This window comes from Elaeis guineensis, chromosome 5 (genome assembly GCF_000442705.2).
Source record: "Elaeis guineensis isolate ETL-2024a chromosome 5, EG11, whole genome shotgun sequence".
Classification (NCBI taxonomy): Eukaryota; Viridiplantae; Streptophyta; class Magnoliopsida; order Arecales; family Arecaceae; genus Elaeis; species Elaeis guineensis.
Window position 1 is genome coordinate 109,374,755 of NC_025997.2, and position 72,089 is coordinate 109,446,843.

Sequence of the window (72,089 nt, forward strand, 5' to 3'; positions counted from 1 at the left end):
CCATCGATTGCATTCAATCCACTATAAGTAGGTTTAGATTTGGGCTAAACGGGTTCAAAGAGTTATAAATAGTTTGATCTATTCAACATGTTTAACATTTAGGTCAATTTTGGATGACCCGTTTAATACTCAGATTGGTTTGAATTAGATAACCAGTTTAATCCATTTAAAACATATTTAATCTGTTTAAAACTTGCTTAACATGTTTATATCTTGTTTAATCCGACATGTATAATATGCTTAATCCATTAAAAATCTACTTAACTTGTTTAATCCGTTTAGCTTGACTTGACCTATTAATAAATAGATTATATAGGTTGGATTGGATTATCTGTTTAATAAATATGTCGGATTGCAATATCTCTCTTTCATGCATCTCATCCCTATAATGCGTTGGGACACTTTGAGAGGTGCAATTCTCTAATATCTTCTTCTCAATATAATAGTTAAACCAAGTATGATATATTGATTTAGATGGAAGGAATTTTGATAGTTTGGATGTGGATGACAATGCAAAATTAAGCCTCACATAAGGCACTCTACAGTTTGATTTTAATATTAGAATAGAGGTTGAAATTATATCTATAAGCTGTAATAGTTAGAACAATACTAGCAAGATTGAAATTAATGAAGTAGTACTACTTAATGAATTAATGTAGTATCAGGTTAATTTTATCAATCTAGGTAAGTATATTGAATCAGGTTAATAGGCTGTTCATATAATTCTATACATAACCCAACAGGACCCAACATGTTTACTTAATGCAATAGCAAGAAAAATGATTGCGATTCTCAGAATTCATATTAATTACTTACTAATAAATCAAGGCTTCACCACCCAAATATTCTCACAATCAAGGCTCCACCTCTTGTCTATTGTGTCATGAAAAATGTGGAGGATTATGAATCTCACCATGCCAGCGTCCGCTCTTCTGTTCTAGACTATATATTTCAAAATCACTAGTGAATTGTTTACCAAAAAAAAAAAAAAAAAAAAATCAGTAGGGAATTATCTTTAGGTGGCATCTGGAAGCATGTTAGAGATACTATCCAAAGTGTTGGTATTTACCTAACTCCAGATGAAGGTATATTTCCACTAGAACTGTTCTTTTGGCATCTGCCTATTCTCAGCTGGAGGAATGGAAAAATGTCCTCCTTGGTTGAAACAGAAAGGGGTAAATGTAGTGCCTCTTTGATGAATAGCATCAGAATGCCCCTGTCTAATTGAATGAAAATGGGGTCAAAACCGCTCGGCCTTCATTGAAATTTATGACAATATGAGACATTTATGGCATCCACTTTCCCAAATTGCACATTATAAATATTAATTATTGAAGCCAGCAAAGCAATTCATGAAATAATACCCTCTGTTTGCTTAGATTATTTACAGATACGAAATAAAACAACTCTTATACGAGTCTTCCGAAAATGACTTCCTAAATATTGACCTTGTCTTGGACCACATTGGAACCGGCCGGTTGCATTTCAGAGGCACAAGAATTATGTTATAAAAAAAAAAGTCTAGCTACAAAAGAGCATTCAGCAACAAAAAAAAAAAAAAAAAAAAATTCAGACAAAAATTAGTTTATGAACGTGGCCGATCCTCGTGCCTTCGTTGTCCCCCTCGCGAACGCAAATTTGCGATCAAATCTATTGCCTTTTCCAAACCCGAATGCGTTGCTGCTATTTATTTAATTAGACTCGTAATTTGTGTTTAAGGTCTAAACAAAAATAAAATTTAAATAGACGGTAAGGATCAAGGTTAATCTGGCGTGGCAGATATCCGAACATTTCCGCTTCCTTTTCCCTATTCTACCTCACACGCTCTTCCTCCACTTTCTCCTGATGGCACGTGCCATCCATTGGAACGGTACGAAAATCCCATTACTGCATCAAAAAACTGCCCCATTCGCTGAGACGTGAAGTCCGCCCCGCTCCGAAGCCAGGACAGGGAGAGAGACCGCCAAGAAAAAACCAAATCCTCCCTCTTCTCCCTCTCCCTCTCCCTCTCCCTCTCTTTAAATCGCCTCTCGCCGCTCCTTTAATCCCTTCGAATTCGCCCGACAAGCTGAGAGATAGAGAGGAGGGAGGGAGCAAGCGCGAGGAATGGGGCAGCCCTCGGGCCCGCCGGCGTCCCCACCCCTCCCGCCGCCGGCGGCGCCGCCTCCGGGAAGCTGCCAGGTCCGGTGCGCGGGGTGCCATGGGATCCTCGCGGTGGCGCCGGGGATGACCGAGTTCATTTGCCCCAAGTGCCAGCTGCCGCAGATGCTGCCGCCGGAGCTCATGGCCCCGCCGCCGCCTCGCCGGCCCCCGCCCCAGGCCCGGGGCATCGATCCGACCAAGATCCAGCTCCCCTGCGCCCGCTGCAAGGCCATCCTGAACGTCCCCCACGGCCTCGCCCGCTTCGCCTGCCCCCAGTGTGGCGTCGATCTCTCCGTCGACTTCTCCAAGCTCCAGCACTACTTAGCCGCCGCCGCCTCCTCCTCCTCCTCCTCCGTCTCCGCTGCAGCCACCCTCCCCGGACTCCCCCACGAGCCACCCGAAGAGATCAATGAGGCAATTCGATCACTACCTTTCCTCTATCTATAACGCGTTAGCTTCTGCGTTAGGTTAACGGAATTGAATCAACCCTAGCTGGCTTTGTTTGCCTTATGTCTCTTAATTATATGAAGTAACTGAATTTGAATTTAAGCTTAAAAGCTTAAAGAAATGCACAAAATAGCAGATGAAATGTGTTATAGCAACAAGGATAGTCTTGCATTCATGTAATAGCCGGATGGTATCACGCCTTCTCCCAAAGAGATGAGTGCTCAAGTCACCCATGTTTTCTCCTGGTTCCTTTTCTTCTTCTTCTTCATCTTTGGGGCGCCGGGGGGAGGGGGGGTGTGGTGGGTGGGTGGGGGAGGAGATCTAAGTTATCTCTATTCTATCAACAAACAGGGCATGGGTTTGTATTCGCTAGAGGATTTAATCTTAGTATATGGAAATAATAAAAACTGAAAAAAACATCTTTAGGTATTTCCTTTTGAAATTTACATATTACACGGCTTACACATAAAGAGTTGTATCTAATGGTTAACATGTTGTGCACAAAATTTAGGAAAATATGAGGCTGACAATTTAAATTTTAGTTTTAGAACTGTTTATCTTATAATATGTTACTTGTAACTGTTATGGTATTGTTCGCTATTGACAGAATGTGTTTGTATCTTCCTAGAATCATGCTAGATAAAACCTTACTTTATTAAATATAAAATAAATTTATGGTTTATTAAAAGATCAGTTAATGGATAATGACATCCATCATGCATATTTAGGCCTATTTGTGACAAGTGTATGCAATCTCCCTCCTTTACCTTATCAGCTATTCCTCCCATACATATGGATTGGCTCTGTGCACCAAAGTAGGATTATTGAGTTCTTACAATTGTCTATAGAGTCCTCTTGACATTAACTCTCGCTATGTAGATTTACTAGCAAAGGTAGCTTTTAGTAAGAGAAGAGCCTGCTGCAGTATTTCCAAAAGGAAGCTAACTCATTTGCCAAGCTGTGTAAACTCATGTAGCCAAGGAGTGATTTATTTATTCTAGACTTGAACAATTCCTAGGTGATGAGAGAAGAAGGTTGTTTCCTAGGATATGTTTGTATTTGTATATAAAAAGCTAAAGACATACAGGAGATTCTTGACAAGTAATGAGGTTTCTAGGTGATAAAGATCATGTATGAAGCAATTGTGATGCTAATTGGTTATAGAGATTTTTGATGCTAGCTGTCCTGAAACTTTTATGTGGATAAATTATGGATCCTAAGCAGTCAAGCTGAAGGTAAAAAAAAAGAGTTTGGGATGTCTCTAAAATTCCGCTGCTGTTAAGGGTTGGTAGGATGCATGGGCTAGGGTTCTTTATTTTTTGACATGGGAGGGGCTGTATAACATGTTTTGAGAAGACAAAGCAAATTTTCTTTTTCCTCTGAGATAAATAGGGAGTTCTTTGAGGATGTATTTGGTTGGATGGCATTAGGGCTTGTGGATTCTCTCTATCAAGAGACCACAGCTTGGTCTTGAAGTTTTGGAGGCTAGAGCTTAATGGACATGTCTTCTTATATCGATTAACAATAGCATATCTATGAATTACTTGGCACTTGAAAAAATTGTTTGGAACCAAAGGAGGCAACCACCTGCATCTATTGCAATTTTATTTTGCTTTGAGTAGTGTTTTTGGCAATAGCCATAGTCTTACATTATGTTTGGTTCGTAGGAGTGAAAAAGAATCACAATGGGAACAAAAATGGAATGGGCATAGAAGATAGGAATCAGAACCATGACTACCATTCCACTGTTTGGTCATGCATAAAGCAGTCCATGAAAGGGAAATAGCAATGTCATTCTAATATTTAATTTAGCTTGGTATACTGCAGAATGAAATTAATTATATATTAAATTTTTGATTACATCCTTGACTAAGAGTTAAAATCAAATTTTAGAATAGTCACCACTATGATTTTTTTGATGCCTCCTAGTATATTGTATTTATTGAAAACTGGCTTTTATATAAAAATCATTATAATGTCATAATGGGCATTATTTTACATTTTCTTTGTTCATCCTAGTAAGATTATTCTTTAATTCAAATGTTAGTGAAACTATTTATTCTTATTTTATATATAAATGCTGCTAAATCAATTAATACAAAATATACCACTATTCTTATTTTATTCCATAAGTACTAATTACTCTGTCCCAAACATAACATTCCCATTCCAATTGGAATGACCGTTTCTCCCATTTTAAGAGCAGAATTATGCTCTTCTGTTTACGTAAATGGTGATTCCAAGTAAGTTTTGATTCTATTACTTGTGCAAACCAAATCAAAGCTAGGGTTCCTATTCCATTCCAGGCATAGTTCTGAAAACCTAATGTAGAACTGGTCTTTCTTGTGCATTTAAACAGAAACACCCAACTTGTGGTAAAAAAGGGAAATACTAGGAAACAATGCCTCAAATTCTTTAAGTTCAGTTGGAAAAGAGAGGAAGAATAAGAAATTTAATAGACAGTTCAGACTTGGACAAGATATGGAATCTTATAATGCATACAATGTCTTTTCTCATCGAGGGCATTGGACCAAGAACCATTCACATCTCTATATCTGTGGCAGCCCTGTGTGCTTTCACAATAAGTCCCTTACCATTTTGCTAACAAGGAGCTGTTAGGTCTTTGTATATGGGATGCTACCTCTCTTTCATGGTAATGTATATGATGATAGCACTCAACAACCCTAAATGCTAGCTTTTGTAGATGCTCCCTCGGGGGTTAATTGTGGTACTTGGTGACTTAAGGGTAGTGAACATGTAAATTAATTATTTAATAGATTCAAGTGTTTGCAAGCATTGTGATAATCATAAAACAGCACTAACATTAGCTTAAGGTGTACACTACCGAGGGACACTTTTGCTAGTTTAGATAGACTTTGGTTCTATATCATACAATGACATGATTTTGTAAGGTAATCACTTTTACTAGTAAAGTAGGCTGCTTAGTAACGTGCATTGCAGCAGATATATCTGCACTAACAAAAAAACAAATTTATTTCACTGCATGCCATACACCAAGACGTGCAGTCTTCGCTAAATTCTAGACCAAATTCATTCTCTTGAGTCTTGTCAAATCAGCCTTCTCGCATTGCTAAATGGTATCCTAATTTATATTAGTCTATTACACACCTCTAAGTGTTGGTCTGTTTGCTTTTTTGTGGTATGGTACGTACCAGGCTGCATGATGTATAATGGTAGTGGCCAATATGTGCAACGTCCCATATATGCCGGCCATCCAACACATTTCAGGCCTCGTGGGACTTATATATTTATAGTCAGACCTATTAAATTTGACCAGTTCATTTATTGGGATTTAGTATTGGTCACCCCTCTATTACATCTTGTTAGTATCTGGAGTTTTGTAATTTTTATTGTATCCAATGCATTGCTAATATGTTAATCTGTATCGGAGGCTTTGTTATGTAGTGTATTCTGCATGTGCATGCCCTATTTATAAGTATTGAACACATGTTCTTAGCATGGTTTAATGTATTAAATTAATTAGATGGTTTAAGAATCATGCCTGGTTAGTCAGATCCTGTGTATTTCCTTCTAGGAAGCAATTAAAAGTGGCCTGTGCACAAAGAAAAAAAAATATTTTCAGTAGTATTTTTGGCATTCTGGTGGTGTAGCTTGTAACAATGTTGTGTACCTTTCTATATTGGTGTGTGCTGAGCATGCATTGTGTTATGATAAACGCACCAAACCTCCCTAACCATTGTTTTGTAGTGTTAGTTTTGTTGATCTTACTTTAAAGATCAATGTACCAAATTTTTCTTAACATTCTATGTTTTCAATTTCTCACAATTTATACAATTGCAGCATATTATAATATTTGAATTGCTTCATGCTATTGCAAAAAATATTACAATCATGGTTCACTGAACTGCACCGTACCGACGGCTAACTAGTATAGTTTGAGCATTCGATTCAGAACACCAACGAAAACGGAGTGAGGAAGAAGGAAAGACAGGAAGAGAGAGAGAGGTGGGAGAAAAGGAGGGGGAAAGGTCGGAGGTGTCCGACAGTGGCCCACTAAGGCCTTCGGGGCTCCATGGTCCTTTGCGAGATACGAAAAAAGAGAGATATAGAGAAAGAGGAAGGGATAGAAGAGTACTGTGGCGGATCCAGAATTTTTGTTTTGTGGAGTCAATATAAAATAAAGGACAAATAATACGAATACTGAAAACTAAATAGAGTGTAGTATTGTTTCTACATCAACAAAAACACATTAAAATTCTTTATTTTTACAATTATCCTCTATGACTTTTCATATTTTGAAAATGATACATGATAGTGGTATATTGAGTTATTAAAGAGAGAGACTGTGGGTCATAATTATTTTTATTATGTGATCTTTTTTATCCTTTACTTTCAAAATTTTACATAGGTTATGGGATCAATTCATAAATTTAATGTGGTCAATTTTAATTTTTCTTAGTAGTATGTATATATGTTTAATATTTTTAAATTTTTGACCCCACATTTCTTAACATGGATCTGCCACTGGAAGAGTAGTGAGGGGAAGGAAGCGGTGAGGTTGCCGTGGCCGCCGGACGGTCCAAATCTGTCCCACGGTCGTCGTGGGTTTGAAACAAGGGCGTCGCCCTTGTTTCATCGCCTTCTTTTAAATAGGGGCGGCCCTCTGGCGGCCTCCCCACCTCCTTCCTCATACTCCTTTTCCTTGCCTTTCCCCCCTCTTTATCTCTCTTTGTTCTCATTTCCTCTAATGGAGGACCGCGGAACCGAGGTCTCCCCGGTTCATCCCTTATTTCTGTGTTGGTTCGGGCCTCGTATGGACAGGGGTATATCGATTTGTACCATCAGTCGGCCGGTGTGGGGTCCGATTCAAAGTCGGCAATCTTTGATTACAACGCTTGCTAATTGAGGGACACTTTTATTTATGTTGGATGGCTAAGAGGACTGGTTATGTCATGCTTGTTCTAGTGGCTTTTTTAATGTGTTCTGATGTCTGTCATTGTTGTGATGCATGGATGCGCCCTCATTACCAAGAAAGTGAAGAATTTTAGATTTCACAAGTTCCTTGGTGAAGTTTTACACCTTTTTCTTTTTTAATTATTTGGTTGCTTGTAATGATTTAAATCAGCTTCACTGGTTGTGAAAGGTTTTTCACTTGTCAAGTTCCTGAAATGTTTAGCTTTTCATTGACATATAAGCTTATTTTTTCCCACCATGATGTGGTCATTTAGGTTGCAATTGATGTGGAACGTGAAGAAGATGAGGGTGGTACTGTTGGTGAAACCTTTACAGATTATGTAAGTACAATTGGTTTGGGCATTTCCTTCCAGATCTTTGGAAAGTAAATATTTTCCAATTTTATATACTTGTGCCATTAATATCGTTTTTCTTCTGTTGATTATTTGTTGAACTGTATAAAGCCTTCAAATTACATGTCCCCTATTTGTGGATTTGTTTACAGCGGCCTCCCAAGCTATCTCTTGGTGATCCCCATCCAGATCCTGTTGTGGAAACATCTTCCTTGTCAGCTGTGCAGCCCCCGGAACCAACATATGATCTGAAAATTATGGATGAGCTGGAGAAGTCTAACGCGCTGTCATGCTTGCAAATAGAAACAATAGTGTATGCTTGTCAGGTTATTTTTCTTTTCCCTTTCAATTAGCAAATTTTAAGTAGCAAATTTTAAGCTGCTTTGATATGTGCTGCTGGACGTTACCACAATAGCATCTATTCATATATGGCAGAAGCACCTTCACCATCTCCAAAATGGTTCAAGAGCAGGATTCTTCATCGGTGATGGAGCTGGTGTTGGTAAAGGTCGAACCATTGCTGGGCTGATCTGGGAAAATTGGCAACATGGGAGACATAAAGCATTGTAAGCATTTTATGAAAGGAAGTTTCCTGTGTTAACTTTGTTCTGTTAAAGATTCCCAGTATAATGGTTATTTATATCTTTTTCATTGTCCTTTTGTTTTAGAATGCTCTCTTTTAAGATTATCACTTTACTGTTAATTTCTTTCTTTCTATTTTTTAGTTCTCCTTGTAATGGCCTTTTGCAGGTGGGTTTCTGTTGGTTCTGACTTAAAGTTTGATGCACGTAGAGATTTAGATGATGTTGGTGCTACATGTATTGAAGGTATAAATAAAGTATAACACATTTAGTTCAAATTGTTGGTTGTAGATCCTTCTTAGTTGCTTAATATTGTCAGTTACTTATAAAAGTTTGTTTAAATTGGACTTGATACTTTTAACCATCCTACCTGCTAGGTGGCCTTCTGTGTTTTAGGCTCTGCTCTTGCATTGATTGCTTGTTTGCCTCTTACCAGAAAATTTCATGGGTTGGAATTATGTTGGCAGCTGGATTTAACACTTTCTCGAATTTAAATGCATGAAACGTAGCCTTGGAAAGTTGATGTTATATGTGTTGTTGATTATATGTCAATTCCATGGTACATTTTTTGCTCTATTAGACAGAGACCTTCAAGTTTTATTTTATCGTAGCATAAGGTTTTAAGTAATTTTTGCCAAAACATATATTTTTAAATTCATAAGAGGATTTGATCTAGTCAAATCATCAGATAAGATTGTGGAGCATAAAATTTGTGGAAATTGCTGACGTATGCTTATCCTGAAAATTGTATAAAATAAAATGTCGTTAAAGTGGTTTTTGAGTAAATTTATTGCATTATTATTATTATTATTTTCTGAATGTGCTATGTGGCAATCAAAGAGAATAGATCATGGTAGTTCTATTCATGGTTTTTGAAAGTTAAAATATTTAATGCATGTGCTCAGAAGTGAACAATGTAAGGCTTATGTGAGTTTAAGTTTCCCTCATCTCTCTCTATGTTTGTGCATCTGAGTGTGCTTGTTTTGCTGTCTGGAACTACTTTCAATTCCAATTATCCTTATCTCTTAGCTCAATTATATCCTTTATATTTTTTATGGTGATCTCTCTATGCCATTTCATCCCTTCTTTGGTTTTTTGAAATTCTGCTGCTGCTTTTCAAAGGAAAAATAATTCTATTTTAGCAAGTACATATTTTGCTCTTTCTCCTGGTCATCTGGATGAAAGTCTCCGATAGTTTTAAATTTCTGATTCTTATTTTGGTTAGATTTTCATGAGTTTGGTTCAGTATTATCACTGGTTTGTGATGCCTGGACTGTACAACTACTGGATGATAATGGTGAGTCTTTTATGAGAATACTTTATTTGATTTAGCATGGACTTGGAGAACTTGAGATGTCTGCGTGATATTTTTTTTTTTATTTTGCATTAGAAACAAAAGCCAAGCTTTTTTCTTTTTAGCTAGGAGAAGATTCTGTATGCTTCCTGTATCAAAGATCTGAAATTATCTAACAAATTTCCTAGTTCATCTCTGACACTGGGTTTGTATGCCTACTATCAAACCTTTTAAGAGAATATCATCAAGCTTAGTTATTGCGGCTTTTCCCATGGGAATTTGATCTCTCAAATTACATGTAGTGGTTTGGGCATCAAATTTGCTGACAAACCTTAAGGATGCTACTCTGCTTGCTCTTTCGGCTTTGATTCATTTAAGGTAGCTATGGAGTTGAAATTAGTGAATTATAGTTTCCCATTCTCATCAAATTAACATATTTGTCTTTAGAAGTGGGGAACTTAAAGAACCAATGGTTTTTGGATGGTATAGGTGAAGAGGAACCCATAGGTTTCATGCACCACAAACAACTTCAGTAATCTTTTTTTCTTCCATGAGAGAAAAATGGCTTAACCATTCATAGGCCAAGAACAATCAAGTTGTATCATATCAGATCTCATCTTATTCTATGTACAAGCATGCACATGCGGGCACGCATGTGTGCTTGCCTGTATGCATGCTTGAAATTATGTTTCTACAAACATGTTCACATTTCATATGAAATACCATAAACTTGCAATTATTTAAGTATATGGCATCCTTTTACACGGCCCTACTTGCTTGGGTACCTGACAAGCGTGCATGGTTTGTGTGCGTGTTTATATGCATGACTGCATGCTATCATGTCTCTGTGAAGACATGCATGAAGTATGGAATAGTCCTATAATTGTGTAGCACTCTAGCATCCTTATGATTATCCAGTACCCTTTATCACTGCTCTGCAAACTGAGCTTCTGGTTTTGAGAGCAGCAAAAGCTTTGAGCATGTGATAGTTGAGACAGCATTTGGTGAAAGATGCCATTTGGTTGCTCGCTGAAGGAACATACACGAGCTCATTACTGTTGCTTTCTCATAGATAAGGTAGTAATTTGTCTTGATGTACTGTCTATTAGAATGGTTCAGCAATCTTTGCAGCTCTTTGATTATGCAAAGCGAATTTGCTGTTCAGTGTGGCTAATGCAGTATAGTGTGTCCTAGAACTATAAGCTTTATGGAGGTGGCAGAAGGGAATGGTACTCTGCAACTTGTAGTTTGGTGCATGAACAAAAATTTAGATACATGAATCTTTCCATTTTGGAACTGCAAATACAAATACATGGTGTGACAAAGAATTGTTGGATTTAATGATAAAAAAAAAAATTATTTTCATCTGATGGGAATGTACATCAACTGCATGAGGATTGTGCAATTCGAGAAACATCATATTGCCATTAGATTCAAATTAAAAATCTGCAACAAATGTTGTCGATTAAGCTGTCTTTGGATGTATTAATTTTAAGTGCCTTTTTCCTTTTTGCTGAAATTGCTGTAAGTTTTATAAATGCTACCTTTATCCGGATTCCCCGTTTGCTTCCAATATAGAGGTGGCCATATCCTTTCTAATTGGTGATATCTACTTCGGTTAGATTTTGTAAGCATTTCTCTTGTTCAGATTTAAGCCTATTTGAATATTTGCTGCAAGCTGCAACCGACAGTCGGGAATCAGGATAGTTGAGAAAAATTTTAGTTCTTTTCTGGCAAATTCAATATTGCTCCTTAACCTAAGGTGAACATTTCAAGTGTATCTCTTTTTTCTCTTGCTTTACTTATTTCTTCTTCCTCTTCATAATTCAAACCAAAATTAGACTTTAGATGTAATATTTGTGTAAGTTCAGAATCAAAACTTAATATATGTCATTTCTCTTTCATTAACTTATTATAAACCTAGTCCTATTTACCCTAGATTGCATTTAGTTTCTATTTCTGTAACATGTTTCTGCATATTTTTGTCTTTTCTTCTGTGAAAACCACTGTAACTGTCGTTTTTCACTTGGGTTAAACTTATAAATTCAGGTAAATCCTGTGATTGGAAGGCCTTGTCTGGGCTTACATCACATGTTTAGTTTTGCTTGTTGCTGTCATTTCTTCTCTTCAGATATTATAATATGCAAAAGAAGTGATTTTATATGATTGGAAGGAATATGCTTTATGTAAAGCAATAAAAGACGAACATTACGCCAATATATATATTAAACCAAAAACAATCTTGTGAGTGTGGGCCTTGCACAACAGTAATGTTACTTCATCGTAACCTGGGTGTTATGGGTTTGAAATACGGCAACAGCCTCTCTGCATGCAGAGATAAGGCTATGCATATCTGACCTTCCCAAGATCATATAGTGGCAAGAGCCTTGTTCACTAGGATGCCCTTTTTTTACCAAGTTTATTCTTTTGTGTTTGGATATTAGCTACTTATTTTTTTCCTTCAGTGCCAAACATGCTTGTTTTTTATCTCATAATGGGTGTAGAGATTGTACGAAAGATTAACATGTCTGAGATTCTTAGAATTATGAAGCAAATCTAAATTCTTTTTTGCAGTACATGCTCTGAACAAGCTTCCTTACTCTAAGCTTGACTCTAAGGCTGTTGGCATCAAGGATGGAGTGGTATTTTTAACATACAGTAGCTTGATAGCATCATCTGAAAAAGGCCGTTCTCGTTTACAGCAGTTGGTGCAGTGGTGTGGATCAGAGTTTGATGGTCTTTTGGTCTTTGATGAGGTATCACAACTTATATGCAAGCATATGATACTTAAGCATGCAACCCATACATACAAGTATGTATATAAATACAAATCTGCATATTATAAGTGCATATGTGTGTGTGTGTGTGTGTGTGTGTGTGTGCATTCATGCGTGCGTGCGTGCGTGTGTGTGTGTAAATATAAATACATATACATATATATATATATCTTTGTGTATTAACATACAATAGTTTGCATATATGTCTGCATATGCACATACACATATACATGCATTAAATTCATTAAATTTGTATGTATGTATGTTTGCTTGATGCATCTATGCATATCAAATGATTTCAGGCCTGTTCAATTTGCCCTTTTTTAATATTGTTAAAATTTGCATTTAAATTTTAGTCATTTGGGGAATTTCAATGTGTTGAACTCTGGGTGCCCTTTCCTGTGGCAGATCCAGGATTGGACCCTTTTTTTTGGAAATGGAGGGCGCCTTTTTTTTTTTTTTCCGGGGGCCGGGGGGGCGGGGGGGGGGGCGGTCAGAAGAATCTTAATAATATCAAGTTGCTACTTTAAAATAAAGATTTAACTCAAAAGTTACTTGATCTAGATTGCATCAATCAAATTTTATGTTGAACATAGTGTCTTAATCCATAATCCATCTTAGAAACTCAACCAATGGTTTGGCTGCTTCCTTGTTCAAATGCACTAATGCAGTTGAAGTCTCATAGCTGCATTGTTTTATATAGAAAAAAAAAGTAAGAAACCCTACAATCCCTGAATGCTGCTCTCAGGAACATTAACATAGATGCAATATCTACCAAAATTAAATAAGAACCTAATCAAATAGATAATAGTTCCATCATTGTAGTAGAACCGCTTAAAATCTACTTTTGTAGCACCCAATCCATATTTTGTAAATAATGAAGGTATATATTAATGCAAGAGAAGGTAAAGGTTTTCCATCGTAATTTTTTGGATAATAGGGACAAAGATGATGAAATAATAAACAACATATAAGATATAAGGAAGAAAAGGACGATCTTCTAGTATGGGAGGACACTTACCTTTGACGTAATGATCCACCATCAAAACTACGAGAGAGAGAGAGAGAGAGAGAGAGAGAGAGAGCATTGATGTCCTTATTTATTTGAAATAATATTAATGCAACTTTCTAAAATTGGTTGATGTATAATTAAGAACTGATTAGAATTTAAATTAGTAAATTTAGATTTTTCATATTTGATTAGGACTGTTAAAATTCAAAAATTGAATGAAAAGATGGAGGGTTGGAGACTACTAAAAGAGTAGGAACCTATGAGATTAGCTTGGGGATGGAAACCATAAATGGGTTTTATGGAATCTAGTGGGGACATTGCCCTCCCCCATCCCAACCCCCTCCTGGATCAGCCACTGGCCCTTTCTATCTCAGATGTTGATATCTTTGGAATAATATGTATTGATTTATTTTATGCAGTGTCACAAGGCCAAAAATTTGATCCCAGAGGCAGGAGGACAGGCTACCCGTACAGGCGAAGCAGTTCTTGAAATTCAGGTCAATGTTGTAGACAGAAATATCAGAATCTAAATATTGCATTATAACCTGCTAGCTTATTTTATTCTACTGAACTTGAAGTTGAAGTCTACAAAGCAGTATTTATATTGTAGCATGATTTTATTGCTCCAATTAGTCTTCCAAAGCAGATTCAATACTGTAATACAAGTTAATATAAAAAGTGTTCCTTTCTTGCAGACTTAAGTTTTTTAGTGATTTTGAATTGGCTTGCAGCTTATAACTTGTGGACTAGAAAAGTTGTGCTATTCCCTAAGCCAACATTGTTTTATTTCCTTTTATTCCGAAGCTCATATATTAGTTGAACTTGAACTGCAAAAATTAGGGGGTAGTTCTCCTGCCCCATCAACTGGCCTTCTGGTAGCCTCTCTCCTTAAAATGTGCCTTTCTGGGAACTTCACACTTAATCAGTGGGTTAATGTCTGTTTTACAGCTGGTTGTCATAGGCATTTTTAAACTTCTAGATGTAGCTTATTGTGTCCAGTTGATATTTTAATCGTATTTGCAGGTTAAGTCAGAGGTTATACTGTCCATAATTTTGAAGTATGCTTAATATGTAGTTATGTACACTTTATATTGATATGCTATTATTCATAGACCTAGCACATCAATATGCTTTATTTAGATGGCAAATGTAGATGCTACTTTTGAGTTTAGATTTACTATCTATTCTTGTCTTGTAGTGTTTGATTTTCAGCAAACATAGTGTGTGATAAACTTATTTATAAGAGAGTGAGGGCAGCATTTCTATGTGTAATACACTAGGAATACTCGATTGATGGATGATGTTTGTTCCCCACCCCTCCCCCTCCTCCTCCTCCTCTTCCTCTCTTCTTTTTTTCCTGATGATGTTTCCTAGACTTTATTTTGTTCTTGTGCAGATGCCATATCAGCATTTTATGTTGGACTGCTTGTTTCATACTTTATAACATGTTCTCCTTGTGCATTTATTTGCATTAGTTCAAGAGCAATCAGTTTGGTTATAAAGAAGTGATCGACTTAAGTGGAGAGAACAACTATGACCCACTGGCAGTTGGGTGTTGGAAATCCAACTCATTAGCTGACCGACTAACTCCTTGAGTGTTATGTTTCAGCATCCGCTTGTGATCAGTTGAAAATGCCCCTTATTGTATCTTAGGTTGTCATTGTTATTTTTGATATCTACATCTCTGAAATATTGTTTTTGACTTGTCTGTGCTTTTAATTCGATGTAGAATTAGATGCCCTGTTTCTAAAATGCATTCCTTTTAGTGATTGCATTTAGGATCTCCACATAGAATTAGATGCTCCCTGATGACGATGTTTGACAAAATCTCACTATTAACTCCGAGGGTATTGTGTGCAGATGTTAATATATGAATAAAAAAATGCCTACTCCATAACTAGGGGTAGAGTCGTTAATAACTGTGTCATGGTAGTAACAAGTAAATGTGAACTCATTTTACTGATCCATTTGGTTTATATAAATAATTTAGGAGATTTGATGAGTTCTGGGAGCTCTTAAACTTAGAAGGTATCCGATCTTGCTTCAAATGACCCTATTGACTACGTCCCACTTATGTAGGATGTCAACATTACAGCTTTGACTCATTTTTGATGCCTCTCATTGGTTCTTTGTGATACAGATTAGAAGCATCTGTAGAATTTATTTATGGCATTACTTCATGTAGATCAGTTTGATACATTAACCATGAAATTGTTATATATTCCTTTGATATGTAACTACATACTTAATCATAACAGGCACGACTACCGGAGGCTCGAGTTGTTTACTGCTCTGCGACTGGTGCATCTGAGCCTCGGAACATGGGTTACATGATTCGGCTTGGACTGTGGGGAGCAGGAACATGTTTCCTTAAATTTAATGATTTTTTAGGTTTGCCTTTTCTTGCTTTCTGTGTGAACTGTAATCTTTTGAGTTTTGGTTATTGGAACTTATTTGTGCTGTCATTCACAGCTGCACTCTGATCATTTATGTTCTGCTGAATGTTAATTTAATCATGAAAAGTTTAAAATTGTGAAGCTTGATAACCATTTGGTACAAACTGAGTTTTAGTTTCTTTTATGCTTTAATTCTTCTGGAAACCATTTCTGGGTCATGATTTGCAGAATCCAGTCATTTGAGTACACAGCAATAGTGTTTAAAGTAGTATAAGCTGATCTTTTTGAATTGAACTTCTCAGCAAAGATTTAATAAATACACCAATACATGATTTTGCTTTTCTTTTTTCCTTTTTTACAAGTTAATTAGTTTAAAAGTGTACCTTTTTTTATAGTAGTTAGTACTCTTCCATCAAACTTCTCTACATTCGAAAAATTACTCCTCCTAAATGTGAACTTACTATGACAATAGTTATGGACATGGTATTGCACTATTATGGAACTGCAGTATGTGTCACTCATAGAGTTAATGAATAATATAAATAGACTCTTGAAATTTTAAGTTTGATAGTGCCTATGTAGGTATGGAAGCCATTGAGTTATATCCTTCTAAATGGGGGCTGTGATTAGCAGTTTTCTTTTTGAGCTATAAATATTTTACCTGCCAAAACTCAACAACTAATTGCAATTATAAGATCTGGCATTACCAGATTTTGTAATTATAAGATCTGCCAAAACTCAACAACTATGAATTAGCAAGTATCTTTTCCCATCTAATGGTCACTAAATACACAAGTCCCTTTTTTTTTGTTTTGTTTTGTTTTTTTTTTTTGGGTTGTGGGGTGGAATGAGTCTCCCAAAAGTGAGAAAAGGATGCTGCACCTTATATCTGGACTGACTTTATGTCAAAGTTGGTTATAGTAACCTTAATTACTGACATGCCAACTATAACTGATATATTGTTTGATTTGGGCTCTAGTTGCCTGATTACAAGAAAACCATGGCTTATGTAGGTTGATTTATTATTAACTAGTCAAATTAAATCTATATATGCTATAGATCATGTCCAAGTCTCCTCCTCCTAGTTTTTCTTCTTCTCTACATATGACATTGTCTCATGTATGCCAGATGAATCTATTCGATAAAATCTTCATCGATCCGTATATGCTGCTGTTAGCCCCAGCTAGGAGAACTTTACATCTTTATCCACTGTTTGGAAGCATGTCTTGAACTTGGAAGCAAAAAAATGGTGCTAGTTGTAGTCCACATTTTGCTATTTTATCATCATCATTTCGTTAAGATTACTATGGGGATGATCTCCAACTACAAGTCCTTTTCATAGCAACAAAGTGACAATTAAGCCTCTAGTTTGTTACTCCAATCTGAATAAACACTATCTAATATACGTAGTGACAGGACTGATTTTCATAATAATCTTTAGCAGCAATTAGAACTCATAATCTTGGCAACTATTTTGATCAGCCATAGTTTTTGAAATGCTGGGAAAATTCATGTACTCATAATCGGTATATTGCTTGAGAAACGGACATGCATTGTGCTTGGAAGATCAGACTAAGATAATAGTGCAAGTACTAGAATATAGCTTGCATAGTAATATTTAACAGTTCCGATTGCAGAAGCCAAAATTTGGTACTCTCTTCTTTTGTCAAACTTTGGTTTAACAAATCACTTATATGTGGATTGTATCTCCACAGATAAATAAAATTTGTGGGTGTTGACAATTTCAGATCTCTAGTTACAGCTCTTTGTAATGTTCATAATTATTATACTACTGTTTTCAAAGAACGCTTTTGCATTTCAAGGAGGCAAAAATTGAATGTTCCTTACAACCAGAAACCTTATGTAGGTGCTCTTGATAAAGGTGGTGTTGGAGCATTGGAACTTGTTGCAATGGACATGAAGGCAAGGTAGAACTTTAGAAATTTTTATGAGCCGCTTGCACTTTAAAACAAATTGCTTTTGTAATGATTATTGTGATTGACTTTATCTAGGGGTATGTATGTTTGCCGGACACTAAGTTATAAAGGGGTTGAGTTTGAAGTGATAGAAGCACCACTGGAAGAAGATATGATGGTAAAGAGGGCGTCTTATTTTTCACTAATATTCACTGTTTGAATTAGCAATCAATAATGTAATATTTGTCTTCCCTGTTATTAGCTTTTATTGTTAACAGTTTTTTATTCAGTAAGTTTAATCTTTTCTGGTATTTTATGCTTTGTTCAGATCTTAATAACAATTTAGGGAAAACAAATGCCTCGGAAAGAGCATGGATTGTTCATGCTGGTCCAAAGTTTGCTGTCTGTACAATTTGTATTATGCCTTTTCTTGAATACTTAGTTTAACTTGTGGGCACTAACACCTTATTTAAACTAAATTTGCAAACTTAGTGGAATTGAGCCATAGGTGAGCATGGACTAAAAGTGCAGGTTTATACTGCAATCTGTCTTTGGTATGTAGTTTGCCTGTGCGTTATTGGTGCAGTACCCAGGAGTATATCATTTGTGTTTATCTGTTGGCTAGTCTATTTTTGCCTATTATGTTGCTTTAGTAACATGGCACAGAATGATACATCCTGGCATAAGCCTGTACCATGACTTCTCCTTTTGAACACATGCTTAACCACTTGGAATTTTTCCAGCTCTTTTTGAAGATTTGAAGGAGAGCAAGATATGAGTGGCGGCTGGAAATTGTTTCTGGTTAAACCATTTTTAAAGCACCTGTGCAAGTAGGTGTGGATGAAGTGAGAGCGAGAACATAGGACTGAGCCAAGTGGTCATTCTACATGAGATCAAATGCTAGAAATATTTATCCTGTTTAGTTTCTTGATTGAAAACCATTTAAATCATGCTTATCTTAATTAATGTAATTGTGAAAATTAAATAAACTATGATATTTGTGACACCATTTATGTAACCTTAGCTCTCTAGGGGATGCCTTTAGGACATGGATGCTACTCCCGAAGGTCTTTAAATGATTCAGATGGGGTTGAATGTATGCATGATGAATAGTTATAGGTTAAAGGAGCTTATCTTACTAGTAGGTAGAGATTCTACGGCCTCAAAATGCCCACTGAAAACTCATGGCTCTATCCTCTCGATGACTACTTTGCACCAGCATAGTGCAGTGTGTTACAATATCTGTGCCTGCCTGTGTTGCTTCATATTCATGAGAATAGTATACAGCACATAGAGTACATGAGTCAGAACCTAGAATAGTACAGAGTACAAAATTTCTCATGATATTGGCAATATATTTCGAACACCTACGACATGCTGTTAATTTGTAAACAGTCATATGCCTGTGTATCTTTTGTCATGAACTGTAAACTTATTTCTGTTGTGAATTTGTAAATATGGTTGTTTAGTAACTTTTACTGAAAACATATTTATATACTTAAAACAAATGAAATTGGTCTAAATTAAAAAGGAATTGAATAAAGAAGTTATTGTATTGTGCCTGTTGTTATTTATTTATTTATTTTAATTGTCCAGTATATCTTTCCTTTTAGTAAATATAGTCCATTATATCTTTTTGCAATGATGTGTCAAGAGCTGGCATTTTATGGTATAGTACATATATTTTGTTAAAACCCTAGCCAGCACGTCATGATGCATGATTTGAGTAAGGACATCATTCAATCTTTTAAACTGAACAAAAAGCAATGTCCTAACTTCGGTCAGCATGCTTTACTGGTCAACTAAATGTAGAAAAGATTTCCTTAATGAAGACTAAATGGCATGCTTGTGAGTATGAAGGCTGTGGAGGTAGAGGAATATTAAATTTGTATATGCAAATGATATCAATGTAGATGGTGGTTAATGCATGAAGTCTTATCGGACTAGGTGGTGTATTGGATCGTTAGGCATACTAATTACTTGTTGAGTGATATGTTTTTCTCTAAATATCTCAACGAGGCTAATTTACAAATTTCTTTTTAGGACATCTTCTATTGGTTTATTGATCCCAAATTCTACATGGTTTCTTCAACCCTTTGGATTCCTTTCTTCCAACTTTTGCTCCTCCACAGATATCCTTCCTGGCTTCTGAGTGACTCTTAATCCCCAATAATTCATGTACTTTAATTGTCACAGTACATTAGAAAATTCTGCTACAGGTGGTCACCTTGCAGTTCTTCAGTTGATGCCTCATGTAGCAGCCTGTCTATACTGCTTGGCTAATGGGTTTTCTGTCCCGCCATTACAAACCTCTATTTTAAAAAGCAGCAAATAAATGTCCTTTCCCACTACCCAGTTATGTTCTCGACAATTCGGGGTCCGGGGGGGGGGGGGGTGGTGGGGGCAAACTGGGGACAGATTTTCACCTTTGGCATTTTATTACACTAAGTGGCTGCACCAGGACTCAGAACCGTGCCATTGCACTACTGAGCCCAAGCCTTCACCATTCTACCAGGCAATGGCCCCTTACGAAGCAGCTCATATATGAAATTTAGATTCTGATCTAGGTTTCTCCACGAAACATCTCATTCTCATTTCGGCTGCAAAAAGTTCAGTCTTCATTAATTCTTTCAGTGTGAAGTTTTCTTACTATTTGAATAATTTGTAAGGAGCCAGTTAGTGGCATCTTTTTTTTCTCACCTACAGGTCTAAGAAAATGAAAGAAAACATACTTCGTCCAGGTCTAGAGTTTCAGGATTTCAGCAGCTGACAACAATTTTGGGCACTGCTTGTAAATTAGACCGATAAACATAACCTTTCTGCAATCTATTAGTTTTTCTGTCTCTCTGAGATTAAGGGCACAATGTTATAAACTTTCTAGACTAGAAGCAAGGTTTCATAATATGCTATCATCGCATGCATGAAATCGCTGTCTTCACTTTCTTCGGTTTGGCTAGGCTGTACTTTTATCTTTCTTCTTTGCTTCAGATTGTTTAAGTGCCATGTGACTTAGATAAAACATTTGGAGTGTTACTGTACTGGCCAATGACTGGTACAGGTCCAGACCTTTGATTTCTGAAACCTCTACAATTTCTTTCTTTTAACTGGCCCAATGTTTTGACAATTTCTTTCTTTTACTTATTTTGCCATCATTTCCAGTTTGTAATTTGGACTTCAGACTGATTTTATCAAGAAACTATAATATATGTAGGAAGTTTTTATTTCTTTCTCAAACTTCGTTTCTGGTTTTGATTGTTGTTTCATTGTACTGTGCAATGCTATGCTGCTCGCAGTATCTGTATCTTTGCGTTGTGTGGTTTATCATATAAATGCTGCATCGCTGGTTAGTTGATTTATTTGCACTGAATTTAAATAGAATCAATGTAGCCCACCACGAAAATTTGTTGTGACCTCTAGTCTAGAACTGAAGGTTTACATTCTCTTAGCCTCCCCACACCGCAACCCTCTAGCCCTGCCCCGTGCTCTCTCTCTCTCTCTCTCATACTTAAGGTCAATAATTTGGCTAAAGTTTCCGTTTTTCACTTTTGGTATGCTATAGTTCTAATATCTAAGTTGAAACATGATGAGAGAGCATATTCTTCTTAAGATATATCAATTTGGTTGTTTTGCATTGTTTTCACTACTATTTTGGGATTTGATTTCTGTCTCCATTTTTTAGCTTCTGGCTAGTTTCTTCATGAGCTATGTAATAGTATCAGAATTTTCGTAGAATTTCTTATGTTTCCTCATCCAGCAATTTTGTTTATTTATTCATTTATTTTGGTTGCTTCTTCGTATCATTTTGGTTTGTCATGCTGCAGCTGGTCTATATATTAAATCTAGTTTGTTCATCATTATATTTTGTTCAAGTATGGTTGGCCTGTCTTATTACACCGTTCTGAGTAAAGGTTGCCCATCTATGAAAATATGCTGTGACTTTCTGGAACCAAAACGACTAATATCAAGGTTTATATCAAGGATATGGTCAATTTGATATAACATCTGAGCTAGCCCTTAATAGCAATGCTTAGAGATGAGGATCCTTAAAGCTGACACCGAGTAAATGGCACAAAGCTGGATGGTTATGGTTATGATTGTCCTTCTCTAGATTTTTGCCTTACTCATTTCTTTTGCCACATATGGTGATTTACTGAAATTTTATATTTCAATTATTGCATAATACATCCTTACATGCTTTGTCCTTTTCTATTTTATCCTTTCACTGCGCTTTTAAATATTAGATTTTAATGCAGCTTCTTTTGTTAAGTTTCATGTGATTCATTGAAATTCTAGGTTATGTATAAGAAAGCAGCTGAGTTCTGGGCTGAGTTACGGGTTGAGCTACTATCAGCGAGTGCATTTCTTTTGGAGGAGAAGCCCATTTCAAGTCAGGTTTGGCGGCTATACTGGGCTAGCCATCAGGTAGTTTTTTTTTTAATTGTTCCAAATTTCTTGTTGAAGTGTGTACATGTGAGGCATGTGTATGGGTTAAATCTTCTATAAAATTACATTATTGTGTGTGTTTGATGGTCCAATGATAATAAATACTAACCCTTGATGCTTTGGGTGGTTGCTCGAATCACATGCTTGGACTTGTGTGCATGAGTCTGCTTGTGTGCACATGCAATTTTCTCCAAGATTATAAAGATTGGATGTTGATACTGTGGTGTTCGCAGCGTTTTTTCAGACACATGTGTATGTCAGCTAAAGTTCCTGCTGCTGTGAGGCTGGCCAAACAAGCACTGGCAGAGGGTAAGTGTGTCGTGATTGGTCTTCAGAGCACTGGAGAAGCTCGAACTGAGGAAGCTGTGACAAAATATGTGCGTACCTTGTTCTATATTTATTTAAAACCATTATTTCCTTCTTTATTAATCCGACATTTTCAGTATAGTCTTCACAGTTCAGTTATGCATTCTCGAAGCTTTTCCCCCTTTTCCTTAGTTGACCGATTTGCAGAGCAGGGTCTTGAGTTGGATGACTTTGTTTCGGGTCCTCGTGAGCTCCTTCTTAAATTGGTGGAAGAAAACTATCCCTTGCCCCCAAAGCCTGACACAGCACCAGGTGTGTGCGCAACTTGCTCATGATCCCTTGTCTTAACATTGCTGCATTATATAAACAGCTTTTCCTCTAAAATTGACTTTAGGAGAAGAAAGCGTCAGAGAGCTCCAGCGGAAGAGGCATTCTGCAACTCCTGGTGTCTCATTTAAAGGAAGGGTAAGAAAAGTTGCAAAATGGAAACCTGCAAGTGATGATGAAAGTGATGAGGATTCTCAATGTGAGTTTCTATAATGTTGATATTGGTAATGGTAGTCATGGATTGTGGTACCTCTTTTTAAATGGAAAATAAAGTGCAAGAGTGTATAATTTTATGACACTGGTTTTCTTGTTTTGCTCTAAAAACAACCACATGGTTTATTATTGATGTTGGCCTTATCTTGTAATTTAATATCATATTACTCTTTCTATGCTCTTCGAACTTATTAGTTAATTTTAATCTAGTAATAAATCTTTTTAATCTAGCAATACGCAGGTCAGTACATGAGATTTTGGTATATGTGTGTGTGTGGGCGGGTGTCCTGTTGGTCAACTGGTTTATCACTTAATTCTGCAATATCTATCATGAGATTTAAGAACTCAGTATTGGAAACTGAAAACCTGAACCTGTATGAGTGCCCATCTATCACACGCTCACGATATTGTCTTTCGAACTGCTGCATTTGGAAACTCAGAGTTAAATTCTATAAGGTACACTATTCAAGCTATGCAATCATGGTTTTTGAACTTAAGCACTTTAAAAGAGAAACATAAACTTCTTGCACGTTGAAACTGATAGTCATCGATGATTCTTTCTAATATTTCTGTCTTTCTTTCTTTTTTTTTTTTTTTTTTTATAATGCAACTATTGTTGCAACTATGATTACCTTTTTGGTTTTATTTGTTCGTATTCTTTGACATTGGTTTCAATTTCAGTATAAATCGAGCTTGTGGAGCTTCAGTTTTGGCAGTTTCAGCGACTTTAGAAGTTTCGCTCCAAGTTCGGAGTTTTGGTCAAAAGTCAAAACAAATCAAGAAAAATTCAAAAGAATATAAGAAGAAAAAGAAAAGAAAATGTGTAGCGAAGTTATTAGTCAGCATTTTAGAGTATTTTGTGTTTTATGGTTGCTTTCATGTTATAGTTTCAGCAATTTTAGCCTGAAATTCATATCGCATGTAAGAAAATATTATTTTATTTTTTAGTATGAAATAATGTATATTGTAAATAAACTTCAGTTGTTTGAAAATCCATTATATTTGGCAACTTTGAAGCTTTTTAGTGTTGAGTGCATTCAGTTCTTCATTTTCTAATAAAATTGATAAATATATTGAATTCTCATATTTTTTTTATTGGATGAGTGACTATTTAATAAATGGATGTAATCAAGGATCGCCCAACTGTCCCGTACTGGATGGTTTAGGGCATTGCGAGCCATCTCGATGGTAAACCGAGACAGTTCGGCCGAGCAAAATGGCACACCGGAGGAGTGAGAGGAAAAGAGAGAGCAAAAGAGGAAGAGAGAGAGGAGAGGGGAGGGAGACAGAGGACGACATCGTTGGAGGCTAGTGGTGGCCCGCTAAGGCTGCTGGAGGGCTGTGGAGGCTCCGTGGCTCGGTGTCGCCTGATAGGGCATTTAATCGAGTGAGAGAGAGAGAGAGAGGGAGAGCGACAGTATCGGAGGGAGGCACAGCTAGCGGAGAGGTTGTTGGAGGGCGCTGGATGGCTGTTATGGCCATTGGGCGGCGGAAAACGTGCGAACGAAGCCACAGCCGTGAAACAGAGGCGACCACCCCTGTTCACTCATCGGCTTTTTTTTTAAAAACGAAGATGAATAGTGAAGTTGGCAATGGGTTTGTCGGCTTCATTTAAGTGAATCCAGTAGAACCATTATCGGCTTTACTATTTGGGGTTTTTTTCAAAAAACCTAAAAAACAGTGAAGCTGGCAATAGGTGTGCCAGCTTCACTTAAGTGAAGCCAATTGTCGGCTCCACTATAATCGGAGTTTTGTTTTAAAAAAAAAAAAAATCTCTGAAACAGGGGTGATCGCCTTTGTTTCATGCTCGTGGTGCTGCGATTGCACCGTCCGACAGTCAGGACGGCTAGCTGGAGGCCCTTCGACGGCCTCTTCGGCGGCTTCCCTTCTCTTTTTCTTTTTCTCTCCTCCCCTTCCCCTCATTCTCTCTTTTCCTCCTCTCGGTTCCTTTCTTCTCTTCTGTGTCGGTTCGCACTGGTCCGGTCTAGTACTGACCCATATCGTTGGCCGGCTAGCATGGGCTCCGATAGCGAGTCCACCAACCTTGCATGTAATTATATAATGTTATATTCATTTTGTATAAAAAAGATATTATTTCTTTGAAGTGTCTTATGTTTATTTGTTTGCATTAGTTATCATAATGCGCTTTAATATGGGGCCTCCTCGAAGTCCTTAGCTCATTAATAAATTATATACTTATCACTATTTATATTCTCTTTTTAACGTTATATACTTAAAAGGAAAGAAAAGTCATTGAAATTAATATTATAGTCTATGTACTAAAGTAAATAAAGAAGTGTCCCCAATATATTTGTAAACATCAAAATAGTATTCAGAATAAGTATTTAAAACTAATTTTGATTAGTTTCGGGTGAAACTAGCCAAAAACATAAATGTGAAGGTGGGCACTCCTAGCATTTGATTTGACGAACCCAAAAACATAAGTTTCACAATCGTCATAAATGTTTAAGCTTTTGACTACCACTCAAAGGGCATGGAAGTGGCACTTCCAAATGTTTGGTGCCTCTTTAATAATTCAACACGATGTGACTTACACCAAAGCAAACATTGGAAGCCTAAATAAATAGACTTTATTCATACAAACAAACAGTGGAAGTGGTCCCCAGTTCTTTGTCAAATGACTTCTTTGTACTGCACTTTTAAACTGTTTTTCACTTACCTCCAACCAAATGGGCCCTTGCATAAACAATTTTTTACATTTGCACATATGATTTTAACTGCTGGAGTTTGTGGTGGTCTATCATCTACCAATGTTATACGCTTGTTTTTCGGGGAGAAATGAAGGTTTGGATACTTGTAGTTTAGGATCAAATTTTGAAGAGTTAATTTATTCCAGAGAAATGAGAGATCAATGTGCAAAAGATTGTAAGATGATGCTACGTGCTAATCCATTGCACATAACAGTCTCATACGCCAAAGAAAAGAAGCAAAGCAACAAAATGCTGGAGCACATGGTGGTAAAACCTGGATGATAAAAAGAAGTCCTAGAGATAAGTTACCGAAAAAGGGAACAAAAATTTGAGAAATGAACTGGAAAGGTTGTGGAATGATTTGATAGAACACATTAAAGGGATTTCTAGAGAAGCTTTAAAATCCTACAATGACATTATACTAATGAAGAAACTTGGTGGTGGGGAACCAAGTTAGATGGTAACAGTATTAAAAAAGTTCAGTATTTGGCAGGCAGCTGAGAAACGCTGACGCTGCACTGGGCCACCATTCTGTTGCTATAATTTTTGTGCCCAATTTGCTTGTTTTTTTTTTTTTTTGTAAGTTAATGGGTCAAAGTAATTATATATTTTAGGGTAGGTGCACTGAAGCCTTAAATGTTCGTTAGTCTATTTGCTGATAGAACTCTTATGATTGTTGCAGCTGAGTCCGATCATGAATCAACAGAATCTGACGAAGAGTTCCAAATATGTGAAATTTGCAACAGTGAAGAGGTGACTTTTATTTTCTACTTAATGTCTTTCGTATTGTCTATTTCCTTTTCTCTGTTGCTTATGTATTTATTATCATTTAAGGAGAAGAAATTGTTGCTTCACTGTTCCTGTTGTGGTCGACTAGTCCACCCTACTTGCTTAGTGCCTCCTTGGACAGATATACTCCCTGATGATTGGTCATGCTACTCATGCAAGGAGAAAACTAATGAATATTTCAAGGAAAGGGATGCCTATGTAGCTGAACTCTTGAAGAGGTATATATTTGAAGACCGATAAATTGCTCTGTGATCACATAATTGAGAAATGACATTTGTACTATCATAATTGGGCAGGTATGAAGCTGCACAGGAGCGAAAATCAAAAATTTTGGATATAATCCGGTCTTTGGATCTGCCTAACAATCCTTTGGATGATTTAATTGATCAGGTAGGTGTCGTTATCATGAACAGGCCTCAATACTCCTTGAATCACCAAATCTGTTAGAATTGCTGGAAATATAATTAATTTGTTTTTACTAAATTATCATTATTGTTACCCAATTTGTAAAGAGTTTTTTGATGTATTAAAATTAAGTACAATGCTCAAATTTAGTTATCAAAGTTCCAGATTAATTTTTATATGAATAAAACTTTATCATCATTGAACTGCGATAGAGATTGTTCAAGCACTGAAGATATGCTTTTATATCTACCAAACTTTGTTTTTATATTTACACAGAATTACCTAGTAAATGTTATACTTAGATGGTACTTAGGCAACAATATCATGTTAACATATAATGTGGTTTGATCAAAACAATGACACCACTCTGTATTATTTGGTCATTTGTAGTTTTGTACATAGATCTATTCTTCTAAAAGTTCGATATCTGGTGATCATCACAAATTCAGTTTCAGATACTATATGTTTCACTTTAGCTGTTATGTATATGGTGCAACTAGAACTCCTAGGTATGTCTGTTCTAGAAGTACTTTTACACTTGTTTTACTGACTTCGATACCCTAGACATTATCAGCGTCCTTGCTCTTTTGAGTTTTATTTTTCACAAATTTAAAACCTCATATTCATATGCAAATATGCTACGATTGACCCATTGCCATGGTGCAAACCAGACTTTCTCCTTGGCGAAGAAGGGGGTCTGCTTGGCACAATGCCAACGAGTCATCAGATTTTCCCTCGGGTTCCATGGTCCGGATTCCAGACACTAGAAAAATTTCATAGAACTACTGGATTCTTGTGATCTTTTTGCTCACCCCTTGGTGCTGAGCTAATCCATCCATGACCTAATCAGATCACGATCACAAATGTTTTTTCATTTTGCTGCACTGAGCTTGGTATGGTGTTTGGACTTAGGACCTGCATGAACATGCACTTTGTCCCACAGGAGTTGTGCATTGGAGAGGTCTTGGGTACCTAGCAAGGCCAAGGACCCCATTTGATAGCCTTCTAGGTAGTCCTTTTGAGTGAGGCTTGGATAGCTACAAATGATATTAGAGCTGACCTAGCCCACAGTCCATGTGTAGCCAGGGGATATTGCAGCATGGGCCCTTTTAGTGCTGATCATGAGCTGTATGGTGCTCATGATTGGTGCTCATGATTGGACTCTTCTCTTAGCCAGGATGCTGGGGCTTAAATGAGGGAGTGTGTGATGACCTGCGCAGTATGTGTTTAGTCCTACACCTGTTATGCTTTGGGTTGGTCTTGGGTACTTAAGCAATGTAAGGACCCCAATTAATAACCTTTCAATAAGCCTTATTTGATGAGGTCATGGGTCATTATTGTAGGGTGTGGATGTGATGCTTCCTTCTGTTACACTGTGCTTTGTGGTGCATCTATGCTAAGTGTTTACTTTGTTCAAGTATTGTATTATAAGAATGAGCCTGTAATGTACTTACAACAGATACTTCCAGAAACAATTACATTTTGCTAGTTATGCCACTGACAACTGGAAAGTTCTATTCTATTAATCTAGTGATTGTTGAATGCAGACAATCGAAAATTATAGTTATAGTCAGCACATTTTATCTCATTAACTTTTTCATTGTGGATTTGTATCTTTGCTATTAAGCTACTCAACCTTTTATGTATATATCTGTAGCTAGGGGGCCCTGAAAATGTTGCGGAAATGACTGGTAGGCGGGGTATGCTAATAAGGGCTTCAAATGGAAAAGGTGTTATTTATCAGGCGCGCAACACGTGAGGATGAATTTGTGGAACTTTAGTTCTCAACTTTTACTTTATTTATCATACTAAAATCAAAACGATTTTTTTTATTGCTCTGCAGAAAGGAAGTTGCCATGGAAATGGTTAATATGAATGAGAAACAATTGTTTATGGATGGGAAAAAGTTGGTTGCTATAATATCCGAAGCAGGTTCAGCTGGTGTATCTCTACAGGCTGATAGAAGGGCAATAAATCAGGTTTATCTCTTCTTAAGCTTTGCCTTCTGCCCCATGTTTGAATTCTTCAGAAGTTTGCTACCTCAGAAAGTATCTTTCCATTGAGCATTATGTGAATTATGCATGCCAGAAAAGAAGGGTACATATAACTCTAGAGCTTCCTTGGAGTGCTGACCGAGCCATTCAACAGTTTGGAAGAACTCATCGCTCTAATCAAGCTTCTGCACCTCAATATAGGTTCTTTCTTATAACTGTAACTATATGAGTCTCCTAGGTTTTCTTAAAAGTCCATTTGACATCTGTTTATTGTATTTTTATGATTTTTCTAGAATGCAACTGTTCCTGCTTACTCTTTGACACTTCATTGTGCTACTTCTCCCTCTGCTTACCATAATTCTAAAGGCTTCACTAGCTTTTATTGGCAAATTTTTTTTTTGGATGTCAGAAATATAGAGCCAAATATATGAAGTAGAATTAGCAAAGGCAGTTGCAATAACTATTTTACCCTCAGTAGAATCTTGCTTTTGCTTGTCAAAAGCATTGCCCAATTAAGATTCAAACTACTTATCCTTGGGAAGCTAAGAATGTCTCAGAAGGTCCAAATTTCAGCCTAACACATATGCAAAATGTATTAAAAAATTGTCAAAATAACCTAAATTTACCCATCTACAAGCAAATTGCATTTCTATTACTAAATGTAATCTAGTGACTTGGGTACTTTCTAGTGTTTGAGTCACTAAAGAGGAGTTCTTCCATATTTTTCTGGCATTGTCCCGTTCATTACTTCTTTTTCCTTTCTTTAAACTAGCATATGGTTGAAGGAAGTCGTTTTATGAAAGTGCATTGTTTTGTCTTGCTCCAGTTTTACTTTGCAGTGGTTCTCCTGGAATCTTGCCAGATAATATGTGCTCCATCTTTTTTTTTTTTCTTTTTTCTTAATGAAGTATAAAATTTTATGTGTGTGTGTTCTTAGGCTTCTCTTTACAAATCTTGGTGGTGAACGGCGATTTGCATCAATTGTGGCAAAGAGATTAGAGTCTCTTGGAGCTCTAACACAAGGAGATCGCAGGTTAATTCAGATATAATTTATTGTTTTGGTTCAACTAATACAATATGCTCAAACTTGAGCTGAAATACAATAGTATGTGTTCTCATTATTTATTCTTTTTGTTGTTTCTATAGGGCTGGCCCATCATTAAGTGCTTTTAATTATGATAGCAATTTTGGAAAGAGGGCACTTGCAATGATGTATAGAGGAATAATGGAGCAGGTTTTTATAGTTGTTTCTGTTCACACTTATTTTGTGCTGTTTTTTTGGTATAAAGCTGAATGCCTTGTAAATTGACATTTCTTTAGCTTATCAGGATCCTCTGCTGGTTGTGCCTCCTGGATGTTCATCTGAGAATCCAGCAAGTGTTCAGGAATTTATCACCAAAGCTAAAGCTGCTCTAATATCAGTTGGAATTGTTAGGGATACAATTCTCTGTAAGTATATCCTTAATAGTATTTTGAGTGATTCATCATAGTAAGGTGACTATTTCGTTACCCATCTTACCTAAACCCTCCATGGACTTGTCACTCGAATATGGTTTTGTAACTGCACTAATATTGCATGGAACAGTTCTTAGCACATCCTGCTTTAGAAGGCCTATTTGTTATGGTAGACAAATCAGATAGCCAAATATACCAGTGAGGTATATAAGTATTTTTTATTTGAATTCACCATTTCAATCAATTGAAGTACACAACCAATTGCGATGTATAAATGCTCTTCATATGTGTTTACACCACATCCAGACTGACAACAATGTTCCAATGGCCGCTCACATAATAGACCTCGGAAATTCTCCAGAATAAACCAAGTGGTAGGTCTTCAAGTGGGTTGTGCAGGCCAAAGGTACAGGCTGAAACATCAAGGGTATAGGTTGAGTGATTGTGGTGTAGATTGAGGAGAACGAAAGCTATCAACCTAGGATGAGGACTTTAGTGGAGCAGAATCTGAGGATAGTGGTTGTCATATCCATGATGTGGGAGTGGTTAAACTACCCAAGAATTGAGAAGAGTGGTGGCACTATCTACCATTCACGAAATAGTGGGCTATGTGGCATACTAACAATGACAAGTGGCAAAACTAATTAATGGCACCCATCTTACCACAACCTAAGACGTGAGTGGAGTAGGAGCACTATCTACCGCTCTTGGCAATAATGGCCTATGTGGCATGCAATGGCAAGGACAACTGTCAAGATAGTTATTGAGGGTTACTTATAAATATTATGTTGTAATGCTAAGAAAAGGAGAACCTCGTCACATCCATGAATCCAATTTATCTTTAATTATCTTTGCTGTACTTTTACTTTGTCTTGCTCGTAGTTTGCTAGCAGGACCCTACCCTTAGGAGTGGTAGTTGCGGTAGATCACTTCAATCATTGCCCCGGCTACACCCTATCCGGCCCTATCCATCTTCCAAAACCAGGGTTGTGACACTAGCAAAAACCCTTACAGGTCAAAGCACATGTACCCACACTACTCTCAATATCTTCCTATGATCATCCAATTCCTAGCTAATCCAAAGTTGGTGGCATGCCTGCACATTTGCTATAGTGTTGTTGCTGACTTGTGACCTTGCACCTTTCGATGGAAAAAGCCATCCATCCATTTAGTTACCGGGAACTTCTATGATTGAATTTTGACACATACACACATATACACAAATTCGTTCATGTGTATTTGTGCCTAGCCATGTTGTATAAAATAACTTTACCTTGAGAGGACCACATTGTATCCTTGAGAGCCGTATTGGTTTATCTATTTGTTCTATCCATTGTTGAATTTTTTTCATTTAAAATACAGGTTTTTCTCTTTTGCCTTCATTTTTCCTACCTTTCAAGATTCTTGTTTTAATTTTTCATCTCTTTCTCTTTCCTGACCGTCAGTTCTGTGGTTAATACAGGCAATGGAAAGGATGCTGGAAAGGTTACTGGCCGCATAGTAGATTCAGATATGCATGATGTTGGGCGCTTTCTAAATCGTCTTTTGGGCTTGCCTCCTGAAATCCAGAATAGGCCCGTAATTAATTGATAAATGCTTTTAGCTGAAGTAATAGAAGCTGTCATTGAGTCAATTAACATATTAATTATTGTTCCAGGCTCTTTGAACTTTTTATTAGCATTCTTGATCTTCTTGTTCACAATGCACGAAGTGAAGGACAGTTTGACTCTGGGATTGTTGATATCAGAGGTAACATCATTGAATTGCAGGGATCACCCAAGGTAATTTTTTTTTCCTTCAACATTGCCTATTACAACAATAATTTCTGATTCTCATACACATTTATTTGCAATATTCTTTACAGACTGTTTTTGTTGATAATTTATCGGGTGCATCTACTGTATTATTTACATTCATTGTTGACCGTGGTATTACTTGGGAGGTAACTACATGACCTTACTGAATACATGATCATGTAGCAGTCTATATCTGTTCAATATTTTGATAGTAGCAATATGCTTCACATGTCTAATTGTCTTTATGCAGTCAGCAAAAAATCTACTGGATGAAAGGCAAAAGGATGGAGGTGGTTGTGTCAGTGATGGATTCTATGAGTCTAGGAGAGAATGGATGGGCAGAAGGCACTTTATGCTAGCATTTGAAGGGTATGTGATCTGCTAATAATCATGATTTTTGTTTATGCTTTCAAGGTTCGCCATCTTGGTATCGGATCCTGTATTGATTCCATCCCATTACTATGTTGGTATGCCTAGCATAGAGGCCGGTTCGGCATTCCGACACTCCATATGCCTCCTTTACTGCATGCTAGTTTGGTACCGCTACAGTGTAGTATGGTTGGTATGCACCGGTACCAACTGATACAGCAAACTATGCTTCTACTAAAAATTTGAACCATAATCTCTATAAGATGCATCATTGAGTTTCACAGTTTTGTTTATATCAGTAAAAGCAGGCGGTAAAAGTTATGCTAGGACAAAAATGGAGTTGAAAGACTTATCAATTGTTTACTGGTCATGGTTTCTTTCTTTCTTTTTTTTGGTTTCTTTTTCCTTTGTTTTTGTTTTGTGTGTCTGTTGGTTTCTTTTTTTTGGGTGGGGGGAGGTGAGCTGGGGCTAAAGGAGTTTAATACACAATGAGGTCCAAGCCATGGTCCCCTCGGCATCATGGGCCAAACTGCTGGTGGGCTCGGGGGCCTAAAGCCACTAAGGCATGATATATTAGCTGCATGGTTTTCTCTTTTCATTTGAGATGTATTATGCCCAAGTGAAAACATATATCTAGCAAATTGGAGTGGACGGGTGTCAGCAAGTGCCACATCAAAAATCGTGCTTCAAAAATGACACCAGAAACACTCACTGTTTCTTGTGGGGAAACCACAATAGCACCACTTGTACACAAGGTGCCAACTGAAGCATCCCATCTAACATCTAGAACAATGTAGCCAGGATTAGAAGGGGAAGTTGTCAGCAGCTATGAGCCTATTGTGTGTGTTCATGTGAGCTTAACCTAGGTTTAAAAAATAAACCTGGCAATGATCTTGACTCCATTCGTGTATTGCCGAACAGATGCAAAGGGCTCCAAGATGACCCTCTTCCAAAAAGGTTAAAAGCATCAACCATAGGGAAACAAGGCATCAACCATAGGGAAAAGGGGCTTCCTGAGCAATTGGTTGTCAGGGCCTAATTGAATGCTATTATTCCTTGAACTTCTTTGTGTAGCAAGTAGAGGAGAATACAGTTTCCTTTATATTTTAGATTAAATGAGAGGTGTACTTCATTTTCATTATTGGTTTACTTTTGGCACACGCACATATAGTTTAGGCCAAGGGCTATAGTTTCGGAATTGGGTAATGCACCGATCAAGGACCAGCATTGTATGGCACCAAACCATACCACATCGACACTCAATACGCAAATGCATATTGGTTCGATATCTGTACAACATTTTCTTTATTTTTATATTTTTATTTTTTGAAGATTATTTTAAGGTTTGTGGATGTTTAAATTATGATTTTAAGAGTATTTTATTGTTATTTTATGCATATTGGCCCCAAGAGACCATATGATTGCTTAAGGTATGCCATTGTAGTAATTAAACATTAGTAATGCATATTCTTGATTTTGAAAAAAAAAAAATCAAATTGTAAAATTATATGATCGGCTGGACCATGCCAAGTTTTGCAAGAGTCCATAGATTCACGGGCGAGTACTTCGACAAGTAAATATTTGATTTTGTTTATATTTATGAGCGAGCATGCGAGTGCATGACATTCAAATTTTATCGTGGTTTTTATATTTGTAATTGAATAATTCTAGCATGTTTCCTTATTAGTGGATCATACTTCTAATATAATTTTGTATCGGGTTTAGTACCTGAATTTGGGGATCATGTCCTATATATGCTTCTAATATGTTACATGAAGAGTGATCTTTGATACAATACAGAGGTCATCTATAGATCAGCATCATATCATGAAATCATGCCAAAATACAAAATTTTAGCATGATTTTTCCTGATTTACCAATTTTCAGCCTATTTAGGCATCAAAATGTGACAAAGAGAGAAGAATGAGGAGAAGGTAGGGTATTATACTTGGTTTTGCTGATATTTGGGCTCACAATCGGCAAAAAATCCCTCTGCCCTGAATTTTTCACCCTAAAGTCACTGTTATTGAGGAAGAAAAGGGAGGAGAAGGCCACTAGACGGCCTCCCTCTCCCCTTTATTATTTAGGTAAGGGGTCCAAACCAGCCTGAACTGCTTTGAATGGAGCGGAACCAGGCAGTTGTGCTCAAATCAGTCTGGTTTGGGACCTTACCAATCCAAACAGCCGAACCAAACCAATACCAACATCGGTTTGGTTCGGTATGCCTTGAACCGGGTGGTTCAGTTTGGTAAGGCCCTTAGTTCAAATTGCTTTAAAACTAAAAGATGGGAGGTTGGTATTTTGCACATGATTATTTAGTTGTTCACTATCTTATATTTATCATGCATACTTAGACTTGTCTGGAAAATGCTGCTAGATACTGATGGCGAACAACAACTACATATGACACATTTATAATATGAAATTTACCAAAAGCCTAAAAGAAATGTGTTCTTAAGTTTTGACCATGGTCTGTATTGTCTTGTATCGCCTAGTGCAGGGCATACTGTACCATACAGGTACCGTACCTGTACAATATCTTGTACCATACCGATATTCAGTATGCTGACTCATATCGTGCTGAACTATGTACTGACATTGTAATAGGATGGTACCAGTATGGGGTCAGGTACTGAGACGGTGAACCTTAGTTTTGATGCATGGCATAGTCTTTTTTTCAACAAACAAATTTCCTGTAAAGAATGTCAAAGGATACACTTATTGGCTTCCTTTTGTTGTTGTTTCTTGGAAATTTCTAACATTTATTCGTCATTATTAGTACAGAGAAATTGCATTTGCTACTGACATATACCACTAACCTTAACCTATTACACAATATATGTTTATAAACCTAAACATTCTCCCTCATGGATTTGCAGAAAAATTTTGTTTCTGTTAAAAAATTCCAATGTACAAACTAGCTGTAAAAGCATCTTTGGTGGATGTCAGTTTATGTTCATAGATGATAAAGTTGTCTTCGTGACAATGGTTTTCTTATCATGGATTTTGTCCAAGCTTTATTTGATAGATGACGATCGTTTTTAGTATTTTCTGATCCTTGACTTATCATTTTTGTACGCTAATTATTTGTTTCTAGGTAATCAAGTTTCTGATGCCCTCTCCAGTTTAGCTATGATATAGATCACTCGTGGTCCTAGTCTGAGAGTACTCTTCCCACTGGTATTAAAAATCTTAAATATGTCATGTGGGGTGTATATTCAAAAGAGAAATGTGATCTTTTGCTTTCTACCCAAAAAAATCATTTGTCACTGGATTCTAGCTCTGTAGGATAATCATTTAATTGCTAAGTATATACTGTGCACTGTTTGATAACTGTAAGCAAATCCTTTTTTTCCTTTGAACAATGAAAAAACTCTAGTTTTATCATGCCTAATATCTTGTTGGCCTTTGCTGAATTTTCTCCCTAGCTGAGAACCTTGCGAACCATGTCCGGTGCTATGGTCAGGGAAGCACTGAAGGTGGGGCGATGAGGTAGGAAGTGATGAATTGAGTTTGGGCCATGGTCAGTCATCCGTATCGTGGAGTGGGGTGTTTTGCCACTGAAACAAGAAAAGGAGAATTGAGGTGATTCCTCATAGTTGGAGTTGTGGTGGACTAGGGCTTCATGGGCCAAGGAAATAAGGAGAGGAGGAGAAATAAAAGTAAGGAATCATGACTCATTATAGGGGAAAGCTTAGTTTTTCTGTAGTTTTATGTAGGAAAGGGAACTTTGAATCTTTAGGTTAAGACTTCTGCTTTAAGCACGAACATAAGATTAGAATCATAAGTAGGGGTATTTGGACCCAATTCAAATATACCGACCTAAACTTGGACCTTGTTTTTAAATCAGATAATCTGAACTTGGATTTTGGACAAGAGAACCATTTTTTGGCCCAAGATTCATTGAATCGGTACTAGGATCCATGTCGGTCAGATGGCGGTACAAGTCGGTATGGGTCTATATCAGACTGGACTGGCGCAAACCGACACAAAAGCGAAGAAAGAAATCGGAAAGGAGGAAAGAGAAAGAGGGGAGGGGGGAGGGAGAGAGAGGGTGGTCAAAGGAGACGTTAGCAGTGGCCACAGGTGGGTTGCGAGTGCACTTAGAGGGCCACGAAGCTTGCTATGCCAAATCGTAGCCAAGAGAAAGAGAGAGGGGAGAGGGAAAGAAAAGGAGGGAGGGGAAGCTGGTAGAGAAGCCGTCGGAGGCCCTCCGGCTGGCTGCCGTGTCCGTCGGATAGTGAAATCACAGTCCGCGGCTCCGCAGATGTGAAACAGGGACGATGGCCCCTATACCACAACTGCGGCTCTGCATGTACTTTTTCCGTCGCTCGGCGTCCACGATGGCCATCCGACACCCTCCGATGGCCTCCCTATTGGCCGCGCCTCCCTCCGGTACCCTTGGTCTCCCTCTCTTTCTATCTCTCTCAATTAAACATCCTATTAGACAACATAGAGCCATGGAGTCATCAGCGGCCCTCCAGCGGCCTTAAGGGGCCACCACCGGCCCTTTTTTCTCTCCCCTCTCTCTCTCTTCCTCTCTTTCCCTCTCCCTCGTCTGGTGGTCTGATTTAGAAGGCTGAACCATCCCGATTTGCGGCTGGCACGGTTCGAAATGCCCCGAATCGTCCGATTCGGGATGGTTTGGCGAATAATGATTTGGCCCCTATTTTTTCAGGTCAGACTAGATTAGTTGTTCGGTCAGACAAAATTTTGCCACACCTGATCCTTGATTGTTGATACCATGTTGTCTTCTCCATCCTCAATGTATATACCCACAAATGTTTGACCCCTTGCTAGGAAAGTGCAATTGATCGCGTTTTGGGATGCGGATGCAAAGTCAATTGATAAAGCATTGCACTGGTGGTGTTTTTTCTTCCTTTTGGGAGTTGGGTGGGGGTGGGGGTGTTTGAGTAACTTCCAAACAGGGCATGGATGCCTACATACACAATTAAAATGGACTTGCATCTTAAGTGCAACAAATCATAGTTACCTACAAGTAGTACTATGCATATTATGTATGTATGTATGTATGTATGTTATGTATGTATGTACGTATGTATCTATATGTATTTAGGTCCCTATGCGCATACATGTGTATGTAAGTCAAATAAAACATTGTATTCTCTTTGCTGTTTGAGATATGTAAACCTTAATGTTTTGCAATATCTTCCTTTTTTCTACTAATTGAATGTAAAAAAAGAAGTGAATATAAAAAGCATGATTTCATGGGTAAGCTCATTAGTAGCTGCTTTCCCATGGTGCATGTTCAAACATTAGTTATACACTATTGCCTCGGTTATAGCCGGCATGTTTTTAGTTGCAATGTGGTACACATATAGACATGTTAATTTTTCACTCTAGTTTATTATTTTACTTTTTATTAATCTAGAGCTTTAATTCTATAGCAGATTCTGTGAAGTTTTAAATGCTATTGTTTGGCCTATTTTTATGTTCTTCTCCATATGTTGCAACAGTTCAGCTGCAGGTATGTTTAAAATTTTTCGCCCAGCTGTCGGGGAAGCACTAAGGTACTTATAATGGCATGCCCATATTAATTTTATTGCACATTAAGGTTTGTTTAGGAATCTAAACCTTATGCTCTTTCTCCAGGGAAATGTCTCTACCTGAGCTCAAAAGTAAATATAAAAAGGTGTCTTCAATTGAAAAAGCCAGCAATGGTTGGCAAGATGAATATGATGTCTCTTCTAAACAGGTTATTGTGCTCATCATTTCCACTAATGTCCAGGTTCTAAAAAAAGGGAACTTATATATAGCTAGTTAAATCAAAAAATTGATTTTTATGAAGGTGTGTGTAATTTAAACACAAATTATTGCTTTTTTAATGATCTCGGTGTGAATTTAGTTACTTTTTGTGGTTACAATTTATCTACTAATGTTGAATGACCCGTTGTATCTAGAGCAAAACAGCAAGAGAAAATGACAGCTCTGCTGCCTTAATTATAGTGGTTTCTTTGACAGTTTTGTTCTCCATTTATCCATTCTAAATACTTGTTAAATCTAAAAACGGAAACTGTATCTTCTATCTTATTGTCTCAATCCATTTTTAACATATTCTATTATTATAGAAAAATACATGGTAAAAACATGGCATAAGAATCAGATGATCTCCATGTATTTTGAGCCTATTCTAACATTAGGCATTGTTTGTGCTTGTATGATTAGCTTCATGGCAATCACAATATAGATAATCACTAGACTTTATGGTTGTTTACAGTTTACACAACAATCTCTCTCACACGCACACACATATTGTTTCAAACATTAAGTTTCATCCACTTACAGCTGTGCTTTTTCTTCTTAAAATATCTATTCGCTATTATAAGATCAGAAACATCTGTGACTTTAAATTTTAAATTTCTGAATGCATTCAATTCTCTAAATTGGAGTCATTCTATACGGTCACTTGAGCAGCCACCTGTAAATATTCTTTTCGTATTTTTATTTTGTCATCCTATCTTGCTTGTGCATAAGCAGAACATATTAAAACTGACCATACCAAATATAAGATTTATTATATATAATATCTACATATGTGGATAATTTCATTTCTTTCTAAATCAATATTCCTACTCTTTTACTTGTATTGTTCATCTCTAATGAAAGTTTCACAATTTGAGTGCTCAACAGCTGATAGAAAGGAAAGTAAGCAAGCTTTTGAAAGTAAGCGACCAAAAAAATCTCAAGAGTTATCCATTTGCAATGAAAGAGATAATTTGCCAATTATTAGGACTATTCACCAAATGAAGGATTGCACACTAACTGAGAACATAGTGGGCAATAGGCTGGACATGGCTTATTTACATGTCAAATTGGATAAACTTAAGTAAATGGCTAGTTTGAAAATAAAATGTTAGATGTTTGCTTCATTGTTTCCATCTAGCCAATAATTCATCTCCTAATCTTGTGTCAGATCTGTGATGAAAATAAACTTAGACATTCAACTAGAATTCTTCTCTAAACATTCTTTTGTAATAGTCAACGTTATGTAGCAAACCTACTAAGCTAGTTTATGACACCCAACCATTCCACCCACTGAACTTGACTTCAGTCGCTCAAACAAAACCTATGATGAAGGATGAGATAGTATGATACAATTGGTGTGGTCAACTGGGTCATCAAAACGGGTAAGAGAGAACTCAGAAACAAGGGAGAATTGAAAATATCTTTTTCAACAAGAAGCGGCATATGCTTTTTCAGCTGAAATTGTCATAAATAGATTGACGATTTCATGGACTGAAATAGCAATACAGGCACCAACGATGTCCAAATCCACGAGTGTTTTAGTTCTGTTGTTAACGAGGAATCATTAATGGTAGAGTGCAAGCCGTAGGACTTTAAACAATTAACCTTCTTAGCGGAAGACTTGTATTCTAGAAGTACAGTTTTGCTGGTTTGTCTTGCACCTAATTTATAGAGAACTGCTTCTAGCAAAATATCTCAAATTCCATTTGTGGATGAATGTTTGCACTACCAGTGGCTGCTTGCATGCATTTGTTCTTCTTTTTCATCTAGCAGTATTTTCTAACCAATTTATTTATATATCCATAACATTCTTATTGTTGTAACTTGTACGTTTATTTGTTCTATGTTAATTGTCTATGTTTCAGTGCATGCATGGACCAAAATGCAAATTTGGCAGTTATTGTACAGTTGGAAGACGATTACAAGAAGTCAATGTCTTGGGTGGCCTAATTCTTCCTGTCTGGGGAGCTATAGAAAGGGCGTTGTCTAAGCAAGTATGAAACCTTTATCTGCTTTCTTTTCTTCTGGTTTTATTCCCCTCCAAACTTTACATTCTGTATGCTATGCCAATAAACTTTGCTTTTTATTCCAGATATTTAGTTTCAATTTTTAATTATCCTTTAAGTGATCTGAATATACTATTAAATTCAGAATACATTTGTATTCCCTGAGCATAAGATTGCTGCGTAATGACCATTTCACATATATGATCTCATGAAAACTCTGACAGTCTACTGTTTAGTTAAATGCTTCTTTATATGAACCTAAATTAAGTAAAATATTTGCATTCTGTTTTAGATGGTAGCATTTGTAGTGTACTTTTCTGGAGAAAGAAAAGAAAGTTGTGAGCCTAAGCAAATGAAGAAATTTTGGATTAATACATGCCATTTTAGCCAGAAATTGAGTAATAACAATTCACAAATTACTGATTTGAGGTTAATTATAAGCCATGGTTAGCTATGAAAACTTGAAGGACTATAACACGGCTCATGAACCCAGCCGCATACAAAGAGAATGGGAGAACTTAGACCTAAGGCTTTACTGAGTTTGGCTTCTGATATGATTATTGGTAAATGATTGTTCTGCCAAAGAAAACATTTTAGCTAGGTTTACCAGTTACCAATGATTGGATCCTAATACAAACCAAATCTAAAGAAGCTGGGTCCTGTGTGCTTATTTGACCCAAAAATCTAATATCCAAAGTCAATGTATGCTACTGTTCACCAAATCTATAATTACCTCTTTTACCCTCTGATTGGTAAATGATTGTTCTCCCTCAATCTCCTTTCAACCTGTCTCAATTCTTGCACAAACTCCACTTCCCTTATGCCCACCCAAAGCTGCAGCTCCCCTCAAAAGCATCCATCATCACCATTTCTCCCCACCAAAACTCTGCTCCAACCCCACCCATCACCCCCTCTACCCCCTCCCTTGTGCATGGCCTTCTTTTTTCAATACCAAACACCTAAGCATGCTCTTAATTATCGCACACCTCTATCCTCCTTGATCCCTTCTTCCTCAACTTTTTCTTGACCAAATGGGGTGATCATCAAACATCCATATATAGCTAAGCTATACTAAGTTTAATATTTGACAATTTTTTAGATAATCATATTAGATTTGATCATGGATTGCAGTTTCATGGATCAGACTTCAATTTGTCATTCTTTTTTTAACTAGGGTTTGGTATTATTGGTCAAGTTTTGAAATCTTGCGCTATGTGCTTGTATCATTCATGTATTAATATGGTGCAAGAGGCAACACAACCACAGTGTGATAGCCTGGCTCCGTGGAGTAGGATCCGATATACAACTCGAATCTGGATGTCCAGAGACCCTACTTCGCATGCAAGGTTATCTGCAATATTCATGCCATGTCCCAAACTGCCTGGAGGGGTTCAGTTTTGTATGCAATCATTTCCTTGCACACTCTACCATGTCATGCACTGTGGTCCCTATTTTGTGTGGCATGAGTAGTTCACTGGTGAATTGGGCTTGTGAATCATATGCACCCATGCCATGTCCTCTTTGCCACCTCCCTAGCCACTAGATGCATCATTGCTCAGACTATCATTATCATTACTGGTATTGTGAGATAATTTGGGCAATCAATCATCTGAGGGTTTATCGGTCTTGAAATCGGAGTGAGCAGACTCCTTGTCCACTCTCTGCAATGGAAGTGCAATTCCCTTTCCTTTACCTTTTTTGTTGATTTGAGGAGCTGCTTTTTTTTCTTCTAGTAGCCCTTGCCTGGCTCTGCTAGGTGGCTCAACTAGGCCCAGCACCTTGAGTGGCCCTACCTGCCTAACAAGATCGAGAACCATGGTGGCCTCTTCTTATTATCTCTCTGTTAAAGTGCTATGAGGACATTTTGGACATGGAGCTTTACGATGATGATTGGCTACCTCCCAACTGTTGTGGCTGCTTGTCTGGATGTGAGCATGGCTTCTGTCGTTCTACCCCTTGTTCTGCACCCATCTCAACCTTCATTGTTGTGAAACTGGCCAGTCAAGAAGACAGTCCTAGCTCATCAATCTTTGGCAGCAAGTGCTAGTCCTCAAGTCAACCGATCATTGGATTTTCCTTGTCATATTCAAAATCATTGTGAACTAGATCATCGTATTCCAACTCTACTTCCTCTTCAATATATTTGAATTTGATCATCATAATCTCCCTGAAGACCTTATACCGTGGTCCATTATATGTGACCAGCTCCACAACATGTTGTTCCCTTATTTGATCAATAACTTCATCAAATTGAGGATGTAATAGACGTTGTGCACCTAATTTGAAGCATCAACTAACTTATGGTAAAAGGTCTTCTTATCACAATATGTCAAGAAATTAATGATGCTTTGCTTGCTGGGATCCATCTAACAATCATACATTAGTGTCGGTCGTCGGTGTCCCTCTTGCTTTGCTAGGAGGCTATCCATATTGTAGCTTCTATTATTGTCCAATAGCTCATCATATATGTCCTTCGACCTAGGAGGATCTACCATCCTCGCTTTCTTTTTGGATGGAGTTGATAGCATATTGATAGTATGTATTGTCTGCCACATTTACAAGGATGTGGCTAAAGTGAAACCATAATATAGTAGCTCTCCACATGTCCTATTTTTCATTATTTATAAGCATTGTATTTATCTTCTGTTGCTTCAAATCTCTATCGGGAAAGACATGTGGATTCATGTTGTGGCCCTCGCTAATATATCTCTGGACTTCTTCCCTTTCTTACTGTCAAAGGCTCCAAATATAGAGGCTATCTAGCCGTCGTCTCTACGGACAATCTTTCTAACTAATAAGGTTCTTTTGTAGCCTAGATCTATCTTGTCGGACCTAAAACCACCACCCGCCTTAGATTGTGAGCGCCCAAACCGAGTCTTTGTGCTTGTCAACCTTCTCCTTTTGCTGCCTGTGTATTCAAGCTCTCTTGTATGGCAGCCTGAATCTATGCCTCCATGTCATCCGGATCCAATGCTTCATTGTGGTATGAAAGTGGCATTTTCTACAAGCTGACGCGTTAGGGTAACTACTAGCTAGATGTTGTTTCAACTAGGTCCCTCTTCCCCCTTTCTAAACTTCACATTGCACAATTTACACCTCTGATGATGCTAGTCCGATAACATCACATCATAATCCCAAACCTACATCAAACTTGGCTCTTTTCTTGCATCTATTTCTACAAGTTTGACAAACACATGTCAGGTATTTTGTGATAAATTTACAATCAATTATTTAAAAATTAGTGAACTTACATTGTAATACAAAAAAAAAATTAATTACTTCAGAATAAGTTCTACATCATCTACACATAATACTATTTTTTAATGAGTTTTTAATTTTAAATATTTTTATTTAAATTTTAAATACTAAATGGATATTTAATTGTAAAATATCTAAAAAATTAATTTTAACTTGAACTAGTGTAACATCCTACTAGGGATGCTATATATGTGTGTGTGTATATATATATATTCAGTCCGTGGATGTGCATTGATCACCACTAATTTTTTAAATTTATTCAAAATTGAGCTTAGGTTAGTGTAGGCCAAATTTAAATAAATTGTTACCAAATTGAGGTAACAAGTAGTATGCATACCCTAAAATATGACGTCGATTTTATTTTTTGAACATTATTTTTTATTATTTTTAATTGAAATTTTATTTTTCAATGTAAAAATTATGTGATTAAAGACAAGTCATGATTTCTTGGACATTGCATAGGTCATCCTTAAATCTACAATATATCATAAAATCATGTTAAAAGAAAAGAATTTGGCATGGCTCCCCTTATTTTACTCATTTTTTAGCCTATTTTAGGCCTTGGAACAAAAAGACGGGCGGGGGGGCAGGGAGAGAGAAGGTGAGAGGGATTTTACCTCGATTTTAGCTTGAATCCGGCAAGAGTTTGCTTTTTTTTTTTTGACTTTTCTCACAGAGTTTTAAAGAAAATAGAGAGGAAGAGGTAGAGAAAGCATTCTTAGACATTTCTTAGATCTTCCTTAGATCTACAGCATATTATGAAATCATGCCAAAAGATAAAAATTTGGCATAATCTCCCTTTGTTTTCCCCATTTTTGGCCTGCTTTAGGCCTCAAAGAAAAAAGGAGAGGGTGGGAGGAAGAGGGAAGGATAGAGGGATCTTACCACAAGCAAGAAGTTGCTATTTATTGACTTTTCTTGTGGATTAAAAGAAAAAAATAGACAGGAAGGTAGATAAGGCCGAAGAGGCAGAGAGGGCATGGGAGGCCTTCTCGGCCTCCCTCCCTCTATATTGAGGCAAAATGGGTGGCTGAATTACCTCAATTGCTTTGAATCAAATTGGATTGGGCAGTTCAGCTTGGTTCGGGTTGGTTTAAGCAGGTTCATGTTCTGAATCAAGCTGCAGGCTTGTTTCATACCGGTTCCGACCCAATATGAGCTGATTCAAGGTGATATGGCAAATGCTGCTTTCAAGTACCTAAATATATGAATTGCTGCCATCCAATGCAAGGTTTGAAGGGAGTGCAAAAGCTAGCTGACTGAGCTAACAAATGCAATGGTAGATAAGTTATATGTCCCAAGATCATACAAGAACTCCTTGATCCATTATAAGTTAGACATTTGAATCTATAGGAGTATCCATGGGCGGAGCACCAACCTTCCCAGTTTCTAAGAGAAGGTCCAAGACATATTTTGTTTGATAGACTTGTACAGCCTTTAGATATGGCTACCTCAATACCAAAAAAAAAAAAAAAAACTCCATGGGTCCCAAATCCTTGATATCATCATTTTTGTGAAGTGCTTTTTCACCTTTTGAGTCCCTTCTTTATCACTTCATGTGACTATGTTAACATGTACGTACACAACCATGATTTCTACACCTCGTATACCATGTTCAACCAAAAAAAAAAAAAGAAAGATTTGCTAGGCTGCTTTTAAACCCATGAGCCATTAAATTTTGCTTAATTTATCAAACCAACTCAACCTACACACCTTATGTGACTCCCTGAGCAACATGCCCAAGCAGTTGCTTCATAAACACTTCTTCCTGAAGATCACCATAAGGAATGCATTTTTAACTTCAAGCTAGAATGGTTGGCAACCTTGAATCACAGGAATAGCTGTAAGGACTCGAATGGAATTCAATTTTTCCATAGGAGGAGAAGTTTCAAAATAATCTATTCCTGACCTTTGGCAATAAGACGAGCTTCAACCAGTCTATCTTTCCATTATGGAGATACTTCACTATGTACACCCAACGACGACCCACATCTTGTTTGTCACTTGGCAAATCAACCAGATTCCATGTTCTATCGAATATCAAGGTTGCCATCTCTGTCCTTAGCTTTCTTCCAACTAGAGTCAGGTAGAGCCTCTTTGGTAGACTTTGAGATAGAAGAGAGAGAGAGAGAGAGAGAGAGATGCAAAGGTACGATATGAAGAGGAGAGATTTTTATATGAAACAAAATTTGCAATAGGATGTTGAGTGCTAAAATGTTTACTCTTTTGGAGACTGATAAGGATATCATTATTGGAAGGTTGTGTATTTGGAGGTGATTGATTCAATTGTCTGAGATGTTGGCTGCTATCTTTTTGTAGTTTTGCCAAACATCATTGGAAGGTGGTGGATTTGGAGGTGATTGGCCGAGATGTGGGCATACTATTCAACGGACTTGGAGGTGATTGGCTCGATTGGTCAAGATGTTGGCATACTATCTTTTTGCAGTTGTTGCCAAATGTAAACTTTCAATTGCATCTCTCGAGTTCTAGATGATTTTTGTGGTTCTACTAAAGTTGAAATTGGGGTTATAGGGAGAGGCACAAGAGAATTAAACTTGTTGAAAGAAAAAGTTCAAAGAAATAATTCATTAATGAGATCTCATCTTTTTAAATAGATAAGAAACAAGTACATAAGAAAAGAGGTATATACTTGAAAAGTAAGTACATACCATGTTTAGAGATATACTAAATTTAGAGACATACTAAATATGTCCTTTCTGTATAAGACCTTATTAAATAAGTATGATTCTAACACTCTCCCTCAAGCTGGAGCATATATATCAAACATGTCCAGCTTGTTATACATAGAGTTGAAAATACCAAAAGATAGAGATTTAGTTAAAATATTAGCTAACTGCTCGGATGGAGTGAACGGTGTTATGATGATCTTGTTCATCACAGCATCTCTTATAAAATGACAATCTACTTCAATGTGCTTAGTCCTCTCATGGAACATGAGATTGCTAACTATATAGATGGCTGTCCGATTGTCACAACCCATAGGCATAGGACTAGGATGATCAAAATCAAGCTCAGACATCAGAAATTTTATCCATATCATCTCATAAGTAGTATGTGTCATAGCTTTATACTTAGCCTTGGTGTTAGATCTGGCAACAATATTTTGCTTTTTACTTCTCCAGGTTACAAGATTACCTCTCACATGTGCAGTATCCTTACGTGGATTTTCTACCCCCTTTATCTCCTGCATATCCAGAGTTCGAATAGATTTTAATTTTAAGATGTCCATGTTTCTTGTACAATAGATATTTTTCTGCCAAACTCTTAACATAGGCTAATATTCTCAAGGCTGCTTTCCAGTAAACTGTCGTAGGCTTTTGCATAAACTGACTTACAACCCCCAATGCAAAGGCTATGTTTGTCTTAGGCTTCTGCATAAACTGACTTACAACCCCCACTGCAGAGGCTATGTCTGGTCTAATGACAGTGAGATAGATGAGTTTACCTATCAATCTTTTGTATCGTGTAACATCATCAAATAATTATGCATCTTCAGTCCAAAACTCTAGATTAATGTTAATAGGAGTACTCTCAGGTTTACATCCAAGTAGTCCTATTTGTTGTAATAAATCTAAGGCATATTTTCTTTGAGAAAGGAACACTCCTTATTTGTTGTGTGCAATTTCTATCCCAAAAAAGTATCTAGGCTTCTGGTTAGGGCTGCTGTGGAGAAGGGAACTCAAGCAGGATGGGCGGGGGCTAGGTTAGTGTTGTGAAGAGGATGCGGCAACCTGCTTTGATATCATGTTGAAAGGAAAAGCTCAAAGGAATAATTCATTAATGAGATCCCATCACTTAAAATATGTAAGAAACAAGTAGATAAAGAAAGAGGTACATACCTAAAAAGCAAGTACATACTATGTTTAGAGATATACTAGGTTTAGAGGCATACTAAATATGTCCTTCCTATATAAAGACTTATTAAATAAGTATAATTATTACAAAACTCAAATGATAGAGTATCAGTGGTACAAGGCTTTCGAAGAAAGTAATATCACAAGATACAAGATATCATTTGGAATGTGGATTGTAGGGGCAATACCCTTTTTGAGTTCTTGAGTAGCCTATGGAGAAGCACTTGAAAGCTCTGCGGTCCATCTTATCTTGATTTTTACCTAAGATATGTACAAAGCAAACACAACCAAATATTGTGGGAGGCATAGGAAACAAGGATTTCCAGGAAACAACATTGTAAAGGGAGAATGCCATTGAGAATGGATAAAGGCATGTGATTTATTAAATTACATGCAGTAAAAGCTGCATCCCCGCAAAACGACTTCGGACATGCATATCCAAAAGAGTAGCTTGAGCAACTTCTATGAGATGATGTTTCATTCTTTTTGCTACACTAATATGTTGTTTATTATATGTGAGTGAGATGTTTGATGGATACTTTCATATTAAGCACCATATTCATCAAACTAATAGGAAAATATTCTTTTGCAATATCAGAATGACGATAACAAATATTGATATTAAATCAAGTTTCAACATCTTTATGGAATAACTGAAAGATAGAAAAAAACTTCTAAATGATCTTTCATTAAATAAAGCCATGTCATTTGAGAGTAATCATCAATAAAGATAACCAAGTAGAGATTTCAGCTGGTCTCCAACACAAGGAGAAAAGGACACTCTATGATGTTTACTTCACTGACAAACCTCAGTGTAATTGTGATAAAGAGTCTAAAGATGGTTCAAGATGTTCAAGACTACATGAAGAAGGATGTTCCAATAGACAGCGCCACTTGTAAGGAAAAAGACTAACTTGCAAAGTTGCACCACTTGATTCATGATCAAGTCCACTGTCGAAGTAGTATAATCCATTCAACCCCCTACCAATCATCCTATGTATCCTTAGATCCTGAAATACATGATATGATGGGTAGAAGGTTACTTAACACTAGAGCTTGGGTTGGCTTACTAATGTACGTTAGACTGAAGGGAAATTTGACAACATAAAGAAACAAAGGAGAAGAAATAGGATGCATGGCTTCCTTTTTCATGTACATCTGGTGTACCATGAGTAACTGAAAAGGTGGCTTTAGAACTATCATAAGATGAGAAACTTGCAAGCTTATCTATCATATGATTAGAAGCTCCGAAATCTATCATCCATGGAGCTTGTTTCTGAGAAGAAGATAGCATGATAGTACACGTATTGGCTAACATGACAGTTGCAGTTGGGGGAGGTGATGAGTCAACAGAAATTTCTGAACTTTTTTCTTGAGGATCTGGTCATACTCTGAGTAAGAACTATAGGGACTCATTTGGTTCACGGGAAGTGGAGGGGCGAAAAGGCAGTCTTGAGAAGTGGAGAGGGGACTCTTGTTTGGTTGGAGTTTTAAGAGAAGAGAGAATGGAAAATCTCTTCCAATGGGAACATATTTCTCACATTTCATGAAAAGTGAAAATCCATGGGGGAGATGGGTTTTGGCACTTTCCATGGGATGAGAATTGATGGTGCTTTTTTTTCTAAAAATATCCTTTTAAGATTCTGGATTAAGATTTTGCAAAATATCAATGGATGATTAGGATGAAATATTGAACATTGCTATAATATTGTATTAATATTATCTTAATATTTATTATAAATATAATATAATATAAATATAAATATTATAATATTTGTCATATTTAAATATTTACACTAATATAATATTTTTATTAATTTTAATATAATTTTTATATTAATATAATATTTTATTTAATATTATATTTATATCTATATTAATGAATTTATTATATTAAAATATCAATATCATATTCATATAATATTAATATATATTAGTATTATATTAACACAATAAATTATTATGATCTAATGTTATATTATAATATATTTATATTATATTTATATTTATATTTATATAATATTATTATTTATATAAAGTTTAAGAGCAAAAATGCATGGTCTTATGTCTATTAAGGATATAATAGGTATTTTACATAGTTTTTTTAGGAAAATGGATGCTCAACCAAATATAAGCTACTTTACAATAAGTCATTTTTCCATGGCTAACCAAATATGCCAAAATCCTATTCCTAGGAAATAACTTCCTGAAAAAAAACTTTCTAGAAAGTTACTTTCTGGAAAGAAAAGTTCTTCCTGCGAATCAAATGAGTCCTAAAATTTCCTAAGGTATTGGATTGTGGGGGCTCTTCTATTGTTGTTTCTTCAGTAAATACAACTTGATTTGCCCATGCAGGTTTTCCGTGGTCATCTCATCAAGTGTCAACTGTATGGTTTGTTAGTCCACAGTGATGGCACTTTCAAACTCCACACAACCCCCCCCCCCCCTTCCCCCACTTTAAATCTCATCTAACCTCCATGTCCGCATCTACCATGACCATAGTTAGCAAGAGCAGACCTGTTTCCAATATGGGTAGATGAGCTGGGCAAAGATGCATGTCGAAGATGGGCATACATGTTATTGAAAGAAGGTATCTCATTGCTCACCAAAAAGTACCCTCAAAGATGTTAACAATCTGAATCCAACACAGAAAGAAATTTAGCCACTTGAAATTCTTCTCTCTGCTGCCTCAACTTGTCTAAGTTGTGTGTAAGAGGCTGCTAGACATTTAGCTCCCTCCACATATTCTTAGAGTAATATAGTATTCACTAAGACTCTTAGATCCTTGTTGAAGCTGGAATATCACCTGCTACCTCATAGAACCTTGCAATAATTTTTCTAAGCATAATACATACCATGTAGGGTCTCCCAAATCTCCTTAGCTGCATCGAAGAACATGACATTATTACGTATAGATGGCTCCATACTGTTCCAAAGCCAAGTCATCACTGGGGTATTCTCTTGGCTCTATTCAGAAAATTTACGATCACTAGGTATTTTCGTCCTTCCCTTTGTGGTCAGAAATACTTTGAGGTACTTTGCCTATTGAAGATAGTTTGGTCCATTTAGTTTCACAGACATCATGTATACTAACAATATCACCCATCATGGAGAGAATTCTTTTGATCCATACTTCTTGAAGTTAAATAAAAACAGGGCTACAGATTGCAGTCCAGAAATTTGCAGCCGCAGAAATTATAATATTTATATCAAAAGAAGGTAAATAACTGTCCAAAAATTTTTTCGCCAAGAACAGTTCTACTGCACAACTGTAACCCACTTGATCTACAGAAGCAAAAATTGATTTGGCTGAGAAACATAACAGACTGATCACAACTTGTCTTTTTATACTTTAGGCAACAGAAATCAGCAATACGTCAGCAGAGTAACCTTCTCTTCATCCAAAATTTCCTTGTGTATCTATTATGCGGAATACTTGCAACAGATTTCAGATCTCTCAAATCTTATCGTGCATGTGGGTATGCACACAGATATCACAAAAACAGCAGCACTTCTACGCAAGATCCACAGCACATCATAGAGGCTGCTTTATCTATGTTGTTTATAGATTTAGCAGAAATAGTCTTCAAAACTTCCACACAAAGGTGGAAAAAAACTGAGAAATGAAATCCAGTCATACACAGTAAGGAGGAAAGGAAGATTTTATCACTCTGATACCGTGTACGGACTGAAAAGTTGGGTTATTTTGGAGCAATGAAATCTACAAATCCTGCTGATTTAATCTGCATAGAAAATGGTAGAGAGAAACAGGAGAAAGAAACAAAAGTGGAGAAGAGAAAAGGCGCACACAATCATTCAATTAAGTGCATTACTCTTTTTCTTTTATCTAACTAGTGCGTCAACCTTTTAGCATTCTAAAAATAACCATATATTGATGGGCTGGTTGAATACAATCATCTGTGTATGTATATGACTAATGCCCATAATAATAAAATACTGATACTTAACAGTTATGATCCTTGCCTCTTGGTGAACCTTGCATACTTATATGGTTCAAACTACAAAACTAAATGATATCGGTCTTTTGCTTTTATATCATTTAAAATCTCTTATTATGAGCCTAGAATTTCTCTACATGTTATATTTATATTGTTATTCTTCTTGAGGTTGTAAATGATTTATGTCATCATCTGTATTGATAAATAATATTTTTCATTTCTTTTACTTACAGCATGATTACAATTTATCATATAATCATATTGATGGGGGTTTAATTTTAAGGGTTGAATGTTTTTTGATTCTTTCTTAAGTGATTAGTTAGATTAAATATAATACTTTGAAGTTGCAAGTGTTCACCGAATACATGTTCTAACAATTTTAAGTAGTTTAGGTAGCATTAGGAATAAGGATTCATGTGCTGGCCATTATGGTCTGTGATGACCGTCTTGGGCTGTGATGACAGGTCACTGACACTGGGCACACATGGGTGCTATACTGCATTGCATATTATGGGGTTTGGAACCCTACTGTTTCAGCACATGCCAATATGGCATGTATCACCACCACAAGGTACATGGTGGCGACCAGTTAACATGCCCATTGGCAATGACACATGAATTCTTGTTTACATTAGTGTGAAATATCATATGCTAAGAACTATTTGTGATTTTGCTATAAAATTAATTATTTCAATTTTTTTTGTTATTCTAAGTTATACCTTTTTTATTCTTTATAATATTCTCTGCTTATATTTACTTTATCTATTTGAAAAATACAAGACTCATCCAAGTTATTAACTTGTCTGAGTCAAGTATATAGGTATGGAAGATTTGGGTCTAGGTTTCCAGGTTCTCCAACCTTAGTCCATTTTTCTTTACCATAGCAATGTTTGTGAGTCTTGGCTCCCACAGCAACTGTTCTTGAGGTTGTTTCTTTTTGTAGATACCTTGTTCATCTCAACTGTCCTTGCATGATGTCTTCTTCTGTAAGTTGATTATCCCAAGCATACATTTAGACTATTCTTAGGATTGCCTTTTCAAATACTTCTCACTGAAGCCTGGTTATATGGATTCGTTATTGGAGTAAATGCTTGGGCATCTTAAAGGTGCGTGTCTATTGCAGGGACAATCAACTTTGTCTATTTTGACGCTGGGTGAATAACATTGTCCATCTTGAAGAGCTTCATAGGTTTTGAAAGCCTTTCTTTTCATGCTTGCAGAAGGTTATTTGTACCACATCGAGCAACCTTCAACAGTCAAGTATGACAAAATACAAACAGCAATTTTTCAATAGGTTCCTTGTTACATGAGGAAAAAAAACACATACCGTAATTGAACACAATTTTGTAAAGTTTGCTGGGTTGTTTACTCTGAGTTGCATGAGAGGCTGCCGTAAAGTACTCAGTTATAGCTAGGCAATCCCACTTGAATCAGAGTCAAGCTAGCCTATTTACCCTTCTCTTTACCTTTTTCAAAACAGAATAGTATAGCTAATAAGCCGTGAAAAAATAATTCTGTTTTGGTTCTTGTGCCATGGTTGCTCGTCTGCTCTACTAATTAATAATTCTTAATAATTTTGTGCATTTACCATCTGGTTCGCTCTGAACTAATTTTCGAGCTATTTTGGATAGCCTCTTCCTTAGCCATGGCATGCATGATGACAATTTTGATCAACTCCATTTTGGAATAGCTGCACTGCCAAATGGAAGAATCACTTTGCCTCAACTTCACCATTCAGAAGTGCTTGCATTCTATACAGTTTTCATTCATACACATAGCTCACCGATTGATAAAATGCACCAGAGATTAAATTTGATACTTTCGCATTCTTGATAATCAAGTTTTTAATCTCCAGGATAGTGGAATTCGATCTAATGATTCCTTATTTTTCCTCTATATGCCAACTTTGGCTTTCTTTTTATAAATAATAAAACTGTCTTCTGTGATTTGGTATGGTGGACAGATAAATCCAAATCATTACTGCAAATGTATCTCCATTGGTTTTAACATGCCAATACATCGAGGGTTTCAGCAAACTAGATCTCATTGTCCTTGTCTTGCAACTGTGGTAGTTGCCGACAACCTTAGGTCTCAGTTCTCACCTTTCCCTACACCTTGCTTCCTCCATTTAGCTGATCAAGAGTTTGCTCCACCATCTGTGCTCTATGCCGCAAAACGAGTGTTCAGCTCAGCCTCATGATATCAAGCGAGTCTTTTTCTGTTAATTCTTCCCTCCCTTTGTCCACTAGCCATCTTCTTTTCTTCTACTCCGTGAGGAAAAAACCCATCATAGCAAAAGGTTTTGCCATTTTGTACCCCTTTCTTTCCTAGAAATATGCTGGAAAATTATATAAAACAAAGAAAAAGAATCATTCCTTGTTGCAATATATAGAAGAAAACTAAGGAAAAGTAAATCTCTTAGAGTATGTTTGATATTTATTTTGTTATAAAGGGAGAAAAAAGTGGAGATGATGTATTAGCAAATACTAAATAATATACGGACTTACCTATTAAGAGCAGAGCACTATTTGAAGTCCTGCTTGATCTCTTCCTTGTGCCAATAAACCTTCCTTGTACCCTCTTATTGGACTCCACTCCCATTTCCATCCTCATTTCCATAAGAGAGAATTAGGGGTGAAAGTGGACTGGATAATATCCATCCAATCCATTTTCATATCCTAACTCAATTTGAGCATCCAACTACTATCTGCATCCATATCCATATCCATCAAAGAAAAATGGTTAAGGATATGGAGAGACAACTTTGCGATTCATATCTAGATATCCAGTTTTGTTTGTAATCCTATTTAATTTTATATAATACTTACGAATTTCTAAGAAAAATAAATGACCTTATATTAACATGTTAATGACTTAATTTACCTTTCATTTAGTGATATATTTCATTTGGTAGTCATCAAGTTTTACTATTTGACTTATATCCGTACTTTTAATATCCGATATGTATTCATATCCATTTAAAACAAATATGACTATGAATTTTTGCATCCTATTAATATTTGTATGTACATCCATATTCACTAGATAGAAATGGATATGAATATGGATATGGATATACTAATATCTGATCCATTTTCAGCCCTAGAGAGAATGGGCAGAGCCTTTTCCATCTCATTATGGAGGTGACAAAGGCATCTATGTGGGTACTAGGTATTACCTTACAGTATCGATACTGAACCGGTGTGTAGTAAGTAATAGGAGCATATCGAGTGTCTATAGACTGAACCAACCCCCATAGCATGTAATGATACTATACAAAGATGGTATATGGTCCATTATCGAGATTGCAAACCTTGGTTAAGGATATTGTGAAGTTTCCTAGTTTAGAAACTAAACCCTCATGACCTCTCTTATTGACTTTTCCTCTCCTAGAGTCCCAATAAATTGGGAAAGATAAAGAAAATTAAATAAAAGATAATGAAAATAAACTCTTGAGAGCAGCAATTTAGGTTATAAGGTACAAGAGAAGAGATTGAGAGATGGGAAGAAAAAAAAAATGAAAGAAGGAGAAAGTATCAGGGATTTAAATTTGTGATTGAAAAATTTGGACATGTTCAGTCGTCTTCTTGAAGTTAAGATTTTGGAACCTAATTTGCCTCTTTTTTGGTAGCAATCCTTCTCTCTCTTTGCTTTGAAATATAGTATGCCTTTTTCATCATTTTGAATCTTTTGAATTTTTTATTATTTTTGTTTTATCTTTGTATATGGTCTTTTTGATTCTACTATATCGTGCTTATCTAATTCATGGATATTGCATTTTGTTTTCCCTCCTATCTTCTTGATGGATCTACTCATTATCAGAAGGACTAGCCTTTTTTGGCATTTGTATATTATATATTAGGGTATACAACTAAGACTGGACAGTCTGGACATTTATTATTTTTTTTGTTCCTGCCTTGCCTCCGTTAATATTAGCTTGGGAGCATTTTGGTGAACTGGTCTAGCTGGTTGATAATCTTTCAAATATTTTTTCAACCAGCTGTTTGCATCCTTCATGCAAAATAAACTACATAAATAATGAATCAGACAGAAAATATATATAATCACAAGTATTTAAATGTTTGTTGTGATACCATATACTCCTTTTCCTTGAACCCAATCACACTCGTTAGAAATAAGAATTGCTGATCTATATGAAGTACTTTCATCAGCCCGAGCAACTAAAGGATCCTAGCACCACTCCTAAGATCAAGGTGTCATGGGTCATCCAATTCCTCTAATCCCCAAAAAGGAAATGCGAGAGGACAAAACCTAAAAGATGCCTCCTTTCTTTTCTAGCTTCCAAGGATGAAAAGAATGGTAACATGGTAAAAGTGGCAATTATGGGGATGGGGGGAGAGGAGAATGGAGGTAGTGAAGTAGGATTGAAGGGATAGATTTCAATACGAGGTGTTAATTGGCAATGCAATCAGCAAGACATTACAGTTTAGGTCATTTGAATTGAGATCTTTTTTAATTTCTCTTTTCTTGGAGATAAAAAATAACTATAAATATATTGATTTGCATGTTATGGACTTAGCTGACATGTACTTGAACCAATATATGTCAAATGTCAACCAAAGGAACAAAGGGGTCCAACATTGTGTTCGAGCCCAAGTTACCTCTAGAAGTCTGCTACGTGTTAGGTAATAATCCTGGAGATCTTATCCAACCAAGAGATGTGAAAATGAACCAGAGATAATATCTAATCAAGTGACATCAAGATGAGTCAGAGATCTTATCAATAGGCATCTTATAGGGAATATTTTTATTTTTTTCTCATTTGCAAGAAATGAATATGGACATACTTGTAGAAAGGTTCAAGAGGACCTATACCTATACATACTGCCTAGCCATGGTAAAGAACATTTTTGATTGATTCAAATTTCTAGTCTTATTCTCCACTGTTCAACGAGAGTTATTTCTTGTTGCTTCTTCCTCCTATCTTGCTACTTCATTTTTGAGTAGATCTTCTACAAAGGGAAAGATCACCCTGTGCACTAAGTATTCACATGGCATGTGCCTTTTTGACTGATGAATTGGTTCTTGTTCTTGTGATTTGAATTTAACTGGGCATGGAAATGGTAGAAAATGGAAACAATGGTGGCATTGAATTAAAAGAGAGACTGAAAGGAGAGGGAAACAAACAGAGATGAACTGGTTCTTGTGGTGAGCCAGCAAAGCATTTTATTTTGCTTTCAGTCAGTGGCAACATGGAGGAATGTTGGTTGGACCCCTTTGGTGAGAGGACAGGAGGCAAGAGACAGGCAGACAAAAAAAAAAAAAGTCTTTTTGTTACGATGGGGCTGGGGCTGGCTGGTGAAGCCTTTCATGGTGCAGTAATGTTCAGAAAGTAGGAAAGATGGAGGGAAAAATTGAAGCAGGGGAATTAGATTTTTAAAAACTCATTTAGGTGCATATCTGGCATTTTACACATTAAGGCTAACAGAATTATATCTTAAAAGGAGGTTTGGGCTTATCTATCCAGTACAGAAAATTATTGGAGGCAAATACATTGCCTATGAGAAGAGAACTAAGTTTGTATTAGAGCAAAGGGATCATCATTCCAAAACCCCTCAGATAATGAATAAGTCTCACCTGTTTGCTCTTATTATCCAAAAAAAGCCATAAGCATCCGGTCTTTTTCCAACTATGTGGGCTTCACTATCCAAGCAAAATTCCTGAGTCAAACTTCAGTTTCCTTGAAAGCTCCACTAGGTACAGGAAAGATAGAACAACGGTGTAAATGGATTGTTAGAAAAAGATTGTGCTAGCTCTCAGCAAGTGATAGGAAACGTAGCAACTGATTATTTGATGTCTCTTACTGTTTATAACCTTATTAACCAGATTGCGGCATAGTTTACTATCAACCGTCTTGCAAACATGTACCCCTTCCCAGTACTTAAAAGAGTGGGAATAGCTTAGATTGGTGGGAAAACCTCAGGTTCACATCTTTATTTTTAAACGGACAGCTAGGTTGTGAGTTTTAACATAAAAGCTCTTCAGGAAAGAGGATGGAGATTGAGAGTTCATTTTGCCGAGTTTAGATTGCAAAGTTTATTCCTTTCCTATCGTATTTAAAAAATAAAAGTTTAGAAGAAAAGTGAAACTCTATTTCATAGTTAAAGGATTATATAAACACCTAGAGAGATAGAACAGTAAGAATCTTTTTGTTACTAGGAAGTTATTCTTATCACTAATAGGTAACTGACATCTTCACTATGATATAATATCTCCTTTACCAGCCCTATTATGTCTCTGTAATACAATAGTTATATCATCCTGCAACTATCTGCATCTTCATAATTCAAAAATGTTGCTCCTGTTTTCAGATACCTAAAAAAATTACTACCATAGAAATAATTTTAGGTGTAACGCAAGATTGTGACATACATTAAGGCATTTGACATCTGTTTGGGAAGTAAAATTTTAAATCAATTTGTCTTGTCAGTATTTCCAGGTAGATCACTTTATTGGACCTTTGCATTATTTTTGGTGTGTATTTTTTTTCTTTTCTTTTTTTTTGTATACTGATTGTTTGATAATTTTAACAGGCTCGCCAAAGCCATAAGCGGATACGTGTTGTCCGTTTAGAGACTACTACTGATAATCAGCGCATTGTTGGGCTTCTTATTCCAAATGCAGCAGTTGAAACAGTGCTGCAAGGTTTGTTTAAGTTGTATTAAAATCTTAAATCTGCAAGCATTCTTTTCGTCAACTAGGACACGGATGTTTTCACTCAATAATAAATATAATAAGGAAAAAATATTGTACCATCATTTTTTTTATTTATAGACCTAGGATCCCCAACTGATCATCATAGTATCCTTTCCAGTTTTCTTTGGAGCTTTTTGTTTCTGTGAAACCATATTGATTTGATGATTAAAAGTTTTATGTAAAAATACTATGAAGGTATTAAATGAGTTTCAGCCCAACCTTCAACGTTTTAGTAGTTTCAGCTGAGTACAGGGTTTCATTCACATGAATGAGTCGTTTAAATATTTGAGCTGTGGAACAAGTTAAAATTCACTTGTTTCCATCATATGCAGATTCTCTCTCCCATCATTGAACATAGCAAACCTATCTGCAACAGAAGTAATTTGATCTGGAGGTGTTTCATCTTAGTTATTATTGTTCCATTGTTTTCATCCTAAACCCACTAGCAGTGAGGGGATGGTAATTTTGATCCAATTTTCACAAACTGAGGCTGCATCTTTTCAATATCATAACATAATAAGATGCAGTTGCTTTTGTCTATATTTTTGTTCAAAAAATAGTCATTTTTCATGGGCTTTAGCAAGATAATGTTTCTTAAGAACATGTATGAGTTTAATAGTGAAATAGATTGTTCTTTATTTAAATACAGATTAATTATTAACCATCCATTTAGATATTTTTTTTTTTATTGATGATGCTTAATTGAAATTTTTTTAAAAAATTTTGAGGGTAATAAACTAATGCATATGTAAAATACTGAGTATAGCTTTATGGAAAAACAGTTGGCTTTTCTTGCATAACAGAAGCTCATATAATTCTTGTTTTAATTTTGTCATTGATAACAGTAGTTGCTTTAGACATCTAAACTTTTAACGTGTGTACAGTGTGGTAGTATATCTTGTTAGAATTAGGCAAATTGCTTCTTTTTCATTAATGAGGTTTTAGATTTAAAACTTGGGAAGAAATGCCTTCAGAAATGAAAACTTTTACATGGGCGTCATAGGAAATGTTAATGAGAAAACGGCTACTTTATCGTCCATGTATGCTTTTATGCAAGTTAAATTGAAATTTTTTAAAAGAGATGACCTAAAGTTGGTAATCTTAAGATGTATTTCCTTCCAAAATAACAATGTGTGATGACCTAAAGATGGTAGTCGTCTATTGTTCGTGGTTTTTGTTTAGGCCATGATATCTTAGAAGGTGGTAATCTTCACCAGTGAACAGATATTTCATTATCTTAATTGATGCTCTGATCATCCATTCTTGTTTTTTTTTTAAAAAAAACTATTCTTTGTGGCAGATTTATCATGGGTTCATGACATTGATGATTGACGCGGAAAAAGAGAGGACCATTTTGCTTTTTGATTGACCGATCACATTTTGAATTTACTGCGGCAGCTTTGTCCGGATGCCACGGAGTTGATTTTTTGAAGCCCCAATGTAGTAAAGCAGAAGGGACATATAATCATTTATTTGTGTAAAATGCATATCTTTTCCTTGTTTTTGGTCAATATTTTGTAAAATCTGTAAGCACATCGCAAGAGGGAAAAAAAAGAAAAAACCGAGGTTTGATGTAGAAAAGCAACAATATACCATCCAAATTAAGGAAAAAAAAAATCAAATGCATATTTTGTTGCATTCTTGTAGCCGTATGATAAAGTTTACGCTCAGACAGCTTTTACGAGACCATCAAATTATCACTGCAGAAGGAAGATTGCAGCTGTGAAATTCCTAGCATTGCCGGTAATTAGCCTGTCAAGTGAAGTTATCTTGATTGGTAAGATGCAGTGGCGTTACGCATTCAGTGATGTTGTGACACTTGTAAGACCCCTGTATCCAATAGTGCACAATTTTGGCCCAATTAACGTTTTTGGTTGCTATGATCTCTTGCTTCTAGTTCTGGTTTCTTTTATACAATTGGCACCATTTTCTTCAAGTTTGCGGCCAAAATATTTTTATTTTGTTTATGAATGAGAGGTGTAATTGAGTTGAGCAGCTCAATTTAATTAAAAATATTTGAAATCGAAATTTAGTTTGAGATCGCTTGAACTTTAATATTTTAAAGATAAATTTTAAAAATTTAATTTTAACTTATTAATAATATATATTAATATATATTATAAAAAATAATATTATTATAATATATACAAATGCAAACAGGTTGGCAAGTTTTCGAATCAAGTATTAACTAATGGCAGTGTAATTGGAGTCAAAGGGTGTTGAGATGAAATTTCTTCCATGCTTCTGGTATTGTTATCAATTGGAAGGATGGATGGATATTGGTTCACGACTTAGAAAAAAAATGGATTGAAATAAAAATTAAAACAATCATATGTTTTTAGTTGGTAATAAAAATGAATTGAAATAAAAATTAGAACAATCATATATTTTTAGTTGATAATCAGGAGTAAAATAGAATTTAAATATTATGAGAGAGTAAATATTGAATTTGAGTGATTGGGGTATTTTCATTTCCTCTTGAAATTGAAATGGGGACTAAGCTTTCTCTAGCCAAATGACTTTTGAAAGCCATTTCCATTTTTATTCCGAAGTCCAACTCCCCTGGCCAAATATGCTCTCAAAGTTAATAGAGACTACTAATCAGTGGAGAAAAGGAGCGCAAGAGACAAGTTTTCAAGCCTCCCGATATGCAGGTCAGGCTAAAGAACTCTCAACATAGATCTGATCTGATTATGATCAGATTAAAACAAGTATAAATAAACGAAACAAAAGGATATTTTTTGTTTTTGGTATTTTACGTGAACCAACGTTTCTTGTCTGTCAGCTAAAAGCTCTAAGATTTCCTACCTTCCAGCTAGAGGCCCTTTCATCTCTTTTCAAATCGAGTGGTTGGCAATCCTCTTCATCATGAATATTCTGAAACCGCCCGTGGTCACATCATTACTTGAACCATCATTTCTCTTTTTGCAGAAAAATTGTAGATACATGTTACAAGAAGGTATGAACCTTGGATCTAATTAATGTGGTCTATTCTTGGCAAAGACATGCATGACAATTCGATCACAAGCCCATCACTGCTGATCTACAAATATTGCAGATACCTGATTTTTTATTTAACTCTAAATCTTAAAAGATGTGATGCTCTAAGAGAATAGAACAACCAGTAATCTTGCATTAAAACCGCTCCTGCAAAAAGAACCAATCAAGTTCTGTTAGCTTTAACTCCCTGAAACTGGCCCCCAAAAATATACTAAATCATGAAAGACGTTGTAAACTAAAGGATGCTCAACTCCTTTGCAACTGGCCACAAAGAACTATAATAAATCATGAAGGATGTTGTCATCTAAAGGAAAATGTAAAGTTTTAAAAAGATATTCGAAGCATGCATGAATGTAGAGACTTTTGCCCCCTTGCAACCTCCAATGAACGAACCAACTCCAGCAACAATTTTTCAGCACAAATAACTGAAGCATGTACTTCCATTTATTGTCATGCAAAACAAGCATAACTAAACACATCATGTATGACTAACTGCATCCTTATTCCAGCATTAGGTGCTGAATTGCACATAATACAAAGATCACATGAAAAGGGACAGCATCCGAACCATAGAAGTTTCACCGGACTAATAATTCAATACTCTTTATTACCAAAGTTTTTGCACCAAAGCTGAGAAGGTATCGGACGAACTGGATGATGAGGCCGTTGCTGCAAGTAAAAGGGAAACCCAAGAGCTTAGTAGATTACAAAATCTGGAAGTTCTAGAACTGATAGCCAGCACTAGAACAAAAGGTTGAAGAATATTAACATGATGGGGCATGGAAACATAGGTTTAAAATAAACTGAAAACATAAAGACTTGTTGCACACAAGAATAGCACGTTCTTGGATCCAATTACGAATATCTCTGCAAACACGTAAATTTACCTTCAAGATGGCTTTTTGGAAAAGGGGGGAAAGAAAGGTCTCCTACAAGAACTAGCAGCAAGATATTCCCAGATATGCCAAATACCATGGTGTCTCACAAAACCTAAAGCCGTAATTGTCAGGAAACCCATTTTCAAGCTCCCAGGCATCACATAGGATTTCTTTGGATTTTGATTAAATTCATTAATTTAGATTCCTTGCACTGGTAGCAAATGGGAAACAGCAGAACAGACGTGAAACGTATGATAATGAGTGGGCTAACATAGTGGGGTCGTATTCACATGAAGATTGGTGCAAGGAATGAGAAGACAGTAATTAAATCATGACTAGTTGCTATTCAGAAGATCTTGACCAATATTATCCAGGATGTTTTGCACATCTCCCATGCAGTTCCTGTTTAATTTTTCCAAAAGACTCCGGTCCCTTTTTTTGTGGGATTTCTTTAACAGTTTCCACTATTGCGGACCTTGTTCATTATTTTTAGCAATAGTGATTGATCCCAAAAGCAATTATATCCAGCTACACCCCAAAAACACACAAAAAAATAAATAAAATAAATGAAAAAAAAAGGAGCAAACCCACATAAGCATTACGTCACCACATTAAAAAAGAGCAATGTTATGTCATCTCTTCTCAAGTTATTAATTGCTAAAAGCTTTTCATGCATGGTAGACGCAGCTACTGTAGCTTCACCCATGTAAGCAACATTTTGTTTTCCTTATATGTTTTTAATTAAGGATAACTATGTAAGTAGAGACAAATCCTGAGATTCCTGAGACATTGGCATGTCACTCCTAAGACATCCTCAGAACAGTTGCTTTAGAATGTATTATGCATGAGCATCTAAAATCTTTAAGTGCCAACAATACAACAATGTGTTCAGGTACCCCCGCATTTTGATGAAACAACAACACAGATTGAACACTTACATAACAAAGTTTGCACCCTTTTATCTTAAAATAAAATTTTAAAGAAGGGAGAAAAAATTTATGCGGAAGCTCCAGAACAGCTAACCAAATGAACTCTCAGTTTGCAAGAACATAGATGTTGCCACTATTTTGCTTTCCTCAATTCTCATTGGAAGAACCTAGATGTTGATATTCTAAACTTGCATAATCCAGTTATGACAAATACATATATTTAGTTCATAGGAAACACACATCATCTTGGTAAATGGTTGGTTATTAGCTACTCAGGCTATTAATACCATGATTTAACATCAACCAGAATCTTCAAGAACATGTTATAGACACCAAAAATAGTTAAGCGAGGACAAACAGATGGGGGATTGTCATTAGATGGATGAGGGAACACCACATACAAATGCCTAAAATCTAGAAATGAACCAATCTTTAAAGTACTTTGATACATATTTTGATGCATACACTCCAATGCTCATTAAATATGCTCCAGCTTGCTAGATAGCAAACAAAGTGATCAACAATATCATGAATAGATGCTCATCCTATAGAAGGGTCAATAGGTGATCGGGCACCCATCTAGGCACCAGCCTAGGTGTGTGGGTAATTTTCCCACCTAGTAGCTGGAAAATGCTAAGCACTTAGGCAACAGGGTTGTCCAAATTTTTAACAATCCAGGTGATCACCTGTGACAGCCTTGAAATAACATCAATGGTGAGCCTAATAAAAAGCTCCTAAGAGTATACTGATGTTCAATAATGCATTTAAAATAATCAATTTCATAAAGAACCTATAGGATCATATATAGGATATTGTCAACCATGAAGCATCTATGGGGTAGCTAAGTCACCAACACCAATCTCTAACTCATTTGACTTGCAACATCCAACAATTGACCCAGTTTTATTGAGATTGAGAGCAACCAAAGTTGGCCCACCAGATCAATCATTGATCAAGTGAAGATACAGAAGAGATAGGAATGCTGATTTGTGCACATTCTGAAGTCATAAGATAGACTATCTATTTATGCTTAAATTCAATTGCTGATGATAGGTCGCACACTCAGTGACTCTACATTTCACTTTAAAGCTGATGAGACACTCCTTGTGCATTTCGGTGCATGATGAAGTAAAATGGTGATGGGAGTGAAAAAACAGCTGTTTTTGGTGCAAGAATACGCGATGCATATGGCCAGGACTAAGCCTGTTTAATGTTGTGTCGAACTGGCAAATGATTGGACAATTTTATAAGGACTATATTATGATAAATCAGTACAATGCCTTTCATGAGAGCATGCCGAATATTAGGGATGTGGAGAGGCCTCTAAGTTACGTGAGAAAAACAAAATAAATGAATGCCTAAACTATGGAAATCTGTGAGCCAAAGACTAAACACAATAGTGATAGTAAGGAACTCAGGAATTCATAACGGAAATGGGATACAAGACAAGCTATATAGTAAGCTAGGGCTTAACACCATTAAGAAGGGAACGTACTAAATCATTGTGTGTATCGCTTGCAATGCGAGATCCATTGATAAAGATGAATGTTTGGAACAAAGTGGTTCAATACCTTAATGTGCAAGGCCCTTCTAGAATGTTTATGTTGCCTTGTTCTAATAGTTGGTTATTTACTTGTTGACAGTCAAATATAATTATCTGAAAATTATGGCTGAATTTTAATGACGTAGTAAGCTGTTTATAGCCCAAGACAAATATTAGATGCTTAATGGTGTTTGTGAATATTAAAACAAATATGGCTACCAAATGAAGGTGGATAAGCAAAACTATAGTTTTTTCCTTTTCTTTTAGTTGGGGGGTGGCAGCACGGGAGATGGTTTCTGGCTGAACTTTAATTTTCTTACTAACCTGACAGGTTTCTGAGAACTACAAGATCAATTAACTTGAGACGATGACTATTAGGCATTAAGCATGTCTTAAACTCATATATACATAATTAGATGGTCTAGAAAGATAATTTGCTTTGTCCACCTATAAAATTAAACACTCAAACAGTTGATACATCACTGACTATACTTGTGAAGGTCTTAATAGAGAAGAGTGGTGTTAACTAGTGCAGGGACACCTTAGAAAGTTTAAGCCCTTCCCACATATGAAGATAGGTTGACAGGTTCAAATTTCAAGTCTAAATACAAACTGAAAAAGCTACGTGGATGGAGAATAAGATCAACTGGCCTCTAGTTACCTGCTAATATGTTTCAAATAAGTGATGCTTCAGTTTCAGCATGTTAAAAGATGAGTTTTTTGTTTGTTGTTAGAGATTGAGAAAAGGATTAATAATGAAGCTAGCTAGCTAGTGCACTAAAGAATTTACAAACAGTGGATATATACTGAAAATAGTAAGGTACCAGTGGAATCGGTAATTTGTAATACAAATTTTTCAATAATACATCAAATGACATTTGCTCATACTCTTCCAGCATAATCAAAGTCATGATTCAAACAAAAATTTAAACATAATTTTGAAATATCTCAAGAATCAGATATATTCTGCAAAACATAAATGAGAAGTTCAGAATAATGTCTGGTACAGTTTTAGAAATTAGATACTTATTCTGTAGGTTGCCAAAAATTATTAAAAAATGCTTCCTATAATTTTTTTTCTCAGATACCCAGACTGCCCCTAGTTAATTGCTGGCTTAAGTCAGAAATGTTAACATAATCTGTAGGCGATCTATCTAATCATCTTGTCACACCTTCTAGACTTAGAGCTCCTCCATATAAGTCCATTTGTTTGGGACCGGCTTTGTCATTTTTGTTTGTTTCTCTTTTCCTGTTAACATAAGGTAAGATAAAAGGTAAAAGTTAAAAGTCGAGACTATATTTTATTTTATTAAATTTGTATACACTTCTCACTAGGTTTGCTAATCATTTCACCCTTGAAACCTCCCTATGATCAAGTCAACAGGGTTTGAAGCAAAATTAATAATATTTCTATGACTCCATGTTTTTCTAACTGAAAAAGCAAAATTAAGTGTACAAATTACAAAAGAGGATTTTTCTATTTTCCTAACAACTAAATATATAAACCTCTACCAACAAACCATTCTGTCTTCTGTATTAGATGATCTGTCAGGATATGAGAAAGTCTAAATGCCAGTTCCCAACTTGACCTCTTAATTTTATTTGTATAATTTATATTAATTATGCAGGACTCATTGTCCCATTCTTTTTTCTTTGTCAATAATATGTTTTCCCAATCTTTGGCACCATAACTCTTTAGCCCCATGTTCATGAAAGATGTCTAGAGGATTTATCATCCCCAAACTCATAGCACAGAAGGCTAATAACAATAAGATAAGGCTTACTGTCAAAATGTAACAATCAAATCAAATACTTGAATATCAAAGAATTATACATAATCAGCCCTCTCAGGTGTTTCGATATCCCCACATTCGAGCTGGTGTCTCAACCAGCCCCAATTTAAAAGCCTCAACGGGTACCCTAGCCAACCCTTTCCATTTCTCAGAACCAAGATTTAAGATAACACACAACAAATGCCCCCTTTTGGTGGAGAAAAGAACTTCATTACATCATTCTAGTTTGAATAGAACAAGAAATGTCCAACCCAGCAACATAGTCAGGTAAGGTTTCTAGATAATTATATATCCTTGAATGAAAAAAAAAAAGACTCTTTTTTTTTTCTCAGATTGGTACCCCAGGCTATAGTCCAATCAAAAGATAAAAACTTTAACCAGAAATGCCCCAAATAATCTCATCTTGGGAAGGGAAAGATCATGAACAATGCCAGTGGATCGTATTTATTCACGGATGATGCGCTAGATCAAGTTATAAGAAAAGCGTAGGAGAAGAAGAAAGGGGAAGAACCTCAAGCTCGGCGGACTTCATGGCGATGGGGATGCAAACGAGGAAGATGCCGAACATGGCGATGGCGGTGTTCCGTTTCCAGTGCTTGGGGCGGCAGTAGGGCCCGCCCGTCATGCTCCACACCTTGGTCCGGAAGTCCTCCGCGCCATGCGCGTGATGATCTACGCCGCCGCCGCCCATCTCCCCTCAACACGCCTCCTCCTTCTTTATCTCGCCTCCTGCGGGACAAAAAGTTACGAAAACCTTGTGATGGATCTCTGATTGCTTTCAAAATTTCGGGAGCTAGGGTTTGAAAGAGCGGAGAGGAGAAGGCAACCTGCTGACCAAAGCCGTGGAGTTCGTTGTTGCAGCCCTTGGAGCTAGTAAACGTATTGTACGCCGCGTGCAAAGCACGTGACTGGTATGTGGAGGGAGGGGTGAAAGTGGATACGATATCCATTTGAAATCGGGTTATTTTATTTTAAAAAATAAATATAAATATAAATATAAATATTATTTAGATATAAAATTTTATATTTATATTTATTTTAAATAAATATAGATATAATTTTAATATTAAAATTATGGATATAATTATAAATATAAGTTGGATAATTAAATCGTACGATTATAGAATAAAAAATATTACTAAATAGATAATAAATCAAGTTAATAATATATTTATATGATCATATATTTTTTTAAAAAAATTAATAATTATTATATAAAATTATATAAAAGTATAGGTAGATTCGGATATTTGGATACGGATCAGATAGTTGTTTATCCATATCTATATCCATTTTTTTTAACAAATATAAATATAGATATGGATATTAGTCGGATCCTCAAATTTTTGTCTGTATCTGAATTAAATCAAATTTGAAATAGATCTGGATATATATTATCCTTACCATTTTCACCACTAAATTCTTTATTTCTTTCTACATCAACACACAGATATAAATTTAAGCAACCGGAAAATATCTATATCTATATCCAAATAACCGATTCTATTTAGAATTTTATTATGATACTCTTATATCATATTTTATTACAAAAAATTTAAAATATTACTACGCCATCATATTTTTTAATATTTTATTATTTTTTAATCCTCTTTTATGATTTTTTCTTGCCAACTGCCTCCTCGTCGGTGAAGTTTCTTTGCAAAGGCTAGCGATGCGACGCCGCACATCGTCCCCCTTCCTCCACCCACTTCTCCACCACTCGGGCCCACCCTTATATACCGCCTCCTTCCTCCTCCACCTACCACTCCACTGCTCACCTCCCCACTGCAGCATGCCACCCTTTTCCTCCTCCTCCTCCACCCATCTCTCCGCCACTTGCATCTCCTGATGGAAAAGTAGGGCAATTCTATGCATGCAATTTAAATTTTTTTTGCAATGGATCTGTTAGATTAAACAATTTAATCTATTTTACATGCATAAAATCTAATCTAGACTACCATACCAAGATCTATGACATGATTTAATATGACATAAAGATCTAAAAATAAAAATCTACATCGATCTAATCGATGCTGCAGACTAGATCTAACCCTTAGATCTATCAAAACTAGTCTAACGAGTTCAAAACTCATTACCGAATTGTGGATTGCTGATCTCCACAAGTATCTCACATAAGAGAGAGTTCCTTCAGGTTGCTCGCAGCCGCACGAAGGAGTCCAACCTCTACAGATCATCCATATGAAGATCGGTTGCAGATCAGGCTCTTCGGGAGTGCTAGCTTACAAGGATCTTTGAAGGCTGATGTTTCTCTTCTTTCTGTGACCTCTTGGACACTCCAGAGGGGAAAAAGAATTAGAGGAGGAAGAGAGGAACAAGAGACGCTATGAAAAAGAAATAACTTTCAACTGAAAATTATATGGGGCATCCAAATATTGGACCCCCCTTTTTATAACAAGGGATTAGGGTTTTGGGTCAAAGGGGGTGCCAACATTCTCCATGCCAACCACCAATTTTGGCATCCCAAAAATTTTAAAAATTGGTAATGGTATGAGAAAGAAATCTGATCTTTCTCACGCCAACAAACACTTCAAAGAATTCAAGAAAAAATTCTCTTGGCGCCACCCATCTTTTTAAAGATAATGGATCTCTTTCCTTCTTATCTCCTTATCTCTAATTCAGATCGCATTCAAATTAGGCAGGAGATAAGGGCCATAACTCATCATGCATGCCGCCCACCCTATTGCGCCCTCTCTCTTCAAGCCCAAAAATCACACCCCAAAACCATTTTGGCATTGAGAAGAAGGGGTGGGTCCAAGGTGGTGCAAGGGGAAGAGATAGAGTTCCTGCTGGCTTGGACTCTTCATTTCCAATTTGATTCTAAACCAAATTAAATCTGGTTTGAACTCAATTAGAGGAAGGAACCTAATCTAATTAGGAACCTAATCACCTTAATAAATTTCTAACCCAATTAGAAATTAACCGAGTCCAAATCTTGATCAAATCATGAACAAGTTTTTCTTGCAATTAGGTTTGATCAAATCAAACCCAATCTAAGTCAAACTGAATCTAATTCAATTAGACTTGATCCAAAGCTCTTTGCTCAATCACATTGAGTCAATTAGCAATCTAATGGCTAATAAATCCTCCATTAACAGCAGAGTCTCAGTTCAGTGGGACTCTCCTCTAGAGTCCCAATCCATTGGGACTCTTCACTAGAGTTCCAATCCAGTGAGACTCTTCAGCCATCAGATCAGATCGAATCTTCTAATATGTGTGACCCCATAGGTTCGAAACTAAGTCGATAGCATAGAAATAAATTCTCATACTAATCAATATAACCATCTAGCAATGGGACCCAACATCCAGATAAGTCGAAAGATTGCAAAGCAACATTTTAGAATCTATTAGTGTATGGTTACCGTATAATTTATCTCTTTGATCCTAATGCTCAAAGTGACCCAAGGTTTGACTGTCAACCTTAAAATAGTCAACCACATTATATTTCAATCTTTTAAATCCATCTCAAAGATTATCCTAGCCAAGATTTTACTAAATTGAAATATCCTGATGCATATCTCCTACTTATTCAGAGAGATCAATTCCATCTTGACTTATGCATCGATTTGAAAAGTACTTGACTGCACCCAGTAACTTTTCATCATCGAAATAAAAATTCAAATGATTCGATACCAAAATACAGTGAGTTGCTTACAAGTTACCGTGATGATCTCAGATCAGAAAGACACTTATACCCATATCCTTCACGAGCTACTCTTAACAATAGAGTATTCGATAAATGGTCGCGTTCGGTGCGAACGTACTCTTACATTTCACTTGCATGTCATACCAGTGTCTCCACATTTTTTGGTTAAGAAGACAACCAACCCATATAGCACACAACAACTTATACTCAATATTGCTATCGTTCTATTGACAGCATATCATTTGATCGCGAACACGTTTTAAGGACTCAACGATAAATCCTCCTTTATTGATAAAATATAGTCCTAAGGACTTCATGACAACACAAGAGTTCAAAGAAGATGAAAAAAATATGATTAAAAGTTAAATAATTTTTATTAATAAAAATTCATATATATTTTATAAATATGAGCATAATCGTCAATAGACTGATGATTGACTTTAGGATATAATTTCTGACAACTCCCATTTGAACTAAAGTCAATCGATACAGTATCATATATCTATCTTCGACTTGTGATCATCGTACTCGTTGATTTCGAGAGCTTTAGTAAATGGGTCAGTTAGATTCTCTTTTCTGTCGATCTTCTGAAGATCGATGTCACCTTGATCTACGATCTCTTAGATAAGGTGGTAGTGGCGCAGAATATGCTTGGTGCGCTAATGGGACTTCAGCTCTTTGGCTTGAGCAATAGCTCCAGTGCTATCGCAGTATAACAGAATAGGGCCATCGACGGAGGATGCCACTTCAAGCTCGTCGATGAACTTTCATAGCCATACAATTTTTTTTGCAGCATCGAATGCCGCAATGTACTCTGCTTCGCAAACAAAGTTAACCACAGTGTGCTGTTTGAAACTTTTTCAGCAGATTGCCCCATCATTTAGGATAAAAATATAATCCGACATACTCTTGCTATCATTATGGTCTAAGTGAAAGTTGGAGTTGATAAACCCCACTAGTTTTAAGTCAGTTTCACCCTAAACAAGCTACTGGTCCTTAGTATTTCTTAAATACTTAAGGATGGTCTTTGACGTGCGTCGTTAAGGCACCAAAAATAAACCTAATTCTAACTTACTACGTAGCTAGGGTGAATCAGGATCATTTCACAGGGATCTCGGATAATTATTTATAATTAATAAAAGATAGAAAGGATTGATTTTAATTAATTACTAAAAAAATAATAATTTAAGTTTAATTCACGAAAGAAAATTGAATAGGAAAGAAACTTCAAAAATTCAGAATCCACCATGTAAAACAAATTCTATTTTCTTTTACTTTATGTCGCAATGATGAGATTTTGTTGCTCCTTGAATTGATTTTGATGATTACAAAGCATTTGAGGGGATTACTAATGATTTTGGCTTGGAAAAAGACTTATTACATTTCAGGGGTAAAATCGTAATTTTGTCAAGACCTGATTCAGAAGCCTCAAGAGCAAGAACTGAAGACTTACGATCTATTGGAGAAAATTTTAACATTTTTGGAAGTTTATTTTGTAAGAAAATCAGGTTTTTATTTTTGAGTCGACCCCATGAGTCGACTCATGGCTTAAAAGGTTGAACGGCACGCTGAAATTTTGGCTGACACTCTCTGTGAGTCGACCCCATGGGTCGACCCCTTGGCATGAGTCGACCCTATGAGTCGATCTCTGCTGCTTCGCAGGTCAAAATTACAGAACAGTCATTTTCTGTTCTATTCCACAGAGATCGACCCTATGAGTCGACCCTATGAGTTGACCTCTGTGACGGAAAAGTTCCACAACGACTAGTTTTTAACTCATTTCAATTACATTTAATGCTCATTTAATGTGCTCTAACGGCTCTATTTCAGCTCAAATTACTCTCCACCATTATTTGAAGTTATATAAAGGGACTTAAAGGAGGGAATCAAGATAAGAAGAAAAGCAGAATTTGAAAAAGGTTCTTCAAGCACTCTGCTCAACCCTAAGCAAGAGCCCACTTAAAGCATTCAAGAAGCTTTTAATTCAAGTTCACCAACTCCTCAAGTGCTCATTCAAGTCTCCAACTACCTTGAGAAAAT

General features: G+C 36.3%; 2 protein-coding genes across 3 annotated transcripts; one reads left to right on the top strand and one right to left on the bottom strand.

Annotated features, from left to right (window-relative positions):
• The first annotated feature begins 1,954 nt into the window (after positions 1-1,954).
• On the top strand, positions 1,955-59,880 carry LOC105045387 (protein FORGETTER 1). 2 transcript variants are annotated; one of them, XM_010923650.4, is made up of 32 exons: positions 1,955-2,556; positions 7,800-7,865; positions 8,030-8,203; positions 8,313-8,443; positions 8,628-8,704; positions 12,327-12,508; positions 13,961-14,038; positions 15,800-15,932; positions 17,805-17,865; positions 17,950-18,031; positions 22,147-22,275; positions 22,530-22,673; positions 22,815-22,914; positions 22,997-23,128; positions 26,536-26,606; positions 26,688-26,860; positions 26,939-27,032; positions 28,705-28,802; positions 28,891-29,026; positions 29,136-29,242; positions 29,979-30,074; positions 30,188-30,275; positions 30,370-30,490; positions 31,959-32,070; positions 32,154-32,277; positions 32,361-32,438; positions 32,543-32,661; positions 38,139-38,192; positions 38,275-38,377; positions 40,293-40,421; positions 58,080-58,191; positions 59,543-59,880. In XM_010923650.4, exons 1-32 carry the CDS (start codon positions 2,107-2,109, stop codon positions 59,572-59,574), a joined length of 3,786 nt encoding a protein of 1,261 aa, XP_010921952.1. In that variant the 5' UTR covers positions 1,955-2,106; the 3' UTR covers positions 59,575-59,880. The 2 variants fall into 2 exon arrangements, with proteins under 2 accessions (XP_010921952.1, XP_019706421.1); XM_019850862.3 differs by having other exon boundaries at positions 26,694-26,860; positions 59,543-59,726.
• A 1,784-nt stretch (positions 59,881-61,664) lies between these two features.
• LOC105045386 (uncharacterized) lies at positions 61,665-67,223 on the bottom strand. The gene is made up of 2 exons (XM_010923648.2): positions 66,897-67,223; positions 61,665-61,911 (listed from the first exon to the last, which is right to left on the bottom strand). Exons 1-2 carry the CDS (start codon positions 67,074-67,076, stop codon positions 61,837-61,839), a joined length of 255 nt encoding a protein of 84 aa, XP_010921950.1. The 5' UTR covers positions 67,077-67,223; the 3' UTR covers positions 61,665-61,836.
• Positions 67,224-72,089: the final 4,866 nt, after the last annotated feature.

Excerpts from the sequence above, each read along its gene's own strand:
- LOC105045386 (XM_010923648.2), bottom strand. The coding sequence starts at position 67,076 with ATGGGCGGCGGCGGCGTAGATCATCACGCGCATGGCGCGGAGGACTTC. Across the intron at positions 61,912-66,896 it reads TGAAGTCCGCCGAGCTTGAG|CAACGGCCTCATCATCCAGT; the intron begins GTTCTTCCCCTT and ends TTTTACTTGCAG.
- LOC105045387 (XM_010923650.4), top strand. The coding sequence starts at position 2,107 with ATGGGGCAGCCCTCGGGCCCGCCGGCGTCCCCACCCCTCCCGCCGCCG. Across the intron at positions 2,557-7,799 it reads CACCCGAAGAGATCAATGAG|GTTGCAATTGATGTGGAACG; the intron begins GCAATTCGATCA and ends GTGGTCATTTAG. Across the intron at positions 18,032-22,146 it reads CACTGGAAGAAGATATGATG|GTTATGTATAAGAAAGCAGC; the intron begins GTAAAGAGGGCG and ends TTGAAATTCTAG.